Here is a 72,089-nt window from a genome sequence, read left to right on the forward strand (position 1 = left end):
CACTCTTAAACTACAAGTTTACCTCCAAAACTTTTACACTAGACTCTTCTGACCATAAGGAATCTCCCAAACTTGATGTGGCTCAAGGTCCTAGCTTGGGCCTCCTTGAGCCTAAGCTTAAAGTCTATGGTTCCCCTATTTTTCTGGGAAGAAAACGCCCTGACTTGAACTAACTTGTGACACATGGTTCTAACTCAAATCCTATGAACTATGGCTGGAAAAACTCCTCTGACACTCTCTCTAACGAAGTCCCAACAGGGCCTAATGAGGGCCTACCCATGACATGGTCAAAACTTCCTATTTCTAAGTTGCAACAAAACTGTCACCTTCTGGACAAATTTTGTGATTTCACTTGTGCACCTAACCAAACGACTTATAAACCTTCAAAAAACACCTAAAACCTTTTATATACTCCGAATTCTAGCTTCTGGTGGCTTGGGCCTCAAAGTGCACAACAAATGCTCATTCAAAACTTCCCCATAAACTAGTGCATCAAATCTGGAAAAATGCAAACACTAACTAATCCCTTTCCACCTTGACTCCCACTTAATAACCAAGCATCCAACTCTTTCCAAAGAAAACCTAGTGTCTTAATGTCCTAAAATAGTGCCTCAACAGAAGGGGAGATCATCCATGCCCAAGAATCAACAACATGCAAGTAAAATATAACATGCAACTCATGGAAAACACATAACAAGATTTCGGCTAGGCATAAAGTTTAAATGCTTGCAAATTCGGCTTGTACCTATTACTCGTCCTTAATAATCATGAAATATATCTTCTTTTAACTATTAATAAGAAATTTATCATGGAAACAATCTATTTTAAGCACACATATTTCGAATTTATAGATTTTTAGACATAGCAACATGATTTTAAAAAGAGTAGCATGAAAAGCATGGTTGATCATCATTTTAATATCTTAAAACTAGCATGCATGGCTAAACATAAATATATAATGAAATTTCAGTAGCATGCTGATAAGTGGCATTTTATACCACTTAGAACGTCTTAAAATGGCTTAAATTGGTGTCTTGAAATCAAGTATTTTGTGTATTTGATGCGTTTTTCTAGTGTTTATGCATTTCAGGGTTTTGGTTGCATTTCGGGGGATGAATCATCAAGAATAAGCCTTGGCATGTGTTCACCAGTAGAGGTCTGAGCGCCCTGAGCGGCCGCGCAGGGTCGGGAAAAAAGACAAATTATTTTAGGACTTCTACTTCTGTTTGGTTTCCACTTATATGTAATCTGAGTTTTATGGGACTATTATATAAGTAGATTTGAGACGTTTTCACAAGGTGGATAAAAAGAAGATTGTGTTTTTACGCAAGGAGCGAAGGAGATAAGGAAGAAGACCGATTTAGCACACCGCAACGAAGAGGAAGCATATCTTCTTGTGATTCTTGTTTCGTTGTAACGTTGGATGCTAGTTTTCTTGCTTTGAACTTATTTATTCTTGTGACGTACTCTGTTTTAATATAATTGGTTTAGTTATTATTTTCTTGTGTTTGTTTATCATGATTTCATATGAACCCATGATGACGATAAGTGCTATTATGGGCTAATCGTGATCATGGGGTTGCAACGGATTTATTATGGAATTCTTTAGTTAATTGTTTAATACTTTAGTGTGTGATGATTGTATGATATCTAGTATTGGTTGTGCGTATTCGTCTTATGTGCGTCGCGAACATATAAGATAGGGTGTTAATCTCTTGTGAAGCGATGGTGGATCTTGAGATTTAGAACTTGCCATGCTAGCATAGGATCATGTATGTTGTGCATGATTAGTGGGTAACTCTAACAGTTTTATTTGCCCTATGTAATCAAAAGGAATAACTTGGGCTTAATTCGTTGTGTTGTCAATTTCTGTAGACATATAGGAACTCAACATAATTGATGACTATTCAACTTCTATCTTAATTGTGGATGCTTGGTAGAATGGTATTAGTACAATGAAAGTTGGCTTTTATCAGTTTCGTGTTATTCGATTAATATCATCAATGTCACATGCTAAAGGTAATAAAAATGGCTATAGAAGGAAGTAATAATGAAGTTGTGATCTCATGAGTGTTTTATTATTGATAAATTGAAGTGTTAGTTAAGTGGTTAATTAAGTAGTTAATTGTAGTTAATATTTAATCAATAATTTTAAGTGTTAGTGTCTTAACATTGAGAAGTAATCATACATTGGTGAGTGAGTTTAATTAGACAATAATTTAGTCTGAGTCTCTGAGGGAACGAACTAGAAAGTATTCTATATTACTTGCGAACGCGTATACTTGCTGATAGGGATAAATAAGTCCTGATTTTATAATTAATGGGCTGCTAGGCCCAATAATAATAAGATGTATAATATTCAGACCAGAAAGGTTAAGTCTGACGGATCAGATTAGGCCTGGTGGAATAAAAAAGGCCCAAAAAGCCCTGATTATTAATTAATTTCGTAATTAATTAATAAGGGAGAAATCAGATGTTGAAAAGAGTCCCGATGAGGATATAAATCCTTAGAGATTAGCCTCAAGGGGACCTGAAAGGATAAGGAATCAACTTCCTACTTCCTAGGACTCCTAAGTCTATCCTAATTCAGAGGCTTATCCACCAAGCCTCCTATACCAAGTCCAATTCAAGGACTCCCGCATCTATATAAGGGGCCTCACCCCACAAATCAGAACTACGTTTTTTGACTTGATCCTTGGCAATCAGCAAGGTACGTAGGCATCTTGTTAAGGCAGATTGAGTCACGAAACACAAGAGCAGTCAAATCGAGCCTCGAAGCTCACGTTCCTTAGTATTAAATACAGTAATTACATATAGTAGTTTTAATCCATAACATTTGGCGCCGTCTGTGGGAATACGCAACAACAACCATGGCGAGAACACGGAGAACAACCAGCACTCTGGAGGAGGGAACACCATCAGGGACAACCCAGGTGATTTCATCAACCGTGGAGGTTCCTCCCCATTCAACTTATGCATCTACTCAGGGGGAAGCCCAGACAGGGGCAACTCATCCTCAGCCACAAGGGACAACTCCCCCGACTGTTCAAGGTACGAATCCTCAAGTTCAACAAATACATATACCTGTGAATTCTCGACCCGTCGGGTATGAATACTCAACTATTGTTACTACTAACCCCCCTTATGGGATGCCCCTTCACCCTGAGGTTGGAGGAAGTGGATATGCTGGGCGAAGCGAAGCACGAGGGCGGTCGCCCCCCTATATACGAGGTTTGGATCCTATCCCTGAGGATCGGGAATTTTCTGGTCCATACACTGAGAGAGACTCCGAATCTTCGGATGATGAAGTGGCCCCGAGAAGGAGGCGTCCTGGAAAAGAGCCAATGGCCGATGGAAGGCAACGCCCCCAAAGCACCCCAGGGGCGAATCCCCAAGAAGTGCAGGAAAAGATCAGGGCTCATGAGGCTGAAATCCAAAGGCTGAGACGGGACTTGGAGGCTCACCAAGCCACCAGAACCCACATATCTCCTAGGGGGAGAAATCCTCCTCCCATCATAGACCTGGATGGTCCGGTAAGAAGAAGGGCTGCTGTCCCAAGAACTGATCCAAGCAATCTCCTTCCCCTTGGAGATCCTGATGATCCAACTCCACCCTTCACAGAAGAAATAATGAATGCCCATATCTCAAGGAAATTCAAGATGCCCACTATCAAAGCCTATGACGGCACGGGAGACCCCGCTAATCATGTTAGGACATTCTCTAATGCACTGCTGCTGCAACCCGTGAACGATGCTATAAAATGTCGGGCCTTTCCTCAAACCCTGTCGGGTATGGCTCAAAGATGGTACAGTCGCCTACCCCCAAATTCTATTGGATCATTCAGAGAATTAAGTCAGGCTTTTATTAAGCAATTCATCAGTGGAAGAGTCCATGAGAAAAGTTCAGCATCTCTTATGAGTCTTGTGCAGGGAGCTAAGGAATCCTTAAGAGATTACCTGAATCGTTTTACAAAGGAGGCTTTAAAAGTCCCAGACCTTGATGATAAGGTAGCCATGATAGCACTGCAACAAGGAACTAGGGATGAGTTTTTCAAGATGTCTTTGGCCAAACGACCCCCTGAGAGCATGTTGCAGCTCCAAGAGAGGGCAGGGAAGTATATCAAGGTTGAAGAAAGTATGAGGAAGACCGTAGTAAGTAATGAGCCCACTGGAGGCAAGAAACGAAAAACTGATTTGGAGTATATCGCTAAGGATAAATATCCTAGAACTGAACAAAACCCTGATTCAACCCCCAAGAAGGGAGGACCTGGGCAAAAGTTCACTGAATACGCTAAGCTGAATGCTCCCAGAAGTCAGATTTTGATGGAGATTGAGAAAGACAGAGATATTCGCTGGCCTAAGCCCTTGAAGGCTGATCCCGCCAAGCTAGATAAGGGCAAGTATTGCAGGTTTCACAAAGATGTTGGCCATGACACCGATGAGTGTAGGCAGTTGAAAGATGAAATTGAGTTTTTGATTCGAAAAGGAAGATTGAACAAGTATACTGGAGATGGAGGAGACAGAAATAGTAATGGAAGGAAGAACTTTGAAGATCGTAGGAGGGACCAAGATGATCAGGGGCGGAATCCCCAACCTAGAGGACCAGTTATAAACACCATTTATGGAGGGCCGAGACCTCGAGGGCCTGTGATAAACACGATCTTTGGAGGTCCAACTGCTGCTGGATTGTCCAAAAATTCCAGAAAGGCATATACTAGAGAGGTTATGCATATTGTTGGAGAAGCCCCGAAGAGGGCCAGGACAGAAGTGACATTGGCTTTTGATGATTCCGACCTAGAGGGTGTGAAGTTTCCCCATGACGACCCGCTGGTCATAACGCCGATAATAGGAAATAGCCCGGTTAAGAGGGTCCTTGTGGATAATGGTGCTTCTGTGGATATCTTGCTCCACGACACCTTTCTAAGGATGGGGTATAACGACTCCCAGTTGACACCAACCGACATGCCGATATATGGATTTGCTGGAGTAGAATGTCCTGTGGAAGGGATAATTAAATTACCAACCACCATAGGTACGGAGCCAAGGCAAGCAACGCAGATGCTGGATTTTGTGGTGGTAAAGGCTAGTTCAACTTATAATGCTATCATGGGGAGAACAGGGATACATGCCTTCAAGGCAGTCCCCTCTTCCTACCATTCAGTCATGAAGTTTCCCACCCGAAACGGGATTGGAGAAGAGAGGGGAGATCAAAAAATGGCTAGAAGCTGTTATGTGGCCTCTTTGAGGGCAGATGGAGTCGGGGGGCAGGTTCTTCCTATTGAAGATATGGATGTTCGAGAAAATGATGAGAATAGAGGAAGGCCAGCAGAAGAATTGGATTCGGTTCCTTTAGATCCCAAGAATCCTGAGAGGATGAATTTCATTGGAGCTACATTAGAGGAGCCCCTTAAAGGGAAGTTAGTGAAATTTTTGCAAGAAAATAGTGATGTGTTTGCATGGTCAGCAGCTGATATGCCAGGCATAGACCCGGGGTTAATTACCCACAAGTTAAACGTGGATCCAAGCCGGAAGACAGTGAAACAAAAGAAAAGAAATTTTGCCCCGGAAAGACAAGAGGCTATAAAGCAGGAAGTGGAAAAGCTCTTAGAGGCTGGTTTCATTGAGGAGATTCAATTTCCGGAGTGGTTAGCAAACCCTGTAATGGTGAAGAAGGCTAATGGAAAGTGGAGGATGTGTATAGACTTCACCGATCTGAATGATGCATGTCCCAAAGACTGTTTTCCGCTGCCTAGAATTGATACTTTGATTGATGCCACCGCTGGACATGAGATGCTGAGTTTCATGGATGGATTTAGCGGATACAACCAAATCAAAATGCATAAGGATGACATTCCAAAGGTATCATTTATCACTGACTTTGGTGTTTATTGTTATCTTGTTATGGCGTTTGGTCTCAAGAATGCAGGAGCCACCTATCAAAGGTTGGTGAATAAAATTTTTAAGGATCTTATTGGGAAGACTATGGAAGTCTATGTTGATGACATGCTAGTCAAGAGTCTAGTAAAGACTGATCATATAACCCATTTGAGGAAAGCTTTTGAGGTCCTGAGGTACCACAAGATGATGTTGAATCCCACGAAGTGTGCTTTCGGAGTAGGATCTGGAAAATTCTTGGGATTGATGGTCTCAAAGAGGGGAATTGAGGCTAACCCCGATAAAATAAAGGCAATCCTGGACATGGAACCCCCAAAAACTGTCAAGGATGTTCAGAAACTCAGAGGAAGGGTTGCTGCGCTAGGACGATTCATCTCCAAGTCAGGAGACAAGTGCTTGTCATTCTTCAAGTCATTAAAGAACATCAAAGACTTTGTATGGAGTGAGGAAAATCAGAAGGCATTTGAAGAGTTAAAGAAGTATATGGGCCAGGCCCCGTTGTTGGCCAAGCCAGTTCTGGGTGAAGTTTTATTCTTGTACTTGGCTGTTTCGGAAAGCGCCTTGAGCGCGGTGTTGGTTAAGGAGGAACTGAAAGTCCAGAAACCCGTATACTATGTCAGCAAAATTTTGCGTGGTGCTGAGTTGAATTATTCAGCCATTGAGAAATTCGCTTTAGCCTTGGTGATGGCTTCAAGAAAGCTGCGTCCTTATTTTCAAGCTCACCAAATTGAAGTGCTAACAAATCAGCCACTGAGAAATATCATTCACAGTCCCAAGGCAAGTGGGAGACTAATTAAGTGGGCAATAGAGTTGGGAGAGTTCGATCTCAAGTATAAGCCACGTATGGCCATAAAAGCCCAGGCACTAGCTGACTTCGTGGTGGAATGTACCATACCCAACCAAGAAGTCGGGGGGCAGGAAGATACCACACCTCAAGACAAGGGAGTCGACAATGGGGACAAGGAGAAAGAATATTGGGTTCTCTATGAAGATACCACACCTCAAGACAAGGGAGTCGACAATGGGGACAAGGAGAAAGAATATTGGGTTCTCTATTTTGATGGAGCATCAAAAACAAATTCCAGTGGAGCAGGGTTGGTTTTGCAAAGCCCTGATGGATTCTTAATTGAGTATGCCATGAAGCTAGACTTCCCAACCACAAACAATGAGGCAGAGTATGAAGCCCTGATTGCTGGCCTTGGTCTAGCTGGGACACTTAGGGTCAAAAACTTAAAGGTCCGTGGAGACTCGAAGTTGATCATATCCCAGGTAAAGGGAGAATTTGAAGCAAGGGATGATACGATGGCAAAGTATGTTCGCCTAGTAAGGGCTGTGATGACCCAATTTAATGAATGCCATGTTGAACACATTCCAAGGGAAGAAAATGCTAAAGCAGATGCGCTATCAAAGTTTGCTTCATCTGAGATTGAAGAAAGTTCAGGAAGTGTGTACTTCCGTGTTTTGAAGACACGAAGCATAGATGTTAAACTTGTGGCTCCCGTAGGCTTGGGGACGTCATGGATTGATCCCATCAAGGCTCACATTCAGACCGGTTGGTTGCCAAGCGATACAATTGAGGCACGGAAGTTAACTGTTCGAGCACTAAGGTACTCTTTGATAGATGGGATTCTATATAAAAGATCTTTCGTGGTTCCTTACTTGAGGTGTCTCAGGCCCGATGAGGCACGCTTGGCTCTTGAGGAAGTGCATGAAGGCATTTGTGGGCAACACTTGGGGGGCAGGGCCTTGGCTCATAAGATAACTCGTTTAGGCTTCTATTGGCCAGAAATGATGGCTGATGCCAAAGAATATGTAAAGAAGTGTGATCGTTGTCAGAAGCATGCACCAGTCGCCAGACAACCCCCCGAGATGCTGACCTCTATCAACTCACCTATTCCCTTTGCTATGTGGGGGATGGATATTCTAGGGCCTTTTCCTATGGCCACAGCACAAAGGAAGTTTCTGATTGTAGCCATTGATTATTTCACCAAGTGGATCGAAGCCAAACCTTTGGCCAAAATCACAACTAAGCAGGTTGCACAATTCCTGTGGGAAAACATTATGTGCCGATATGGAATTCCCCGTATCCTCGTCACTGACAATGGAACGCAATTCAACAATGAGGAATTCAAGAAGTATTGTGAAGAAAATGAAATTGAGTTACGATTCACCTCTGTGGCTCACCCGCAAGCCAATGGGCAAGCGGAAGTAGCAAATCGGATAATCCTGGATGGACTAAAGAAGAGGATCGAAAAGTCAAGAAATAATTGGGTAGATGAGATACTTCCCATATTATGGGCTTATAGGACTACCTGTAGAGTCACGACAGATGCAACTCCTTTCATGTTGGCATATGGGGCGGAAGCAGTAGTTCCCGTGGAGATATCACATTCTTCTCCAAGGATTCAGGCTTTTGATGAAAAAGAAAATGAGGAAGGGCAGAAGTTAGCCCTGGATTTAATCGATGAAGTACGAGATAAAGCACACGCAAAGATAGTAGAATATCAGAAAAAGGCTTCATTCTACTACAACCTAAGGGTTAAAGAGAGGTTTTTCAAACAAGGTGACCTAGTCTTGAGAAAAATAGAGGCTTCTGGTGTCGGACAGAAAGGAAAGCTTGCCCCAAATTGGGAAGGGCCGTATAGAGTCAAGAGCGTTCAGGGTAGAGGAACCTACAAGCTGGAGACTATGGATGGTTTTGAAGTCCCGAGAACCTGGCACGCACAAAACCTGAAGGTTTACTACGTGTAAGATGGTCGAAGTACGATTCTCACTCGTCAGGATGGCGAGTAGGTTGAAAAGCACCTTGAAGCTTTGCTTGCTTAGGATTTATATGTTTTAGTTTTATTACGAAATTTATTAAGACTTGTGTAAGGGACGAATCCCAGACAATTTTATGAAATTCATAAGTTCTTCAAAGTATGATTGTGGCCTAACAAATAAAAATCAAATGCATGGATGCAAAGCATAAAAGGTGATAAATGAGATAGATCTGATAGATGTTACAAAAGTTTGATAAATAAAGTCTCGAAAATAAAAAAAGCCACGCAGGGCTGAAAAAGCTCTAAGGAGCTGAGGTGCCCTCGGCGTCCATATCATCGTCTTCTCCGCTCTCGCTAGATGTCTCCGTCGTCTCGGAGGAGGAAGAGCTGTCATCCTCAGCAGGTCTGGAAAAAGACTCGGGAGGAGGAAGAAGTGGATCCTGAGGAACATGATCCGAGACAACTACTCGGGTACGAAACCTCTGTAGCAAAGCCTCATCGTCAGGGCAGATGTAGTCCGCCGGGTTAATATCAGGACAAGCCTCGTTCACGGTCCCAAGGGCCGTGTCCCAGCCAGTCCTAAAAAACTCGGGAAAGACTGAATCATCCCTAATCCTCATGGATTGGGCAAACTCCTCCGAGTCCAGATAATTGTCTATAGCTTTATCCTTCTCCGCCCGAAGTACCACCAGCTCGGCGTTAGACTCTCCGAGTTCTTCCTCCTTGCGCTTGAGCTTCTTCTCCAGGGTAGCATACTTCTTCTGCTGCCTCCTGAGGGCATTATCGGCCTTATCAGAAGCCCGCTTCCATGATTCGGCTTGCCTCACAGCGCCTTGAAAGTAGGCGTTAGACTGAAACAAAACAATTAACAAAGTATAAGGCAAGAAAGTGCTACAAGAACGAGAAATAAGTTTAAAAAAGAGAAGGCATACCGAAGCCAGAGACTGGGCTCCCATGAGCTTAATCCTCTCAAGGTCAGGGGTGGCCACCACATCAGTAAAGTCCTTTGGGGTCACGCTATGGTAGGACCAATCCCAAGCATGCTTCGTGGAACCAACCACGGTATCCCCTCGGCGGAATCCCCAGAGAGGCTGAAAGGCGCCTGTAGCAGCAGCAGCAGGGGCAGCAGCAGTGATAGGAGCATTATGGCCCTCAGCTCCTTCAGTTGAAGCCTCCCCCATAGGCTCCTTGTGCTTTCTCAAGAAGATAGGCTCTGTCGCCTTTCCTCTGGTGTCTAGGCCTGCTAACCGAGCTTTCTTCATCCTAGCTGTTTCCTCGACCAAGGGGACATTGTCCTCGTTAATCTCCTTAGCAGCTGAAACAAAGCAAAAGACAAAATAAGTGATGTTAATAATGCGTGAAATAAAGAAAAATTGAGAAGGGAAGAGAAATACCCTGTTGAGAAACAGAGGATAGTCCCACATGAATCAGGGAAAACTCTTCTAAAAGAGTCCAGCTGGTGGTGGTGCCATCATCCTGAGTGAGCCCATTATAAATGATAGTTTCTTCAGGAGTTAAGTGAATGGATTTGAGGCTACCATCACTGACCTTCCCGAAGGAAGATCGAAAGAGCGTGCCCCAATCGCCATTCTCCCAACGTAACCCGACGAAACTATTCCTCCAATTTGGATTATTATCCGGAATAGAGGCGCTGTTAAAGATATGTTTGCTTTTGGGCCTTTGTTTGACATAAACCCAGCCACAAATATTGGAAGAACTATTGTAACATTGAAAGACTTTCCTAAAAACGGCTACAGAAAGAGGAAAGCCCTCCCTAAGACAACAAACCATAAAACATAGAATATTCCTCCAGGCGTTTGGAGGAAGCTGACACGGGTTAATTTGTAAGTCAGCCAAAAGATGAGGGATAAAAGGATGAAAAGGGAACCTAAGCCCAGCATTAAGGGCGTCGGTGTAGATGAAGAGAGTATCAGGCCTCCAGTGGCAAGTACGGTCACCACCAGAGACTGGAACTAGTCTAAAGGGAGGAGGGACGTTATAACGAGCATTTAGTTTATTGAAATCTATGTTATGCCAAGTATTACAGTGATTAAAGGAGTCGAGATGTGCAGTGGAAGGATATTCATCCCCCCTAGTATTAATCATATCAATTAAAGACATATATGAAGAGCGGATCTCGATATCCTTACCTCGTTTTGAAGCCGAGGCTATCTTGGCCGCCCTCTCGGAACTCTTGTCGGCCATCTAGTAAAGACTGGAAAAGACTTGGGAGGAAGAAGGAGTGGATTTGAGAGAGGAGAAGATTAGAAAGTTGTAGGTGAAGAGAAATGAAATGAGAGGTGTGAAGAATCACACTCTCATCCCACCTATATATAGGAGAAATAAATGGATAATGGACCTTAAAAAGCCCATTTGGGCCCAAAAGTTGGAAGGTTCTGGAAGTTCCTGGAAAATTCAAGAGAATTCTAGTAAAAAAATCAAAAGAAAAACTTGAGTTTTTTCAAGATTTTGGAAGAATCCAGAAAGATATTAGAAGAGTTTGGAATTTGGGCTTAGAAATGAGGCCCAATTCTAAAAAAAAAAAAACCTTGAAAAAATAAAGCCCAGCTAAGGGCCCAAGTGTTTAAAAAGCCCAGAAAAGGGCCCAGATATTTAAGGTTAACAGCCCATAACCCAAAATCCAGTCATAATGGGCCAAAAGAATGAAGGCCCAGCTAAGTGAAGGTGGCCCAAAAATAAAGTCCAGGGAGAAATGGATAAAAAGATCAGGAATATGACCCAATTCGACCAGGAATCATGGGGAAATCCTGGTCGAAATACAGGAGGTCGAAATTGCTTCGACCTGGGCAACAAATGAAGGTTAATTCGGTCAAAAAGCAGGATTCCTGACCGAAAGGAACAAAATTTCTGGTCGAAAATTTTCTGGTCGAAAATTGTAAAAAAAAAAAAAAAAAAAAAAAAAAAAAAAAAAGAGAGAGGAAGGGGTGAAAATCCTGGCCGAAATTCGACCAGGATTCCTGATCGAATGAGCCCTGCCCGAATTTGCATCGACCTGGGCAACAAATGAAGGTTAATTCGGTCAAAAAGCAGGACTCCTGACCGAAAGGAACAAAATTTCTGGTCGAAAATTTTCTGGTCGAAAATTGTAAAAAAAAAAAAAAAAAAAAAAAAAAATTAAAAGAAAAATCCTGGCCGAAATTCGACCAGGATTCCTGATCGAAAGCATCCTGCCCGAAAAGCTGTCGACCAGGGCAATATGGGGGTTAATTCGACCAGGATCCTGGTCGAATGGATTCCTGGTCGAAAACTGTATAAAAAAAAAAAAAAAAAAAAAAAAAAAAGAGGGAATAAATATTAATATTTATTTATTTATTTATTCTGAAAAAAAAAAAAAAAAAAAAAGGGGGAATAAGTAAGGAAAATTCCTTAAATAATTTCTGAAAAATATTAATATTTTCAGAAATAAGGAATAAATCCAGGAAAATTAGGATAAATCCCAGAAATTAAGGGAAAAATCCAGAAAAAATAAGGAAATTCCTTAAATAATTTCTGAAAAATATTAATATTTTCAGAAATAAGGAATAAATCCAGGAAAATTAGGATAAATCCCAGAAATTAAGGGAAAAATCCAGAAAAAATAAGGAAATTCCTTAAATAATTTCTGAAAAATATTAATATTTTCAGAAATAAGGAATAAATCCAGGAAAATTAGGATAAATCCCAGAAATTAAGGGAAAATCCAGAAAAAATAAGGAAATTCCTTAAATAATTTCTGAAAAATACTAATATTTTCAGAAATAAGGAATAAATCCAGGAAAATTAGGATAAATCCCAGAAATTAAGGGAAAATCCAGAAAAAATAAGGAAATTCCTTAAATAATTTCTGAAAAATACTAATATTTTCAGAAATAAGGAATAAATCCAGGAAAATTAGGATAAATCCCAGAAATTAAGGGAAAATCCAGAAAAAATAAGGAAATTCCTTAAATAATTTCTGAAAAATACTAATATTTTCAGAAATAAGGAATAAATCCAGGAAAATTAGGATAAATCCCAGAAATTAAGGGAAAAAATCCAGAAAATTAGGAAAAATCCCAGAAAATTAGGGAAAATTCCAGAAAATTAGGGAAAAATTCCTGGAAATTAAGATAATTTCTGAATAAAAGGAAGATTCGTTGTAAATGTGTAGGTCGCTCCACACTTTACGCAAAAACGAAACCCTGTAAGGGAACGAATAGATTTAACTTTTGCGAAACCTAATCAATGTTTCCCAAAAGTTGGGGGGCAAATGATAGGGATAAATAAGTCCTGATTTTATAATTAATGGGCTGCTAGGCCCGATAATAATAAGATGTATAATATTCAGACCAGAAAGGTTAAGTCTGACGGATCAGATTAGGCCTGGTGGAATAAAAAAGGCCCAAAAAGCCCTGATTATTAATTAATTTCGTAATTAATTAATAAGGGAGAAATCAGATGTTGAAAAGAGTCCCGATGAGGATATAAATCCTTAGAGATTAGCCTCAAGGGGACCTGAAAGGATAAGGAATCAACTTCCTACTTCCTAGGACTCCTAAGTCTATCCTAATTCAGAGGCTTATCCACCAAGCCTCCTATACCAAGTCCAATTCAAGGACTCCCGCATCTATATAAGGGGCCTCACCCCACAAATCAGAACTACGTTTTTTGACTTGATCCTTGGCAATCAGCAAGGTACGTAGGCATCTTGTTAAGGCAGATTGAGTCACGAAACACAAGAGCAGTCAAATCGAGCCTCGAAGCTCACGTTCCTTAGTATTAAATACAGTAATTACATATAGTAGTTTTAATCCATAACACTTGCGTGAATATTAGCGCGTGTTTTCGCCCTAACAAGTTTTTGGCGCCGCTGCCGGGGACTCGGCGTATTTGTTTAGTTTATGTACTTACCATCATTGGTCATTAGGACTCAGTGATTAGGACGTAGTAGTTACTTATTTTTTCCGGTTGTGTTTCAGGTACTTTAGCAAGCGTTTATGCAAACTCGTTCTCGTGCTCGCAAGAGGACTTTAGATACAGCTGAGGAGACAGACGAAGTTCTTGATATTCCGGAGAAGTTAGATTTTGAGGATTCGGATTCAGGAACTGAGCAGAAAGAACAGTTAAACATGGGAGATCGTATTGTTCAAGCTGATCCAGCTCTTATGGATTTTTCTCGGCCTAAAATTGATGACATTCAGTCAAGCATCCTTCATCCGGCTATTCAAGCTAACACCTTTGAAATCAAGCCGGGCACTATTCAGATGGTGCATAATTCTGTTTCTTTTGGAGGAGCGGCAACTGAAGACCCCAACATGCACATAAGGAATTTTGTCGAGATCTGCAGCACTTTTAAGTATAATGGCGTGACTGATGAGGCTTTCAAGTTGAGGCTTTTCCCATTCTCACTGAATGACAAGGCTAAAGACTGGTTACATTCTGAACCAGCTGGATCCATCACTACGTGGCAAGATCTTGCACAAAAGTTTCTGGTGAAGTTTTATCCGATGGAAAAGACTGCTGCTATGAGGAGTGCTCTTACTCAGTTTGCGCAGCAACCTACAGAGTCTATGTGCGAGGCTTGGGAACGCTACAAGGAAATATTGAGAAAATGTCCACATCATGGAATGCCGGATTGGCCGCGAATGAGCATCAAAACCCAACTCAGAGGATGACGTCAGGCAAGGTAGCAGGTATTCTGGAAGTTGATGCAGCCACCGCTATTGCAGCCCAGCTCCAAGCGCTATCAATGAAGGTTGATTCTCTGGCTACATATGGAGTTAATCAAATAGCTATGGTTTGTGAGCTTTGTGCAGGTTCTTATGCTACGGATCAGTGTTCTCTTGTCAACGAATCTGTTCAGTATGTGAATAATTATCAGCGACAACAGCAGCCTGTGCCAGCGACCTATCATCCTAACAATAGAAATCATCCAAATTTCAGCTGGGGGAATAATCAGAATGCTATTCAGCCACAATATCAGCAAGGAATGAGTAAACAGTTTAACCCACCTGGATTCCAGCAACCACAGCAGTATGCTACAAGGCAATCATATCCTCAATAGGGAAGTACAGCTGCACCTACTAGTGCTGATTTTGAGGAACTTAAGCTTTTGTGCAAGAGTCAGGCGGTTTCTATCAAGACCTTGGAAAATCAAATCGGTCAATTAGCCAATGCAGTGCTCAATCGTCAACCTGGCACTCTTCCCAGTGACACGGAAGTACCAGGCAGGAAGGAAGCTAAAGAGCAAGTCAAGGCTATTACCTTAAGGTCTGGAAAAGTGGCTGATGCTGAAAAGGCAAAAGAAGTAGAAGCTGAAATTAGAGATGAAGAATCTAAGCAAAAGGAGAAAGCGGCGGAACCAAGAAAGACTACTGTTGAACACACTATGCCTGAGGCTAATATAGGGGAGAAACAGCTCTATCCTCCACCACCTTTTCCTAAGAGATTGCAGCAACAAAAGCTGGATAGACAGTTCGGAAAGTTTCTGGAGGTGTTCAAGAAACTTCACATCAATATACCTTTCGCTGAGGCTCTGAAACAAATGCCTAGTTATGCGAAGTTTATGAAGACGATCCTTTCAAGGAAGGTGAAACTGGATGACCTTGAAACCGTTGCTCTCACGGAAGAATGCAGCGCTGTTCTGCAGCAAAAGTTACCACCAAAACTGAAAGATCCAGGAAGCTTCACCATTCCTTGCACCATTGGCAAAATGACTTTTGACAAGTGCCTTTGTGATTTGGGAGCAAGCATTAATCTGATGCCGTTGTCGATCTTTAAAAAGCTGGATCTGCCTGATCCAAAACCCACATGCATGTCGCTACAATTGGCTGACCGTTCCATTACTTACCCAAGGGGCATAGTTGAGGATGTGCTCGTCAAGGTGGATAAGCTCTTCTTTCCTGCAGATTTTGTTATTCTGGATTTTGAGGAAGATAAGAAGATTCCCATAATCTTGGGAAGGCCTTTCTTGGCTACTGGTCGTACCTTGATAGATGTGCAAAAAGGGGAACTTACTATGCGGGTCCAAGATCAGGATGTGACCTTCAACGTATTCAAGGCAATAAAATTCCCTACAGAAGATGAGGAGTGCTTAAAATTGGATGTGATTGATTTTGCGGTTACTTCGGAACTCGATCGCATGCTAATGTCTGATGCATTGGAAAAGGCCTTAGTGGGGGATTTTGACAGCGATGATGAAGATGGCAACGAGCAATTACAATATCTGAACGCTTCTCCCTGGAAGTGAAAGCTGGACATACCATTTGAATCTCTTGGTACTTCTGACCTTAAGAATGCTGAAGGGAAGCTCAAACCATCAATAGAGGAAGCACCTACCTTGGAGCTCAAGCCATTACCTGGACACTTGAGGTATGCTTTTTTAGGTGATTCATCTACGTTACCTGTTATTATTTCATCTGACCTTTCAGGTAGTGAGGAAGACAAGCTCTTAAGGATTTTGAGAGAATTCAAATCGTCTATAGGATGGAACATAGCAGACATCAAGGGGATAAGTCCTTCATATTGTATGCATAAAATTCTGCTAGAGGAAGGTAGTAAGCGAACTGTGGAACAACAGCGAAGACTGAATCCTATCATGAAGGAAGTGGTGAAGAAAGAAATTCTGAAATGGCTGGATGCAGGCATCATTTATCCTATTTCTGACAGCTCGTGGGTGAGCCCCGTACAATGTGTACCTAAGAAAGGAGGTATCACTGTGGTCGCAAATGAAAAGAATGAGCTCATCCCTACTCGAACAGTTACAGGATGGAGAGTATGCATGGATTATAGAAAATTGAACAAAGCCACAAGGAAGGATCACTTCCCTCTTCCATTTATTGATCAGATGCTTGACAGATTGGCGGGTCATGAGTATTTTTGTCTTCTGGATGGTTATTCCGGGTATAATCAGATTTGTATTGCACCAGAGGATCAGGAAAAGACTACCTTCACTTGTCCATTTGGCACGTTTGCTTTTCGCAGAGTTTCGTTTGGGTTATGTGGCGCCCCGGCCACTTTTCAGAGATGTATGGTGGCTATATTCTCTGACATGATTGGAAATAACGTCGAAGTGTTCATGGATGACTTCTCCCTCTTTGGACTCTCATATGATGAATGTTTGAATAATCTGCGCGCCGTACTCAAAAGATGCGTGGAAACTAATTTGGTGCTCAATTGGGAGAAATGTCATTTTATGGTGCGTAAAGGCATTATCCTTGGGCATAAGGTCTCTAGCAAGGGTCTGGAGGTGGACAAAGCCAAGGTGGGAGTTATTGAAAATCTTCCCCCACCTAATTCTGTGAAAGGAATCCGTAGTTTTCTTGGTCATGCGGGTTTTTATCGGCGATTCATCAAGGACTTTTCAAAGATATCTAAGCCGTTGTGCAATTTACTTGAGAAAGATGTGCCTTTCAAATTTGATGATGAATATTTGGCAGCATTCGAGACTCTCAAGAAGAGTTTGATCACTGCACCAGTTATTACAGCACCAGATTGGACAGAACCGTTTGAGATGATGTGTGATGCGAGTGATTATGCGGTAGGTGCAGTTCTGGGACAGCGTAAGAAAAACCTCTTCTATGTGGTCTACTATGCGAGTAAGACTTTAAATGGTGCCCAATTGAACTACACCACTACTGAGAAGGAGCTTTTGGCTATAGTCTTTGGTTTTGAGAAATTTCGATCGTATCTACTTGGTACGAAAGTAACAGTATTCACTGATCATGCGGCTATTCGCTATCTGGTTTCCAAGAAGGATTCGAAGCTGAGACTCATTCGTTGGGTACTTTTACTTCAGGAATTTGAGTTAGAGATCAAAGATAGAAAAGGTACTGAGAATCAAGTAGCTGACCATCTCTCTAGGTTGGAGAATCCCGATTCTACTTCACAAGATAGGACGTCAATCAATGAATCTTTTCCGGATGAGCAGTTGTTTGTAATTCAGGAGGAAGAACCATGGTTTGCAGATATTGTAAACTATCTCGTCAGTAATATAATGGCTCCTAATTTGACATCCGCTCAAAAGAAGAAGTTTCTGCATGAGGTGAAGTGGTATATGTGGGATGAACCATATTTGTTTAGACAGGGAGCTGACCAGATCATCAGGAGATGTATCCCGTTCTGTGAGACGGAGGGGATATTACGAGGCCATTCCACGGTTTATCGTGGACACTATGGTGGTGAGAAGACGACAGCTCGTATTCTGCAAGCAGGTTTTTTCTGGCCTACTTTGTTCAAGGATGCTCATCAGTTTGTTTTAAGGTGTGACCGTTGCCAAAGAGTGGGAAATTTGTCAAGAAAGGATGAGATGCCATTAAATGTGATGCTTGAAGTCGAGGTCTTTGATGTGTGGGGAATCGATTTCATGGGGCCTTTTATCTCATCTTGCAATAATCAGTACATCTTGCTGGCAGTTGATTATGTCTCAAAATGGGTCGAAGTTAAAGCTCTACCGACAAATGATGCAAAGGCAGTGCTAAATTTTCTTCATAAGCAAATTTTCACAAGGTTTGGAACACCTCGGGTAATCATAAGTGATGAAGGATCACATTTTTGCAACCGTAAGTTCACTTCTATGATGCAGCGTTATAATGTGAATCATCGAGTAGCTACTGCCTATCATCCGCAAACAAATGGTCAAGCGGAAGTGTCTAACAGAGAGATAAAGCGCATTCTAGAGAAGGTTGTTTGTCCGTCAAGGAAGGATTGGTCTTTAAAGCTCGATGAAGCTGTCTGGGCTTACAGAACAGCATACAAAACTCCACTTGGGATGTCACCGTTTCAGTTGGTGTACGGTAAGGGATGTCATCTACCTGCGGAGCTTGAGCATAAGGCCTACTGGGCATTGAAGAAGTTGAACCTGGATTTAGATGCAGCTGGTAAGAAAAGAATGCTTCAGCTTAATGAACTTGATGAATTTTGACTTCAAGCGTACGAGAATAACAAAATGTATAAGGAAAAGGTGAAGAGGTGGCACGATAGGAAGCTACATCCTAAGTTATTTGTGCCAGGGCAACAAGTTCTTTTATTCAACTCTCGGCTTCGACTTTTTCCTGGGAAGTTGAAATCAAGGTGGTCTGGACTTTTTATTGTCAAAACTGTGTTTCCACATGGAGCGGTGGAAATTTTTGAGAATGATCCGGACCATGCATTCAAGGTTAACGGTCAGCGGTTGAAGCACTACTATGGGGACATGGAAAATCGAGAAGTGGTTAGTGCCATTTTGTTGACTACTTGAGAAGGGTACGAAACGTCAAGCTAATGACGAAAAAGAAGCGCTGCGTGGGAGGCAACCCATGAATTGTTGTTACAGGAACCCTTAGAAGTTAATAACCTATCCAAAAACACAAAAAAATCAGAAAACAGGGGCTGAAAAAAAAAATTCCAGTGACCCCCTGAGCGCCCGCTCAGCTTTGCTGAGCGACCGCGCAGCAAGCTGAGCGCCCCCTCAGCTTTGCTGAGCGACCGCGCAGCAAGCTGAGCGACCGCTCAGGGGTCGAGTACCAGAATTTTTTTTTACAGTTCAGGAAAAAAAAAACAAAAAAACACAAAAACAGTTTTAGCCCATAAACCCACGATTTGTTACCACTACCCCATCATTTTACCCCTTAATTCCCAAACCCTAATCTAATCCACACCCTATATATACATACACCTATCCTACATATCTCCAACAAAACTTCCTACACTTAAACCCTCTCACAAACATCAAAAATCAGTTCTTACACACTTTTATTCACGAATCAATGGCATCCAAGAGAGCACGCACTATTGACAGCAGCAACACAGTTCCTACTGCTGATTCATCGAGGGGTACTGCTGCAAGGCCTCGGTTAACTGACAGATCCGTGGAGGAGGAGTACACTAGGCTGTTGGGGAAGACGATTCTGAAGGAGAGGGGGTTTTTACCATCGGGGAGGGATGGTGAGTTGCTGCCCATGATTGCAGAGAAGGGGTGGATAGCTTTTTGTGAGTCACCCGAAGCAGTACCGATGAGCGTTGTTCGCGAGTTCTACGCGAACGCGAAGGCCGAAAAAAATGGGTTTTCTGTGGTCCGAGGGCTGACGATTGATTATCATCCTGCGACGATTCGCCGTGTGATTGGACAGCGAGACAGGAAGCCCGAGGAGGAGAACTGGAATGAAAAGACTGCTGAGGATTTTGACTTGGATTTGATTTGTGCGACTCTCTGTCGACCGGGCACAGTTTGGACCTGCAGGACCGGCACTAATGAGTATCGTCACTTTCCGGCAATCGCCATGAACAGGTATGCCCGTGTATGGAATGCATTTATTTGTGCTAATATTTTGCCTTCTTCGCATGCACACGAGGTCACAGTTGAGAGACCACAGTTGTTGTGGGGAATTCTGAATGAGGAATACTATGTGGACCTTGGTGAGTTTATCTACCAAGGAATTCTGAAGTTTTTGAGGGGAGCGAAGCATATGAACATCCCTTATGCATCTACGGTTACGAAGCTATGCCGAGCAGTGGGAGTGAACTGGCCGGCTCATGAGCAGTTGCAGTTGCCAGCAGCTCCGATTGATTCTGGCACTCTGAATGGGATGCAGGAGTGGACCGGTGGTGAGCCTGAGGAGCATGGGCTGGGTTATCGTCTTCCAGGAGGGCGACCAACACGAGGTGCTACTATGGCTAGGCCAGGGCGTGATGAGGCTGGTTCTTCGAGAGCTCAGGAGGGTGCTGGGATGGTTGATGCCCAGTATAGGAGGCTTTCACGGCGGATGGATGCCATGTATGAGACGCAAAGCAGGTTTGCTCAGGAGCTCACCCTTGCGTTAGGGACTGCTTTTCAAGGCCTTGGAGCTGATATCCAGTGGCCAGTTTTTGGTGAGGACTCTGCATACCCGCCGCCTGATACTCCACCCACTGAGGGTGATGATGATGATGACTCCGAGTAGGTATACCCTGTGTTCCTTTCTACTACTTTCACTGAGGACAGTGAAGATTTTTAGTTTGGGGGTGGTAGTTAAGGAATATTGTGTGTGTTTCATTTAGTTGCATATTCATGATAGTTTAGTTCATATAGTTGCATAATTTATGTCATATAGTTTTTTTGTTATGAATGTCATGAAGCTCATGCATTTACCATGATCCCTTTTGCAATGATTTATCGACTGAATTGTGATATTGATGCGAGTGTAGTGATAGCATTAAAGTGATATTAAGTTGTGTAGGTTGATATGCATGCTAGAAACAATTGTAAGTCCACTAAGTCTTAGAGAATGCGTAAGGGCTAGATTGTTGTTATGATTTGGTTGTTTTCAAGGTCAATCTACTTATTATGCTTAGAATTCGATTATAGGTTCTTAGTGATAAAGGCATGAAAAAGAAAAATTTTGGAGAAAAAAATATGGAAGTTGTTGCTAGTTGTGGCTAGGAGTCAAATGGCTAGTAGCCGGCTCGCATATGGTGCGAGTAGTCTAGGGTTGAGCAAGATGGAGCGAAACGCACTTGCTCAGAAAGAAAAAAAAATTTATGCATAATTGATCAAGAGTGGGCTCTTTGGTATTCGAGTTATTAATTTCTTAGGGGACTTTGTGCCTAGTGACCTAAGGCTTTTAGAGTCTGGGATCCGCTAACCTAACGCTCATTACATGGATACCATTGTATAAGTCTTTTGTGGACCTCACTCATTGCACGGTCAAATAAGCATTTGAGTTGTAAATAAAAAGCAAGATTCCGTAATAAGCTCCAGAGTTCTTGTAGTGTTGTATATCACTTTGTGCCTAGAATTTTTATTCTTTGTATAATCGTAGGATTGCCTTGAGGATAGTCTAGTCATAATAATTGGTCTAGTTCCGAAGCATATCTGTTAAGCATTTGCACACACCACGTTTCTGGCTGTATGTCCGTTTGCATGAGTTTATTGATCTTTAGTTGTCTAACTGCATTCGTTGAGATGTGACAATTTGGTTGGTTAATTGTAGTAAGGAGGATCGATGCATTTTCATATAGATTGCATTCATGCATGTTTTTATTTGTTTTTGAGTCTGTGACGCTTGAGGACAAGCATCGATTTAAGTTTGGGGCTGTGATAAGTGGCATTTTATACCAGTTAGAACGTCTTAAAATGGCTTAAATTGGTGTCTTGAAATCAAGTATTTTGTGTATTTGATGCGTTTTTCTAGTGTTTATGCATTTCAGGGTTTTGGTTGCATTTCGGGGGAGGAATCATCAAGAATAAGCCTTGGCATGTGTTCACCATTGCGAGAGGAAAGAAACGGGCAGATTACGGTGAAGAAGCGGAGCAAAATCATTTTTTTTCCAGTAAAAGACAAATTATTTTAGGACTTCTACTTCTGTTTGGTTTCCACTTCTATGTAATCTGAGTTTTATGGGACTATTATATAAGTAGATTTGAGACGTTTTCACAAGGTGGATAAAAAGAAGATTGTGTTTTTACGCAAGGAGCGAAGGAGATAAGGAAGAAGACCGATTTAGCACACCGCAACGAAGAGGAAGCATATCTTCTTGTGATTCTTGTTTCGTTGTAACGTTGGATGTTAGTTTTCTTGCTTTGAACTTATTTATTCTTGTGACGTACTCTGTTTTAATATAATTAGTTTAGTTATTATTTTCTTGTGTTTATTTATCATGATTTCATATGAACCCATGATGACGAAAAGTGCTATTATGGGCTAATCGTGATCATGGGGTTGCAACGGATTTATCATGGTGTCTTAACATTGAGAAGTAATCATACATTGGTGAGTGAGTTTAATTAGACAATAATTTAGTCTGAGTCTCTGAGGGAACGAACTAGAAAGTATTATATATTACTTGCGAACGCGTATACTTGCGTGAATATTAGCGCGTGTTTTCGCCCTAACACATGCAAAGGATTTTAAAGCATGATATCTCCATAAAACACTTAGTTAGCACATATATAAAATATATCTCATTGAGAGCTCTTGAATTCACAAGAATCAAGAGTTTCTCTTTGGAGATCACATAAGAACTACACATGCATCCATGGAACTTCAACTTCCAAGTCACAAAACCCTTGGAATGTATATAAGATGAATGTAGGTAAAAGATTTACACTTGGGAAGATGAAGAATGAAATGAAAAATGGAAGGGGGGTAGGGGAATGATGCTTCGGCCGAGAGCAATGGTGGGAGGGGGAGGAGAGAAAAATTGTGGTGTGTTGGAGTGTGGAGTGAGTGGAATGACTTCTCCCACTTTTATTTTAGCTTTATGCTTTTTGGTTGACAAAATAATGAGTGGAAGTGAGAATGTACAAAAATGTCCTCTAACTAAAGTTAGGCCATTTTGCATGCAAGGCTAATGTGGTAATTTAGTAATCAACAAATGAGTTAGTGGGGTTGGAAAGGTCTTATTTGCCCTTTGAGAGAATAGAAGGGTGATTTGCATGCAAGGTCTTCTATGTAATTTCCTAATTATAACAAATAAAATTTGTAAAGATTTATTTTTATAAAATAAAATACAGGTTCAAAAATTATAAAATTTATACCATAAAATAACTGGGATTTTTAGAAATTTTATAAAATCACTTTCGAAATTTGGGAACAAAATAACTTTTAAAAGAAAATTTCTCCAAGGTTTAGAATATTCCTTATAAATCAAAAATAAGGGAAATAAATAAACTCTTGCTTTGAAAAATCATATACTACATAAAGTAAATTTAAAATGCAGAAATTTTTCATTCACACAAGGTACAACCATTAAGTATATTTACTTTCGGCTTTAATATCACACAAAATCCACATATAATATTACATAAAATGCCGGTCGTAACATCCTCTCCCCTTAAGGGATTCTGTCCCCAGAATCTAAGAGAACTGATGAGGATACCGGGAACGCATATCAGACTCTAACTCCCAAGTTGATTCTTCGACCTTGGGGTTCCTCCAAAGTACTTTCACTAACTTTACCGACTTATTCCTTAGACTCTTTACTTGCCAGTCGAGTAATTTCACAGGTTGCTCCACAAATGACAGGTCTGCCTGAATTTCTACAGGTTCATATTCTATGACATGGATGGCGTTAGGATTGTACTTTTTAAGCAATGACACATGGAACACATTATGCATATGCTGATATTGAGGTGGTAAGGCTAACTCGTAGGCCACCTTCCCCACTTGACTCAAAATTTCAAAAGGACCTATATATCTAGGTGCTAACTTCCCTTTCTTTCCAAATCTAGACAACCCTTTTCTTGGTGACACATTCAACAAAATGGCTTCGGCAACTTGGAATCTAACATCCTTACGCGTTGGATCCGCATACTTCCTTTGTCTATCTTGAGCAGCAAGCAACCTTTTCTGAATTAACTTGACTGTCTCATGCAACTGTTGTACCAATTCCGAGCCTAGAATGGTTCCTTCTCCTACCTCATCCCAACTTGTCAGTGATCTACATTTTCGTCCGTACAAAGCTTCGTATGGTGGCATGCCAATACTGGAGTGATAGCTGTTGTTGTAAGAGAATTCAATCAATGGCAAGTGGTCGTCCCAACTTCCTGCAAAATCGATTGCACAACTGCGCAACATGTCTTCGATTGTTTGAATTGTCCTTTCGCTCTGACCATCAGTCTGCGGGTGGTACGCCGTACACATGTTCAACTTCGTGCCAAGACTTTCTTGAAATTGCTTCCAGAATCTCGAGTTAAATCGGGGATCTCTGTCTAAAACTATTGATACAGGTACTCCATGCCTTAGTTAGATTTCACGCACATACAGATGAACCAATTTGTCCAATGATGACTTCTCATTAATTGGAAGGAAATACGCCGACTTCGTAAGGCGATCAACTATAACCCATATAGCGTCATGTCCAGATTTCATTCGCGGTAGTCCCATTATAAAGTCCATAGCAATATTTTCCCATTTCCATTTTGGAATCTTTAGGGGATGAATTAATTCGCTTGGTCGTTGATGTTCTTCCTTCACTTTCTAACAAGTATAACACTTCGCAACCCATTCCGCCACGTCTCACTTCATATTTGGCCACCAAAAGTTCTGCTTTAAGTCCCGATACATCTTGGTGCTTCCCGGGTGGATTGAAAATCTTGAATTGTGGGCTTCTTGCAGGATCTCACTCTTTAATTCACGTACATGAGGAATCCAAATTCTTGAGGAAAACCTTAGTATACCTTGCTCATCCCTTTGAGTGCCAATCTCTTCTCTAGTTAGCTGATTCTTCTCTTTCTCCATTACTTCTTCCTGACACTTCCTTATCTTTTCCACTAGTGTTGGCTGAAAAGTCATTGCACGACAAACTTCTTCAACCATTCCATAATTATAAAGTTCTAATCCGAATTTCTTAATCTCTTCAGAAAATCCCTTTGGTGTTGCCATCATATTCAATCTCTCCTTTCTGCTTAGTGCATCGGCCACAACATTTGCCTTTCCAGGATGGTAATTTATCGAGCAATCGTAGTCCTTGATCAATTCCAACCATCTCCTTTGCCTCATATTGAGCTCCTTTTGAGTGAATATGTACTTTAAACTCTTGTGATCCGTATAGATTTCACACTTCCCTCCGTAGAGGTAATGTCTCCAAATCTTAAGTGCGAACACTATGGCGGCTAGTTCTAAGTCATGCGTCGGGTAATTCAACTCATGCGGTTTCAACTGTCTTGACGCATACGCGATCACCTTACTGTGTTGCATTAACACACAGCCCAATCCTTTATGTGAAGCATCGCTGAATATCACAAAGTTTCCTTGGTCATCTGGTAGTACTAACACCGAAGCTGTTACCAATCTCTGTTTCAACTCTTGAAAGCTATCCTCACATTCTACACTCTATTCGAACTTCTGATTCTTCCTGGTTAACTTAGTCAATGGCGTGGCGATTTTCGAAAAATCCTTGACAAACCTTCTATAGTACCCTGCCAATCCTAGAAAACTTCACACTTCCGTAGGTCTCTTTGGCCTCTCCCAGCTCATAATTGCCTCAATTTTTTCCGGATCTACTTTAACTCCTTCATTTCCAAAGACATGTCCTAGAAATTGAACTTCCTTTAACCAAAACTCACATTTGGAAAACTTGGCATACAAATTCTCTTGCCGAAGTATCTCCAATGCTATCCAGAAGTGCTGCATATGTTCTTCTTCCGACTTAAAATAAATAAGGATGTCATCAATTAATACTACTACGAACTTATCCAAATACTTTTTAAATACCCAATTCATCAGATCCATAAATGCGGTCGGGGCATTAGTCAATCCAAACGGCATTACTAAGAATTCATAATGTCCATATCTGGTCCTGAATGCTGTCTTAGGAATATCTTCTTCCTTGATCTTTAATTGGTGGTATCCGGATCTCAAGTCAATCTTTGAAAAGCACTTTGCTCCTTTCAACTGAGGTCATCTATTCTTGGTAGCGGGTAGCGGTTCTTAATCGTCACCTTATTCAACTCCCGATAATCTATGCATAGCCGCATACTTCCATCTTTCTTCTTTACAAACAGGACAGGTGCTCCCCATGGCGACGTACTTGGCCGAATCACTCCTTTATCCAACAATTCTTGTAGCTGGCTCGCCAAATCTTTCATTTCCGCTGGTGCCATCCTATATGGGGCCTTTGAAACTGGTTCTGTGCCCGGAGCAAGGTTGATTTCGAACTCGATTTGTCGATCTGGTGGTAAGCCTGGTAGTTCGTCTGGAAACACATCTGGGAACTCGTTAACTACAGGGATATCTTCTATGCTAGGGTTGCCTTTTTCTGAATCCACTACATAAGCTAGGAACGACTCACAACCTTTTCTAAGTAGCTTCTTAGCCTGAACGATTGCAAGAAACTGTTGCTCTTGCCTCTGTCCCTTAAATACTACCTTCTCTCCACTCTTCGTCTTTAAATACACTTTCTTGGTCTTACAATCAATCTGAGCGTTATTCTTCCCTAACGAATCCCTTCCTAAAATTATATCAAACTCTCCCAACTTGAAGAGTTTCAAGTCGGCTGAAACTTATGCCCCGAAATATCAATCTCACACTTCGGACATAATTGATTCACATGAATCTTCTCCTGGTTCGCAATTACCACATTTACTACCTCGCTCATAATCATTTTATCACATTGTTGTTTATCAACAAAAGTTTCTGATATGAAAGATCTTGTTGCTCCCGAATCAATCAATACTTTAGCTTTGACATTATTGAGTAAAAGTGTACCTGCTATCACTTCAGAGTTCTGAACAACATCCTTCATTTTCAGATCGAATGTCCTTGTTGTTGCTTGCGGAGTTGTTGTAGGTGGTGGAGGTAATGCCAATACCTCGGCTGGCACGCTTGCATTGGTACTTGCCACATTCATTAAAGCTTTGACTGGTCCGGTTGCCTTGCACTCCCTAGCTATGTGTCCAGTCTTCCCACACAATATGTAACTCATGGCTTCGGCATCTTGCACTCATTTGCCAAATGTCCCTTCTGGTTACACCTATAGCATGTCATGCTCAGCTTATTACATACTCCGGGGTGCCTTCTTCCACAATGCTTGCATTCCGGTCTCTGGAACCTATTTTCTCCAACTTGCCCTTGGCTTGCCTGGTTGCTCCCCTTCGATTCTTGTCTTTTGCCTAAATTCCCTTTCTTTTGAAAATTTCCACCCTTATGGAATCCAATCCTCTTTACATTCCGATCTTGTGAATTTCCGGCTTCAGACTTCTCTCCATAAAATGGAATCTTTCTCTTCTTGTTATCCCTTTCCTTTCTTGACTGCATCCCATTGTTCTCAATCAAAGCAGCTTTTTGTACTACTCCTGCATAAGTATCAAGCTCAAATATAGCCACTCTATCTCTAATCCAAGGCTCCAATCCTTGTTGTAATCTCTTCACTTTTTCCTCCTCAGTGCTGGTATACTTTGTCATAAACCTTGACAACTCAGTGAACTTCTTCGCATACTCTAGTACAGACATATTCCCTTGCTTTAACTCAAGAAATTTAAGCTCCATCTGATTCTGCATGTACTTAGGGTAATACTTTTCCAGAAATAACTTCTTAAATCTCTCCCAAGAAACCTGCTGAGTTGCTTCCATAGCTTTTACTGATTCCCACCAATAGATGACTTCGCCCTTTAGGAAGTAAGTAGCATATGGCATCTTTTGATCGTCTCCTAACTGTACCAACTCAAAAACCCTTTCCATTTCCTTAATCCATGTGTTAGCTATTATTGGATCAGTGGTATCATGAAATGCAGGTGGATTCACATTCTGAAAAGCCTTGAAAGTGACAACTTGTTGAGGTAGTACTGGTGGTTCAGATGGTTGGTGTGGTTCACGGTTATCTTGGTTTTCAATTCGTTGTTGAAGAGTTAGTTGTTGTTGAGCTATAGCATCGGTTTGCCGTTGCAAAGTTCCAGTAATCGAAGAATATTTGGGTCTGTGGTAGATGTGGTTGTTGGGTTCTTCTTTTTGGGAGGCATGATCCTGAAATAAGAGTTATATCAAAACAGGTACGAATGATAAAATAATTCGAGGGTATTGCATGGCATTCTTATTTACATATGAGGTCAAGTTTCAAATTAAACAGATATGGTAATGCATACAAAAGCGTAAAATAACAATTGAGAGCAATTGGAACGATAGTGCATAATATTTGAAATTTAAAGGTCACAATACATATGATTAGAACAAAGTCTGATTCTAGGAATAACATGCTTATTTAAAGGAAACAACTGGGAATTTCTACGAAGTCTGATAATACAACAACATGGAAGGTAGATAATGGAAAGAACTAAGGCTCCACTCCATCAGAACGGGGCTTGGTAGTCTTCCCCTCTCGAAGCATCTTCACAATGCTCTGGAGCTTGTCTGTCACCATTTGGATGATATACTGGCTGGTGCAGTCTCGGTGTGATGGCATCTCCTCAAGCTTAGTGTTGACGTACTGAACCAAGGTCTCAAGTCTCGCAGTCATCTGCTCCTTAGGCTTCCCTTCATAGTTTTGGCTGTCCGGGTACACGTTCTTCAGTCAGTCTATCAGTCGGTCGTACTTGCCCTGAAGCATGTCAAACTCGCGCCTCAACTCAGCATACACGGAGAAAGCAATAGTGTCGTCCGACCCAGAGGGTGCCGAGGAATGCGCCCTTTGCTGACAAACCAATAAGAGAAGTATTAATAATAAATTTACTTAACCTACTCTCTCGTATATTATCTATAACCTATACATATATCCTATAACCTATTTGGGCTGTCCAGGGACTCTAAACCATAGCTCTGATAGCAAAACCTGGCACACCCCCAACTTAATAAACAAAATAAATATAACTATTACAATATTTAGATGAAAGTAAACATAACCGAATCCAAGATCTTACAGTTTAGGGTTTGGAACAACCCAACACTACCATCTATTACAACTGATTTTAATATCGAGTCCTCACACAAACCTATCTCTTATTCTACCTGAGCTCGGACATACGCATCAGCGTCACATGTCTTACGTGCTGTCTGCTTGAATCTAACCATAGCTGCTAGCTGTAATATCAGGGTAAAGCAAGGAATGAGCCAAATGCTCAACAAGTGCTAAACAATACGATACAAAACAAAAATTGAGATATATATTAAAGAATGACAATGTGAAGATATAATTGATAATAATCAGAGATGAAATTTTTGGGTGATGGCATCATTTGCTTGTATCAAAACATTTTTAAAATCATATCTTAATCAAAATCATTTTATGACGCTACGGATTACAGCCGGTGATCAGCCGCGAAGTAATCCCGAACCTCGCTGGGTTCTAAAACATTAATGGGATCCCTAGGCAACTTTTAAGCCTACAATATAAGTGTGGAAAGGACTCGCGTCAGTCCAGATCCACTATTCAAAGAAAACATTTATCCCCCTTTGGGACTGAAAATCCATATTTTAATCATTTCAAAAACCGATGCCGATTTATAACAAAAATCTCTTAAGTAGTAAACATTTTTATCAAGGGATTATAGATCAACTTGAAACACTAGAAATATGTCACAAAATCTCAAGGCCATGATCCACTAGACTTTACTCTATTAGGGTAACTGAAAGGTTTCCATATACAAGAACTTGGACAAGGAAATTTAGCAAGGCTATTGGGTATTATGAAAGAGTAATGCCAAACTAGGCTTAAAACAATGGTTCTCGACAAGGTACAAGTGCTAGAACATCAAGAAGATAAGCTACATGAATACAAAGGGTGATAAGGTATGAAGAAATGATCTTTAGCTAAAGGTATATCAGGATTGTCAAACTTTAGGGTAAGAAAGAGGGGTATCACTCAATTATGGACAACTTTGATGAATATCTGGCTTTTAGGTATCAAGGTAAAGTTTCTATAGGGGTTCAAGCAATCAGGTGAGATATCAATACTTTGGGAATCATTAGCATGTTAATCAAGAGGATCAATCAAGTATTATAACAACTCTTTATTTTATCATGGCATTCCTGTTACTTTAATATACTAACGTGATAAGACCTTTAATCTACTTGTAATACGTACTTGAGGGTTCATGGCATTTCTATATAATTCAAAGATAGACTTAAGAATCGCTTGGTTCAAGTATAACAAAATGACTCAGGATAATCGCATCAATATATATGAACTAATTATTACACATTTGCAGTGAGTACAAAAGACAGGTTGAATCACTTGCCTTGAGAAAGGCTGGTCTGGTCTGGCTGGTAGGAGCAACTGGAAGCTTCACTCGACCTTTATGGCAAGTTTATCCTCGTCTCGAGATCCAACATAAATAATAATAATCCTCATTATAATATATTCTCACCAACTTAACCTATTTACAACACAAATGGCACTTAGGCCTATATGCACGCAATTTATAATTACCTTATAAATATAATTGTACACATAGCCACATATACTCACATATCATATTTTAATACCAAATAATATCACACACACCATAATGCAACACTAGGCTTGGATGATCTCGACTCACAACTTAAGTCACTTGGTCGCTAAACTAGACAAAGTCTCTAAATTTTGACTTCCTTACTCACTGTGCCTTTACTTAACTATCCAAAACCTATTGACCCTCACTTGGGCCTTTTACTCTACTGGCTTTATACTATCTTCCAACCATAGTGGTCAACCTAGGTCTCACTCCTAAGTATTCTAAAACTATGTGATAAGTGAAAGTGCTCACTAAGTAAAATTTCAGAATGACATCTATGGTTTCTTGAGTGCATTAGACACTCTTAAACTACAAGTTTACCTCCAGAACTTTTACACTAGACTCTTCTGACCATAAGGCATCTCCAAAACCTGATGTGGCTCAAGGGCCTAGCTTGGGCCTCCTTAGGCCTAAGCTTAAAGTCTATGGTTCCCCTGTTTTTCTGGGCAGAAAACGCCCTGACTTGAACTAACTTGTGACACATGGTTCTAACTCAAATACTATTAACTATGGCTGGAAAAACTCCTATGACACTCCCTCTAACTACGGCCCAACAAGGCCTAATTAGGGCCTACCCATGACATGATCAAAACTTCCTATTTCTAAGTTGCAACAAAATTGTCCCCTGCTGGAAAGATTTTGTGATTTCACTTGTGCACCTAACCAAACGACTTATAAACCTTCAAAAAACACCTAAAACCTTTTATATACTCCTAATGCTAGCTTCTGGTGGCTTGGGCCTCAAAGTGGACAACAAATGCTCATTCGAAACTTCTCCATAAACTAGTGCATCAAATCTGGAAAAATGCTAACACTAACTAATCCCTTTCCCCACTTAATAACAAATCATCCAACTCTTTACATAGAAAACCTAGTGTCTTAATGTCCTAAAATAGTGCCTCAACAGAAGGGGAGATCATCCATTCCCAAGAATCAACAACATGCAACTAAAATATAACATGCAACTCATGGAAAACACATACCAAGATTTCGGGTAGGCATAAAGTTTAAATGCTTGCAAATTCGGCTTGTACCTATTACTCATCCTTAATAATCATGAAATATATCTTCTTTTAACTATTAATAAGAAATTTATCATGGAAACAATCTATTTTAAGCACACATATTTCGAATTTATAGATTTTTAGACATAGCAACATGATTTCAAAAAGAGTAGCATGAAAAGCATGGTTGATCATCATTTTAATGTCTTAAAACTAGCATGCATGGCTAAACATAAATATATAATGAAATTTCAGTAGCATGCAAAGGATTTTAAAGCATGATATCTCCATAAAACACTTAGTTAGCACATATATAAAATATATCTCATTGAAAGCTCTTGAATTCACAAGAATCAAGAGTTTCTCTTTGAATATCACATAAGAACTACACATGCATCCATGGAACTTCAACTTCCAAGTCACAAAACTCTTGGAAAGTATATAAGATGAATGTAGGTAGAAGATTTACACTTGGGAAGATGATGAATGAAATGAAAAATGGAAGGGGGGTAGGGGAATGATGCTTCGGCCGAGGGCAATGGTGGGAGGGGGAGGAGAGAAAAATTGTGGTGTGTTGGAGTGTGGAGTGAGTGGAATGACTTCTCCCACTTTTATTTTAGTTTTATGCTTTTTGGTTGACAAAATAATGAGTGGAAGTGAGAATGTACAAAAATGTCCTCTAACTAAAGTTAAGCCATTTTGCATGCAAGGCTAATGTGGTAATTTAGTAATCAATAAATGAGTTAGTGGGGTTGGAAAGGTCTTATTTGCCCTTTGAGAGAATAGAAGGGTGATTTGCATGCAAGGTCTTCTATGTAATTTGCTAATTATAACAAATAAAATTTGTAAAGATTTATTTTTATAAAATAAAATACAAGTTCAAAAATTATAAAATTTATACCATAAAATAACTTGGATTTTTAGAAATTTTATAAAATCACTTTCGAAATTTGTGAACAAAATAACTTTTAAAAGAAAATTTCTCCAAGGTTTAGAATATTCCTTATAAATCAATAATAAGGGAAATAAATAAACTCTTGCTTTGAAAAATCATATCCTACATAAAGCAAATTTAAAATGCAGAAATTTTTCATTCACACAAGGTACAACCATTAAGTATATTTACTTTCGGCTTTAATATCACACAAAATCCACATATAATATTACATAAAATGCAGGTCGTAACAATGAGTTTTAAAACTTCTACTTCAAATTATTTATATAGAGATTATCCTTATGGGAATATTATTTAAATAGTAATATTCAGATATTTTCTAATATATTGGGACTGATTTATTTTATTAAATCAGCATTACTCCAAACATTCTTAAAAGTGTTTTCGAGTCTTCAAAATGATTTTAAAAGTTAGAGTGGATCCCAAAACTCATTTTTATATTTAAGATCTTCTTTTCAAAGGGGATTTAAATACTCGCTCAAAACCTGAGGGATCCGGCTCTGTGGTGTATTTATATTCGCAACAAGGTTGCTGTTTTGATAAATGAATTGATTACTTACCCAACGTTCGGGAAGTAAGTCAATCTATTGAGTCGGCATAAGCAACATGGGCTCAGTGGACGTCCATGAAAGTGTAAGTGGCTCAGTGGGAGTCGATCAAATGCGTAAGTGGCTGAGTGGCAGTCTAACATAAGGTCCTATTGCGGCCAGGGTGATGACCAGTGGGGAATTCATCCATCTACTAGTAGAAAAGATTACTTATTGGTATCTTTGCCTGATCAGCAAGATATCAGGTTTATGCCAAGGTTTTCTCCTTTCCAAATTCATTGGATATTACAACTCTGTTTATAATTTTCATAACAGAGGTTTTCAAGGAGTGTATGAAATGTATATATATATAGGTGTATATATATATCGAGACTTAATGAAGTATCTCGTAACTTCATTATTTATAATGATATTTCAAGGATTGAATCTATTCAAATCTTATCTTGTAGTCTCATCTATGTGATGAACTTTTGAAACGGATTATACCTTGAACGGTGGTAGTTCAAGTAGTATTCGGAAAAGATATAAGTATATTGGAGTATCTTGTAACTTCATCTTTTAAACTTATATCAAGTAAATGATTATCTTGTGCATGTCAAAGATTTTTAGAAAAACGTGGAGACAAGGTTAGATATATGAGATCACCTTGCAACGATATTTTTATACAGTTATAAACTGGAACTCTGTGTATATTATACATGTCAGAGGATTTCAAAGATTGTGAAAAGTATATATGTATATATATACTGAATATTTTGTGACTTGGTCGCGTTAATATATCAGCTTGGTTCATTTCTTCTTGACCAAGACTTTCATGAGTACTATGAGAGTGCTCATATATTGTTAATTATTATACATATTATTTCAGTGGGCTTGTTGCTCACCCTTGCTTTCTTCTTTCATCACACAACAACAGATAGAAAAGATGAACATGACCAAGCTTCCAATTCGCAAGCGGTTAGGAAACGTTCCGCAGTTTTCTGGAGGCGTTGATGCCGCTGTAGTTGAGGTAGAAATTACCAATAGGCTATCAACTTCTGATGTACCAGACTTATGTATCTATATGAATTATAATAATGGCAAAGAAATGTAAATTTATTCAGAAACCCTTTTAAGGTGTAACGGTTTATAATTGTGGAATAAAATGACTTGTGTTATTTTTGGTATTCATCTCTGAGACTATAACTTGTGGTGTATGTGTGTGTATATAGTAGGGTCATAGTACTCAGTAGTTGGTTGACTGTTAAGATTAAGTATTGATAAGGGAAATGGAACTCGTGACAACCCGAATCCCCGACCCCGGATTTGGGGGTGTTACAGAAATGGTATCAGAGCTAAGCGTTATAAACCTCAGAGATGATGTGACGTTAAGATAATAAGTTCACTAAGAAAATAAGAACTCTTGCCAAGTTCATAGTTGGGCTACCTAACGTAGTACTGACAGTTAAAACCCTTACGGGAACCCTTATAGGGCAGCGGGGCACCGAACCCTGAGGTTCAGGAGCATCAACACGAGGATATTTTATTACATATTGGAGATCGAATTGTGAATCCAATAGAGTACCCTAACGAGGGACCGGATGAGATTCATATTGAGAATGTTGCGGTTGAGGATGTTATCCTAGAAGGGATTGTTGCTGAGGAGGATCTCGTGGAGGATCCTGACGAGAATGAAGAGAGGACCGCTGAGGAATTGATGACCGTAGTCAGGGCGACTACCAGAGCTAGAATGGCCGCGAGGGTGGCACTAGAGGATGAAGAGTTACCCAGGGCACAAAGGATAATATGGGCAGAAGGAGTGGGGCCTTCCACGGCACCAATTATACCAGTGTCAGACCCTCTTCCAGAGGTTCATGTAGACATCCATGAGGTTCCACCAATTCATGTTCCCTCCCCTGTACAGAGCCCAGCACCTACTGAGGAAATGCCACCTTTATCTCCTGCACCATTGTCACCTGATACCGTGCTTGGTTATCCATTTGGATCTCCTGGGTCTGCACCACCTGCACCCCATGAAATGCTAGATGCTACCACTCAGGCTTCTCTTATCGCCGATTATTATATGACTTTGGGTGGCCTGTCCAAGGCCCGTAATGTTAGGAGTGATCTGTTGGATCGACTTACTGCACCAAGGATTGAGGGCGGGGTACTTCCGGCAGGATTAGCTTATAGCATGGAAAGGATGGCCTACAACTCTTGTTCACAAGTCTCGTCCAAATAAGCATGGTAAGACCCTCATTTTTACAGTTTTTTAAATCGGACTTTTAGAAACTTCAAAACCTAACTTTGTGTTCTTTATTTCTTTGGAATAATCAAGCTTGTAGGAGGTTAGATTAAGGCTCCCTAAGGCTTCCTAGCAACTTAACACCTACCAAGGAAGGTATCAACTTCAAACCCTATAGCAACTTAACACCTACCAAGGAAGGTATCAACTTCAAACCCTAGCTTTGATTTTATGATTCCATTAAGTTTTATTGAAGCATTGTTAGTATTAAAGCTTGATCTTTGATTATAAGTAGTTTTGGTGGATTTGTATTGGTTTTGAATATTGGATCTTTGATTGGTTGGATAAATTGGTAAAACTTGGAGTTGGGGACTGAGTTTGTAGTATGATGGTTGAATATTGTTGTATTGGTGGTTGTGAGTGAATTGATGATAATTTAGAGTGTTAATTAAATTGGAAATCGCGTAAACATAAATGTCATAATGCCCGATTTTCCTTAACTATTCTGTTCTTAACTTTAGGACCCGTGAAATCACTGAAAGATTCTAACCTTTGCCATGTTTAGATAGTTCATGTTACGAGCTTCATTTTGATATGTTGTTCGCTTGAATCCAATGTACGGTTTAGGAGAAACGACCGGTTTGAGTAAAGGCGTTTCGCGAACGAACCATTACCCCTCGCCTTACTTTGAAACCTTGGTTAAGGCCCTTAAATGACTAATTGGAGTATGAAACAATTATGTAAAGTGGACTAGAAAGTTGGTAGGGTATTCGCGAAAGCATCGCCTTAAAATTCGTAACGGTTAATTTATTAAAAATGGTGGAGCCGAGGGTACTCGAACGACTTATGTGATTTGTTAAGCGTAGAAATGACCATAAGCAAACGTTAGGGTACAATTGGTTAAAGTCTAGTTTCTTAAGCGACTGTGGTTTAATTCTGGATTATGTTGTTGTTCATAGGTTACCGGACCCACTCTAAGCTTAAGTCTACCCCGGAGCACTCAGGCAAGTTTTCTACCCGTTATACTGTTGTTGTGATATAAATATATGTATATGCATTATCTTGTGATAAGTGCATGATTGTTATTAGCAAATTTTGCGATATATTGGAGCATGCTGATATGGTATATATGCATGTCTGTTTCGTAATCTTGATATCTAATTGTTGATTCAAATGCTTATAAGTTGTATAATACATATGCTAGAGATAAGCAGTAGTTGCGTATACCCTTAGTATAGGGGACCCAAAGGTGAACATTTTTCTAAACCGGGAGTCGATGTTCCCGAGTATAATATATATATATATATATATTCATATATATATGGATATAGTTTTCAAAACTATTAATCGAATAAGGTTTATTCGATAACTTTATTTTATTCAATGAATATTATTAGTTGAATATTAATTCGAGGACTTATGACTCCGTTTATTTTATTTATTGAATATTATTTCGAATATTCATTTGAGGACTTATGACTCCTCTTATTTATTAAATAATATTCTTTATTTTATTAAGGAATAGTTTTTCGATAATCAAACTTATTTTCGATTATTCAAATAAAGATCTTACTTTCGTATAAGTATATCTTTGGTTATTCGTTATTCATTTCAAGTATGAGTTTTTTAAAACTTCTACTTCAATTATTTTTATAAAGATTATACTTTATGGAAATATTATTTAATAATAATATTCAGATATTTTCTAATATATTGGGACTGATTTATTTCATTAAATCAGTATTACTCCAAACATTCTTACAAATGTTTTCGAGTGTTCAAAATGATTTTTAAAAGTTAGAGCGGATCCCAAAACTCATTTTTATATTTAAGATCTTCCTTTCGAAGGGGATTTAAATACTCGCTCAAAACCTGAGGGATCCGGATCAGTGGTGTATTTTACATTCGCAACGAGGTTGCTATTTTGAGAAAACATCTTGATTACTTGCCCAGCGTTTGGGAAGTAAGTTCATCTAATTGAGTCGGCATAAGCAACATGGGCTCAGTGGGCGTCCATGAAAGTGTAAGTGGCTCAGTGGGAGTCCATCAATGCGTAAGTGGCTGAGTGGCAGTCCAACATAGGTCCTAATGTGACCAGGGTGATGACCAGTGGGGAATTCGACCATCTACTAGTAGAAAAGGTTACTTATTGGTATCTTTGCCTGATCAGCAAGATATCAGGTTTATGCCAAGGTTTTCTCCTTTCCAAAATTCATTGGATATTGTAACTCTGTTTCTAATTTTCATAACAGAGGTTTTCAAGGAGTGTATGAAATGTATATATATATAGGTGTATATATATATCGGGACTTAATAAAGTATCTCGTAACTTCATTTCTTTCAAATGATATTTCAAAGATTGAATCTATTCAAGTCTTATCTTGTAGTCTCATAAGTGTGATGAACTTTTGAAACTAATTATAACTTGAACGGTGGTAGTTCAAGTAGTATTCGGAAAAGATATAAGTATATTGGAGTATCTTGTAACTTTATCTTTTGAACTTATATCTAGTAAATGATTATCTTATGCATGTCAAAGATTTTTAGGAAAATGTTGAGACAAGGTTAGATATATGAGATCACCTTGCAACGATATTTTTATATAGTTATAAACTGGAACTCTGTATATATTATACATGTCAGAGGATTTCAAAGATTATGAAAAGTATATATGTATGTATATACTGAATATTTTGTGACTTGGTCGCGTTAAGATATCAACTTGGTTCATTTCTTCTTAACCAAGACTTTCTTGAGTACTATGAGAATGCTCATATATTGTAAATTATTATACATACTATTTATGTGGGCTTGTTACTCACCCTTGCTTTTTTCTTTCATCACACAACATCAGATAGACAAGATGAATAGGACCAAGCTCTCAATTCGCGAGCGGATAGGAAACGTTCCGCAGTTTCCTATAGGCGTTGATGTTGCTGTAGCTGAGGTATGAACTACTAATAGGCTAGGCTTTTAACTTTTGATGTACCAGACTTATGTATCTTTATGAACTACTAATTGTGGAATAAAATGACTCGTGTTATTTTTGGATATTCATCTCTGAGACTATAACTTGTGGTGTGTGTGTTTATTGTGGGGTCACAGTACGGAGTAGTTGATTGTTTATTAAGATTGGGTGTAATTAAGGGAAATGGAACTCGTGATAACCCGGATCCCCGACCCCGGATTTGGGGGTGTTACAGAAATGGTATTAAAGCTAAGCGTTATAAACCTCAGAGATGATATGACGTTAAAATAATAAGTTCACTAAGATAATAAGAACTCTTTCCAAGTTCATGGTCGGACTACCTAACGTAGTACTGACAGTTAAAACCCTTATGGGAACCCTTATAAATATCGTGATAGAAGCGTAGTTCATTATCGTATATGGTAGCGGGACTCTGAACCCTGAGGTTGAGGAGCAACAACGCGATGATGTTTTATTACTTATTGGAGATCAGATTATGGATCCGATAGAGCGTCCTAACGCGGGACCGGATGATGTTCATATTGAGGATGTAGCGGTTGAGGATGTTGTCCTAGAAGGGATTGTTGCTGAGAAGAATCCCGTGGAGGATCCTGACAAGAATGAATAAAGGACCACTGAGGAATTGATGACTATGGTTAGGGCGACTACAAGAGGTAGGATTGGCCGGTTACTACCGGAGGTTTGTTCAAGTTCGTAAAGATAGTAGCCCCTTTAACGCGCTTACTCGTAAGACTGAGAAGTTCGAATGGACAGAGAAATACGAGAACAACTTTCAAGAACTGAAGCAAAGATTGGTGACGGCCCCTATGATGGCGTTGCCGGATGGAAAAGGAGATTTTGTGATGTGTAGTGGCGCCTCGCATAAGGAATTAGGGTGCTTCTTATACAGCACAACAAGGTAATCACGTACGCGTCAAGACAATTAAGGGAATATAAAATTCTATATCCCCACCCATGAGCTTGGGCTCGTGGCAATAGTTTTTCCCTAAAGATTGGAGGCACTACTTGTATGGAGAGAAGTGCAAGATTTACACAAACCATAGGAGCTCTAGTACATTTTTACGTAGAAAGAGCTCAACATACGCCAGAGGAGGCGGTTAGAGCTAATTAAGAATTATGATTGGGAGATTCTTTATCATTCAGGGAAAGCCAATGTGGTGGCTGATGCCCTTAGTAAAAAGGAGAGACTCAAGATGATAATGTCTTTGGGAGAGTTTATAAGAGATTTTGAGAAAATGGAAATAGAAGTGAAAGTAACCGGAGCCGGTACCGAAAAGCTGTTTGAGATTACTATACAGCCCGAATTATTGCAAAAGAACATATTGTGCCAGAAAAAGTGAAGAATGAAGGGATTAATACCGAGAAAGATGATAAGGGAATAATAAGGTATTCCTACAGAATTTGGGTTCCAAATGTTCAAGAGCTTAAAGATGAGATCTTAGATGAAAGCTAGTTTGAGGAATAAGATTTAGAGCAAACCATGAACGTGATAGTCAGGGAGGTCGCCATGAAGATAGAAGGAACCCATAACATAATGGAAGTGGAAAATGAAGATTTAAAACATGTAGGATGACCCCGATTATGGGGAGGAGGAGGGAACGTTCAGACTAAGGAAAGGTGACCCGAGACGGTACTCCTATACGATAATTTATGGACCTTTCTAGAAAGAACTTAGACTATTATCCCCAACCACCACCCTGAGGAAACAATGCGGTGAGAAATTCTTTCAGGACCTTTAAGTCGCTAAGCTCTCAGAGTTCCAAGGAACAAGCTGACCCAGTCGAGGCAAGAGCCTGGCTAAAGGAAATATAGGAATCATTTTAGATTCTAAATGATTGACGAATCACAAAAGACTGTTTTTGTCACTTACCCTCCTAAGAGAGAGGCCACCCGCTGGTGAAAGGCCAAGGAAGGCACGGAGCAAGAGATTATAATAAACTGATTTAAGTTCAGTCAATTGTTTTTAGGAAAGTACTTCCCAAGGTTATGGAGATAGTGTAAAAGCTTTAGAGCCAGAACAAAGGTAGACGACTATGATGAATTATGATAAGTTGTAAAAGTTGTCAAGATTCGTTCTGAGGACACGAATCCAGAATGACGGGATGTTTGAAATCAATGCTTATGTTGTGTTGGTTCATGAAATAATGATAAGAGAAAGGAAAATAGAAAGAAATTGAAGTCGAAAGGAATAGAAAGGCAATAGAGTTTGAGGAATGATAAGGGAGTTGGGTATGAGGAAACCCTAAAGACTCGTAGCAATAGAAATAGAAAAGTATGTAATCGTCAGGATGAGGGTGATTCACCATGAGTTAAAATTGATGGTTGAAGGCATAAGAGATACATATATTTTATCCCCTGTATATTGGGAGGATTCGAGGAAACCTTGAGATAGTTCGAAGGATAAATAATGAGACGCGGATAGACTGAGGAGACAAGGAAGTAAGAAATTAGGAAAATTGGATGAAGGAAGTGACCTTCAAGAATTTGAAGTGTAAGACCGGTGGCTTGATACCCAGAAAGGGAGACGCCATGTATGAAAGATATCCCAACATTGAGATGACTGTTGAGATAAACAACAAAAGTAAATAAGGAATTATTAAGAAGAAGTTCACGTTAAACACGACCAATATCTTCTAGAACATCCTTGTTGTCATTACCAAATTAGGCAAGCAAAGCGAAAAAAAACCATTGTTATCTTTTGGAGGCCATATGGATTGACCTCAGTTTGAATAAGGACGCTATTGTGAAATTAAGTATAGACTATCGAAGTGAGAATGATTGAATAAGGTAATCTATCAAGTATATATGACTTGATTTATCCATGGAAGAGTGTAAGTATCTTTTAAAGGTGGAATTAAGGATAAAACCCCGATAACATGAAATGAATCCTAGGGGAATGCATAAAGGTTGGAATTTCACCCTTAATAGGGACAACATGAGTTTTGACAGTATGAATTGGAAAGGATTAAGGTAACAACAACCTTTAAGGATCAGTGGAGAAATTTTTCAGAAGTATATAGACAATGATTCTGGTATTAGTAAATGGTATCTTGATATGTTCTGTGCCTAGGGTGTACCTGATGAAGGATTTAAGGATAACCTAAGAGGTTTTACAAGGAGAAAGGTAATATTCAAAGTTCTCAAGAATAGAAATTTTGATGAAGGAAATATGACGTAATTATAATAATGCCAGGTGGGGCACGTGTTGAACCATAAGAAAGTATAGATTGATCCAATGAGGGTCGAGATTGGTGAAAACAAGAAGGACCCAAGATAATAGATGTCCTAAGTATGATCGAGAGTCAGTCGTGGAAATGTTCACATCTAAAGACAAAGGCAATGACTTATGGAAAAATGGTGATTTTTTTTCTCACCAGGACTTAAGAGAAGCATTTTCACATAAGCAGTGATTGAAATGAGGTAGAAAATTTAGTTGGAGGTGATTAAAATGACATTGATTGTAAGGAAATTTTACTATCAGGAAAGGCCAAAGAGGTGGCCAACACTTTAAGTGTAAGAGGACTATTATCGGCGCTCGTGACAGAGGAATACAGTGATAATGGTTAATTCCGTGAAGGTTGTATTATGGTGTGAAAGATTGACATTCTTTCTGATGACTGGCGGTACTCAACCGTAATAGTAGTTTGGTAAAGATTTAATTCATGTAATCGCCGTGAGCGGGCTTTCTATCTTAGAAGGTCCTATCTTGAGATAAGCCAGGAGCATGTTACGAAAGGACTAAATGAACCTTTGAGCTTCATGTCTCCCAGTAAAGAAATATGGTTAATAATGGTATTAGCCTGCTATCGTTGCTTTGATTGAAACTCTTCTGCAATTTTATCTACTTCATGTCATGTATGTACGTCAGGATCAGGAATGTTCTTCACGAATCATGAATGGTGATTATGTTACCTCCTTAGAAGGATTCGATAAGATATGAATGGACTCCGTATGGTTAGCTATTAAAACTTCATGGAAAACGAATGACTACAGTAGGTCAACGGTGGGCCATAGTAATGTAGGAATGATTATGCGAGTAATGAGCCGATTACTTACAACCGTGAGAGTTGTATTGGAATGGATGTTGAGAGTGAGTACCACTAATCGGGTTGTGGTGGTGTATAAGTTATCATTGATAGGCTAATTAAGTCGATTATCTACCTATTCAATACTTATTCCTTCTTATCAATAGAGACTCGTATTACTATATGAGGAAGGTTGCGATGCAAGCATAGAATTCTAATAACAATGACGTCTAGAATGAAATCCCAGATTCGATTTTCGATGTCGATGGAGTTTCAAAGGTGATTGTTTATAAGCTCGAGCAAGAGCATGGGTCCATAGAATGATGGACGGAATAGTAAATATTCAGACACGTGAAAAACGATGTTATAATACTTGATGTTGATATATATACGTATATGTTTTGTTCTCCTCTGACAAACCTCTATAGTTCAGAGGTAGATTCCAAGCCAGATATTTTGTGGCAGTATATTTTATATATATACAATCTCTTCAATTCGTTCTTTTCTCTCCTTTTCATTTCATATAAGCTGAGAAGAACAACCCTTCCAGAAGGGGAGGTATTGCCGAATGACTATCTATCTGTGTGATAGAAGCCTAGTAGGATACCATCTATTGTTTAATTGCTTGTCAAGTACTAAAGGTTGGCCACCTTCTGTACTAACTATGCAATGTAACAAGTGTTCATGATCATAGTGATCTCTCAATAAATTCTTTTACTTCTATATGAAGGACCAAGCTTTCGAAGATGGAGGCAGCTAGAGATGAAGTGGTACTAAGTATGGTGGTATTCCGATTCTAACGCGTTCGTGATACTAAGGTTGACACGATTATTAAAAGGTTATAGAACGCTAACGAGCAAAAGTGTAATCAGTATAAAATTTGGTACGGAAGATAGTAACGATTACAAACTGGAAAAGAGTGGGTATTGAGAAGCAAAAGTTGTAGATCTAGATGAGATAATGAGAGTCTGTACAATAGACTTGAAAGAAATTTGGAATGATCACTTAATGCGGATTGAGTTTTCTTACGATAATCAATCGTATGTCAGTATCGAGGTATCGTCTTATGAGATCCTTGAGGGAAGACAATGTTGATCTCCCTTATGTTAGGATGAAGTTGTAGAGCGCAAGATGCTCGGACCCGCAGTAGTCCAAAGAACCAAGGATATAATAGATCTAATCAGAGGATGGATGGAAGTAGCCCAAGATGGACATAAGAAGTATGTTGATTTGACACGAAAGGACAAAGAATAGGAAGTAGGGGACCTAGTGCTGTTATAGGTATTACCTTGGAAAGGATGGATGTGGTTCGGAAAGAAAGAAAAGCTAAGCCCACGAATTGTTGGACCCTTGGATATATTAAGTAGTATTGGGAAGTTAACATATGAGCTAGCCTTACCCCGAACCTTAGCAAGTTCATAACGTGTTCCATGTATCAATGTTAAGGAAGTGTAATCCGGATGCCAGAAAAATAGGGGCATATGAGCGCATAGACATGCAACTAGACGTAACCTATATGGAACAACCAGGAAGGGTTATAGATCAAAAATGGACAAGTGCTTAGAAGAAGGGTTATCATGCTAGTCAGGGTTTGTGGCAGAACCACAATGTGGGAAAATTGACTTGAGAGTTAGAAAGTGCAATGCTAAGAAAGTATCCCTATTCATTTTCTATCTAATTCCGGGACGGAATCCTTTTAAGGAGGGGAGACTGTAATAACCCCAAAAAATTTGGACTTTTTGTAAACCTTATGAATAGTGATTTTGCTGATTATGCTGAATAAGAAAACTTTTCATGCCACACAATGTAGCAGTTCTTTTATTGATATTCTGAGGTCTTATTAGTACTCTATATGGTATATAAGTGTATGTAAAGATCGTCAGAATCCAAATCCGAACACTTTGATTTTTCTCGAAAATCCAGCAGATACCGAAAGAATTGAGTATAAGGTAACGTGATAAAAAGGATTTAAAATTCAAGGATTTAAAATTCAAGGATTTTTAGAGAGGATCATAAAAGAAATATAAAATATTGAGAAAGATTTAGTGGAACCTAAGTAATAAGATCCCAGGTATAATCCCTCAAATGATAAATGAGAACGAAAGTTAAGCGAACCGTATAACAGATAAGCGGTCATTAGCCAAGTAATTAGGGATTAATCAAAGAGGTTAGTGGATGATGATGTCATCACACCAACAAGAAGAAGAAAAGTGTAAGAGGATGACATGAGAAAGATGACATAGGCATGGTGACATAAGCATGACAAATGGAGGGATTGGTTGGTTGATTGTGAGCCACACAATTTTTACCATGGTAACAATCTAATTAACAACAAAAGGAAGTAACCAAGTTAAACACCACAAAAATCATTTAATCAAACTAGAAACATTTTTACTTCACTTTTTCTTCCCTTGCTCTCGGCCAAAACCAGAGCAGCAACTTAAAACTACCATATCTCCATCAATACTCACTCAAATGATGTGTTCTATAGCTCGTTGGAAAGGTATTGAGATGGCCTACAAATCTTGTTCACAAGTCTCATCCAAATAAGCAGGTAAGACCCTTATTTTTACAGTTCTTTAAATCAGACTTTTAGAAACTTCAAAACCTAACTTTGTGTTCTTGATTTCTTTGGAAAGATAAAGCTTGTAGGAGGTTAGATTAAGGCTCCCTAAGGCTTCCTAGAAACTTAACACCTACCAAGGAAGTTATCAACTTCAAACCCTAGCTTTTATTTTATGATTCCATTAAGTTTTATTGAAGCATTGTTAGTATTAAAGCTTGATCTTTGATTATAAGTAGTTTTGGTGGATTTGTATTGGTTTTAAATATTGGGTCTTTGATTGGTTGGATAAATTGGTAAAACTTGGAGTTGGGGACTGAGTTTGTAGTATGATGGTTGAATATTGTTGTATTTGTGGTTGTGAGTGAATTGATGAAAATTTAGAGTGTTAATTAAATTGGAAATCGTGTAAACATAAACGTCATAATGCCCGATTTTCCTTAACTGTCCTATTATTAACTTTAGGACCCGTGAACTCACTGAAAGATTCTAACCTTTGCCATTCTTAGATAGTTCATGTTATGAGCTTCGTTTTGATATGTGGTTCGCTTGAATCCGATGTACGGTTTAGGAGAACGACCGTTTTAAGTAACGGCGTTTCGCGAACGAACCATTACCCCTCGCCTTACTTTGAAACCTTGGTTAAGGCCCATAAATGACTAATTGGAGTATGAAACAATTATGTAAAGTGGACTAGGCAGTTGTTAGGGTATTCGCGAAAGCGTCGCCTTAAAATTTGTAACGGAAAATTTATTAAAAATAATGGAGCCGAGGGTACTCGAACAACTTATGTGATTTGTTAAGCGTAGAAATGACCATAAGCAAACGTTAGGGTTCAATTGGTTAAAGTCTAGTTTCTTAAGCGACTGTGGTTTAATTCTGGATTATGTTGTTGTTCATAGGTTACCGGACCCACTCTAAGCTTAAGTCTACCCCGGAGCACTCAGGCAAGTTTTCTACCCGTTATACTGTTGTTGTGATGTAAATATATGTATATGCATTATCTTGTGATAAGTGCATGATTGTTATTAGCAAATTTTGCGATATATTGGAGCATGCTGATATGGTATATATGCATGTCTGTTTCGTAATCTTGATATCTAATTGTTGATTCAAATGCTTATAAGTTGCATAATACATATGCTAGAGATAAGCAGTAGTTGCGTATACCCTTAGTATAGGGGACCCAAAGGTGAACATTTTTCTAAACCGGGAGTCGATGATCCCGAGTATAATATATATATATATATATATATATATATATATATATATTCATATATATATGGATATAGTTTTCAAAACTATTAATCAAATAAGGTTTATTCGATAACTTTATTTTATTCAATGAATATTATTAGTTGAATATTCATTCGAGGACTTATGACTCCGTTTGTTTTATTTATTGAACATTATTTTGAATATTCATTTGAGGACTTATAACTCCGCTTATTTATTAAATAATATTCTTTATTTTATTAAGGAAGAGTGTTTCGATAATCAAACTTATTTTCGATTATTCAAATAAAGATCTTACTTTCCTATAAGTATATCTTTGGTTATTCGTTATTCATTTAAAGTATGAGTTTTTTAAAACTTCTACTTCAATTATTTTTATAAAGATTATCCTTTATGGAAATATTATTTAATAATAATATTCAGATATTTTTTAATATATCGGGACTGATTTATTTCATTAAATCAGTATTACTCCAAACATTCTTAAAAATGTTTCCGAGTCTTCAAAATGATTTTTTAAAAGTTAGAGCGGATCCCAAATCTCATTTTTATATTTAAGATCTTCCTTTCGAAGGGGATTTAAATACTCGCTCAAAACCTGAGGGATCCGGCTCAGTGGTGTATTTTACATTCGCAACGAGGTTGCTGTTTTGAGAAAACATCTTGATTACTTGCCCATCGTTCGGGAAGTAAGTTCATCTAATTGAGTCGGCATAAGCAACATGGGCTCAGTGGGCATCCATGAAATTGTAAGTGGCTCAGTGGGATTCCATCAATGCGTAAGTGGCTGAGTGGTAGTCCAGCATAGGTCCTAATGTGGCCAGGGTGATGACCAGTGGGGAATTCTTCCATCTACTAGTAGAAAAGGTTACTTATTGGTATCTTTGCCTGATCAGCAAGATATCAGGTTTATGCCAAGGTTTTTTCCTTTCCAAAATTCATTGGATATTGCAACTCTGTTTATAATTTTCATAACAGAGGTTTTCAAGGAGTGTATGAAATGTATATATATATAGGTGTATATATATATCGGGACTTAATGAAGTATCTCGTAACTTCATTTCTTTCAAATGATATTTCAAAGATTGAATCTATTCAAGTCTTATCTTGTAGTCTCATCAGTGTGATGAACTTTTGAAACTAATTATAACTTGAACGGTGGTAGTTCAAGTAGTATTCGGAAAAGATATAAGTATATTGGAGTATCTTGTAACTTCATCTTTTGAACTTAAATCTAGTAAATGATTATCTTATGCATATCAAAGATTTTCAGAAAAACGTTGAGACAAGGTTAGATATATGAGATCACCTTGCAACGATATTTTTATATAGTTATAAACTGGAACTCTGTATATATTATACATGTCAGAGGATTTTAAAGATTGTAAAAAGTATATATGTATGTATATATTGAATATTTTGCGACTTGGTCGCGTTAAGATATCAACTTGGTTCATTTCTTCTTAACCAAGACTTTCTTGAGTACTATGAGAATGCTCATATATTGTAAATTATTATACATACTATTTCGGTGGGCTTGTTGCTCACCCTTGCTTTCTTCTTTCTTCACACAATATCAGATAGACAAGATGAATAGGACCAAGCTCTCAATTCACGAGTGGATAGGAAACGTTCCGCAGTTTCCTATAGGTGTTGATGTCGCTGTAGCTGAGGTAGGAACTACCAATAGGCTAGGCTTTCAACTTTTGATGTACCAGACTTATGTATCTTTATGAATTGTAATAATGGCAAAGAAATGTAAATTTATTCAGAAACCCTTTTAAGGTGTAATGGCATATAATTATGGAATAAAATGACTCATGTTATTTTTGGATATTCATCTCTGAGACTATAACTTGTGGTGTGCGTGTTTATTGTGGGGTCACAGTACGGAGTAGTTGATTGTTTATTAAGATTGGGTGTTATTAAGGGAAATGGAACTCGTGACAACCCGGATCCCCGACCCCGGATTTGGGGGTGGTACATGGGAGAAGGATGAAAGATTTCATACTAAGGAAACAGAAAGTCGAGTAAGGAAATGAGACCCGAGACGGTACTCCTATACGGTAATTCATGGACCTGTCTAAAAAGAACTTAGACTATTATCCCCAACCACCACCCTGAGGAGACAGTGTGGTGGGAAATTCTTTCAGGACCTTTAAGTCGGTAAGCTCTAAGAATTCCAAGGAACAAGCGAACTCAGTAGAGGCGAGAGCCTGGCTAAAGGAAATATGGGAATCATTTGAGATTCTAAATAATTGATGAAGCACAAAAGACTGTTTTGTCACTTACCTTCCTAAGAGAGAGGCCACCCGCTGGTGGAAGGCTAAGGAAGATAGAGAGATAGTGTAAAAACTTTAGAGCCAGAACAAAGGCGGACGAGTATGATGAATTATGAATCTAAGTTGTAAAAGTTGTAAAGATTCATTCCGAGGACAAGAATCCCAGAACGACGTGATGTTTGAAGTAAATAATTAGTGGGTTCATGAAATGATTGTAAGAGAAAGGAAAATAAAAAGAAACTGAAGTGGAAAGGAATATAAAGGCAATAGAGTTTGAGGAATGATAAGGGAGTTGGGTATGAGGAAACCCTAAAGAATCATAGTAATAGAAATAGAAAAGTATGTGATCGTCAGGATGAGGATGATTCACTATGAGTTAAAGTTAATGGTTGAAGGCATAAGAGATGTACATATTGTACCCCCTTTAAGTTGGGAGAATTCGAGGAAACCTTGAGATAGTTCGAAGGATAAATAAAGAGACGCGGATAGACTGAGGAGACAAGAAAGTAGGAAATTAGGAAAATTGGATGAAGGAAGTGACCTTCAAGAATGTGAAGTGTAAGAACGGTGGCATGATACCCAGAAAGGGAGAGGCCAGGTATAAAAGACATCCCAACATTGAGATGACTGTTGAGATAAACAACAAAAGTAAATGAGGAATTATTAAGAAGAAGTTCACGTTGAACACGACCAATATCTTCCAGGACATCCCTATTGTCATTACCAAATTAGGAAAGGAAAACGGGTAACCATTGTTATCTTTTGAAGGCCATATGTGTTGACCTCAGTTTGAATAAGGATGCTATTGTGAAATTGGTATAGACTATTTGCGTGGGAATGATTGAATAAGACACCTTTATCAGGGATATATGACTTGATTTATCCGTGGAAGGATGCATGTACCTTTTTAAAGGTGGAATTAAGGATAGAACATCTGTAACTTAGAATGAATCCTAGGGGAATGCATAAAGGTTGGCATTTAACCCTTAATAGGGATAGTATGAGTTTTGACAGTATAAATTGGAAAGGATTAAGGTAACAACAACCTTTAAGGATTAGTGGAGAAATTTTTCAGAACTATATAGACAATAATTCTGGTATTAGTAAATGGTATCTTGATATGCCCTGTGCCTAGGGTGTACCTGATGAAGGATTTAAGGATAACCTTAGAGGTTTTACAAGGAGAAAGGTAGTATTCAAAGTTCTCAAGAATAGAAATTTTGATGAAGGAAATATGGCGTAATTATAATAATGCCAGGTGGGCACGGGTTAAACCAAAAGAAGCATAGATTGAACCAATGAAGGTCAGAATTATTAAAGCAAGAAGGGCCCAAGATAAAAGACGTCCTAAGTATGATCGAGAGTCAGCCATGATAATGTTTACATTTAAAGACTAAGGCAGTGACTTATGGAAAAAAATGGTAATTTTTTTTACTTATTTTATTACAAGGACTTAAGAAAAGCATTTTCACATAAGCAGTGATTTGAAATGAGGTAGAAAATTTAGTTGGAGATCGTTCAAAAGACATTGATTATAAGGAACTATTACTATCAGGAAAGGCCAATGAGGTGGCCGACACTCTAAGTGTAAGAGAGCAATTATAGGCGCTCGTGTCAGAGGAATACAGTGATGATGGTTAAAGTCGTGAAGGTTGTATTATGCTATGAAAGATTGACATTCCTTCTGATGATTGTGCGATACTCAACCGTACTAGTAGTTTGGTAAAAATTTAATTCATGTAGCGCTGTGAACGAGCTTCCTATCTTAGAAAGTCCTATCTTGAGATAAGCCAGGATTATGTTACGAAAGGACTAAATGAACCTTTGAGCTTCATGTCTCCTAATAAAGACATATGGTTAATAATGGTATTAGCCTGCTATCATTGCTTTCATTGAAACTCTTCTGCAATTTTATCTGCTTCATGTCATGTATGTATGTCAGGATCAGGAGTGTTCTTCATGAATCATGAATGGTGATTATGTTAACTCCTTAAAAAGGTTTTGATACGGAAGATATGGACTCCGTATGATTAGATATTAAGATTCTGAGGAAAACAAATGACTACAGTAGGGCAGCGATGGACCATAGTAATGCACCAATGATTATGTGAGTAATGAGTCAATTACAACCGTAAGAGTTGTATTAGAATCGATGTTGAGATTGAGTACCACTAATCGGGTCGTGGTGATGTATAAGTTATCATTGATAGACTAATTAAGTCGATTATCTACCTATTGAATATTTATTCCTTCGTATGAATAGAGAGCCGTATTACTATACGAGGAAGGTTACAGTGCAAGCATAGAATTCTAGTAACGATGATGTCTAGAATAAAATCCCAGATTCGATTTTCGCTGTCGAGGGAGTTTCAACGGTGATTGTATTTAAGCTCGAGCGAGAGCATGGGTCCATAGGATGATGGACGGAATAGTAAATATCCAGGCACATGAATTGCGATGTTATAATACTTGATGTTGATATATATACACATATGTTTTGTTCTCCTATGACAAACCTCTATAGTTCAGAGGTAGATTCCAAGCCAGATATTTGTGGTAGTACTTTTTCATATACAATTCTCTTCAATTCATTCTTTTCTCTCCTTTTCATTTTGTATAAGCTGAGAAGAACAACCCTTCTAGAAGGGGAGGTATTGTCGAATGACTATCTATCTGTGTGATAGAAGCCTAGCATGATACCATCTATTGTTTAATTGCTTGTCAAGTACTAAAGGCTGGCCACCTTCTGTACTAACTATGTGATGTAACAAGTGTTCATGATCATAGTGATCTCTCAATAAAATCTTTTACTTCTATACGATGGGTCAAGCTTTCGAAGATAGAAGTAGTTAGAAAAGGAGTAGTATGAGTATGGTGGTATTCAGAATGGAAACACATTCGTGATACTAAGGTTGACACGTTTATTAAAAGGTTATAGAACGCTAACGAGCAAAAGTATAACCAGTATAATATTAGGAACGAAAGATAGTAACGATTAAAAACTGGAAAAGAATGGGTATTGAGAAGCAAAGAGCTATAATTTTAGAAGCTATGATGAGAGTCTGTGCCATAGACTTGAAAGAATTTGGAATGGTCACTTAACACGGATTGAGTTTTCTCACGATAATAGATCGTATGACAGTATCGAGATGTCGCCTTATGAGATCCTTGAGGGAAGACAATGTCGATCTCCCTTATGTTAGGATGAAGTTGTAGAGCGCAAGATGCTCAGACCCGCAGTAGTCCAAAGGACCAAGGATATAATAGATCTAATCAGAGGACGGCTGGTAGTAGCCCAAGATGGACATAAGAAGTATGTTGATTTGACACGAAATGACAAAGAATAGGAAGTAGGGGACCTAGTGCTATTATAGGTATTCCCTTAGAAAGGATGGATGTGGTTCGGAAAGAAAGGAAAGCTAAGCCCACGAATTGTTGGACCCTTTGAGATTCTAAGACGAATTGGGAAGTTAGCTTACGAGCTAGTCTTACCCCCGAATCTACAACAAATTCATAATGTGTTCCATGTGTCAATGCTAAGGAAGTATCATCGGTATGCCTTACACATAATGGAGTACTAGCAGGTGGATAAGCAACCAGATCTGACTTACGTGGAGAAACCAGTAAAGATTATGGATAAGTAGCAGGTGCTTCGGAACAAAGTGATAAAGCTACTCAGAGTGCTATGGCAGAATCATAATGTGGAAGAATCAACTTGGGAACTAGAAAGCGCAATGCTAGAAAAGTACCCCCATTTGTTTTCTATCTGATTCCGGGACAGAATCCTTTGAAGGAGGGGAGACTGTAATAACCCCAAAAAATTTTGAACTTTTTGTAACCCTTATGAATAGTGATTTTGCTGATTATGCTAAATAAGAAAACTTTTCATGTCACACTTTGTAGGGGTTCTTTTATTGTTATTCTGAGATCTTATTAGTACTCTATATGATATATAAGTGTATGTAAAGATTGTCAGAATCCAAATTCGAACACTTTGATTTTTCCCGAAAATCCACCAGATACCGAAAGAATTGAGTATAAGGTAACAGGATAAAAAGGATTTAAATTCAAGGATTATAAGAGAGGATCATAAAAGGAATATAATGTATTGAGAAAGGTTAAAGGAACCTAAGTAATAAGATCCCGGGTATGATCCCTCAAACGATAAGTGAAAACAAAAGTTAAGCGAACCGTATAACAGATCAACGATCATTAGCCAAGTAATTAGGAGTTAATCAAAGAGGTTAGTGATGATGATGTCATCACACCAACAAGAAGAAGACAAGTGTGGGAAGATGACATAAGAGGATGACATAAGCATGACACAATGGGAAGGAATTGTTGGTTTATTATAAGCCACACAAATTTTACCATGGTAAAAGGTTAATTAACAACAAAAACAAAGCAACCAAGCCAAAACAAATCAAAAACACAAAACACAAGTTGACTTTCACTTTCAAGAACATCAAGCTCTCGGCCTTCCTTCCATTTCAAGGAGAAAAAGATCCAAAACCAAGATCTAAGCTTTGTTAAATCATGAGGTAATTATCCAAGGTTCCTTATACATAGATATAGATATCCTATGAATCTAAGCTTCCAATTCCTTCACAATCTCTTCCAATAATTCATGGAAGAAGAGAGTGAATAGTGTTTTTCAAGAACTTGAAATTTTGATCTTGTGTTTTTGTTTAGATAAAGCTTTAATAAGGATTTTCCAAGGTTGTTACAAGCTCATTACTTACTCCTACTCACAAGGAAGGTATAATCTCTTAACCTAGCATTATTATTGAATGTTAAGAGCTTATTATGAGTAGTATAGTTCATGAGACGCATGATTATTGTGTATTTAGAGATTGGTTGGTTTTGTGATGTTTTTGGAGTTGTAAATCTTGATTATTAGTTAATGAACTTAAGTAAGCTTTTAGTTTATGATTGAGAAGTAGTATAAATTGGAAATCTTGAGATGTTGGGGCTGTTGTAGTAGTGTATGGATGGAGTTTGGTTGTAGTAATGATTGTGGGTTGATTGTGGATTGATTTGGAGTAGTATAAAATTTGGTAATCGCGTAAACATAGCCGTCGTAATGCCCGATTTACTTTAGACTGTTTTTGTTCTTAACATCAGGACCCGTGAACTCACTGTTAGGTTTTGACCATTGCCATGATTAGATAGTTCATGTTACGAGCTTCGTTTTGATATGTGGTTCGCTTGAATCCAACGTACGGTTTAGGAGAAACGACTGTTTTAAGTAACAGCATTTTGCGACCGAACCATTACCCCTCGCCTTACTTTGAAACCTTGGTTAAGGCCCTTAAATGACTAATTGGAGTATGAAACAATTATATAAAGTGGATTAGGCAGTTGGTAGGGAACTCGCGAAAGAATTTCCTTAAAATTCTTAATGGTTAAATTATTAAAAATGGTGGAGCCGAGGGTACTCGAGTGACTTAAGTGAATCATTAAGCGCAAAAGTGAACGTTAGGGTTCAATTGGTTAAAGTCTAGTTTCTTAAGCGATCGGGGTTTAATTCTGACTTATGTTGTTGTTCATAGGTTATCGGACCCACTCTAAGCTTAAGTCTATCCGGGAGCACTCAGGCAAGTTTTCTACCCGTTATACTGTTGTTGTGATGTAAATATATGTATATGTATTATCTTGTGATAAGTGCATGATTGTTATTAGCAAATCTTGCGATATATTGGAGCATGTGATATGGTATATATGCATGTCTGTTTCGTAATCTTGATATCTAATTGTTGATTCAATTACTTATAAGTTGCATAATACCTATGCTAGAGATAAGCAGTAGTTGCGTATACCCTTAGTATAGGGGATCCAAAGGTGAACATTTTCTAAACCGGGAGTCGATGTTCCCGAGTATATTATATATATATATATATATATATATATATATATATATATAGTTTTCAAAACCATTAATCAAATAAGGTTTATTCCATAACTTTATTTTTATTAATGAATATTACTTGGAATATTCATTCGAGGACTTATAACTCTGTTTATTCTATTTAATGAATATTACTTTGAATATTCATTCGAGGATTTATGACTCTATTTATTCTATTTAATGAATATTACTTTGAATATTCATTCGAGGACTTATGACTCTGTTTATTCTATTTAATGAATATTTATTTAGTGAATATTATTTTGAATATTCATTCGAGGACTTATGACTCCGATTATTTACTAAATAATATTCTTTATTTTATTAAAGAATAATGTTTCGATAATCAAACTTATTTTCGATTATTCAAATAATGGTAGTACTTTCGTATAAGTATATCTTTGGTTATTTAATATTCATTTCAAGTATGAGTTTTAAAACTTCTACTTCAAATTATTTATATAGAGATTATCCTTATGGGAATATTATTTAAATAATAATATTCAGATATTTTCTAATATATTGGGACTGATTTATTTTATTAAATCAGCATTACTCCAAACATTCTTAAAAGTGTTTTCGAGTCTTCAAAATGATTTTAAAAGTTAGAGCGGATCCCAAAACTCATTTTTATATTTAAGATCTTCCTTTCAAAGGGGATTTAAGCACTCGCTCAAAACCTGAGGGATCCGGCTCTGTGGTGTATTTATATTCGCAACAAGGTTGCTGTATTGATAAATGAATTGATTACTTACCCAACGTTCGGGAAGTAAGTCCATCTATTGAGTCGGCATAAGCAACATGGGCTCAGTGGGCGTCCATGAACGTGTAAGTGGCTCAGTGGGAGTCCATCAAATGCGTAAGTGGCTGAGTGGCAGTCCAGCATAAGGTCCTATTGCGGCCAGGGTGATGACCAGTGGGGAATTCGTCCATCTACTAGTAGAAAAGGTTACTTATTGGTATCTTTGCCTGATTAGCAAGATATCAGGTTTATGCCAAGGTTTTCTCCTTTCCAAATTCATTGGATATTACAACTATGTTTATAATTTTCATAACAGAGGTTTTCAAGGAGTGTATGAAATATATATATATATAGGTGTATATATATATCGGGACTTAATGAAGTATCTCGTAACTTCATTATTTATAATGATATTTCAAGGATTGAGTCTATTCAAATATTATCTTGTAGTCTCATCTATGTGATGAACTTTTGAAACGGATTATACCTTTAACGGTGGTAGTTCAAGTAGTATTCGGAAAAGATATAAGTATATTGGAGTATCTTGTAACTTCGTCTTTTAAACTTATATCTAGTAAATGATTATCTTGTGCATGTCAAAGATTTTCAGAAAAACGTTGAGACAAGGTTAGATATATGAGATCACCTTGCAATGATATTTTTATACAGTTATAAACTGGAACTCTGTGTATATTATACATGTCAGAGGATTTCAAAGATTGTGAAAAGTATATATGTATATATATACTGAATATTTTGTGACTTGGTCGCGTTAAGATATCAGCTTGGTTCATTTCTTCTTGACCAAGACTTTCATGAGTACTATGAGAATGCTCATATATTGTTAATTATTATACATATTATTTCGGTGGGCTTGCTGCTCACCCTTGCTTTCTTCTTTCATCACACAACAACAGATAGAAAAGATGAACATGACCAAGCTTCCAATTCGCAAGCGGTTAGGAAACGTTCTGCAGTTTTCTGGAAGCATTGATGCCGCTGTAGCTGAGGTAGAAATTACCAATAGGCTAGGCTTTCAACTTCTGATGTACCAGATTTATGTATCTATATGAATTATAATAATGGAAAAGAAATGTAAATTTATTTAGAAACCCTTTTAAGGTGTAACGGTTTATAATTGTGGAATAAAATGACTTGTGTTATTTTTGGTATTCATCTCCGAGATTATAACTTGTGGTGTGTGTGTGTGTATATTGTGGGGTCACAGTACTCAGTAGTTGGTTGACTGTTAAGGTTAAGTATTGATAAGGGAAATGGAACTCGTGACAACCCGAATCCCCGACCCCGGATTTTGGGGTGTTACAAGTCACTTAGTTATGCTAAACTAGTCAAAACTCCTAATATTGACTTCATAACTTGAAGTGCCTTTTCTAAAACATCAAGTTCCTATTGACCCTGCCCTAGGACCTACACTCTACTGACCTTATACTATCTTACAACTATGGTGGTCAACCTAGGCCTCACTCATAAGTGTTCTAAAACTAAATGTTAAGTGAATGTGCTCATTATAGTGATTTCAGGATGACATCAATGGTTCCTTGAGTACAATTGACACCCTTACACCTCCAGTTTACCTCCCAAACTTCTACACTAGACTCTTCTGATCATAAGGTAACTCCCAAACTTGGTGTGACTCAAAGGCCTAGCTTGGGCCTCCCTAGGCCTAAGCGTAAAGTCCATGGTTCCCCTATTTTCTAGACAGAAAAGTGTCCTGTTTTGCACTAACTTGTGACACATGATTCTAACTCAATTCCTATGAACTATGGCTGGAAAAGCACCTCTGACACTCCCTCTAACTAGTGCCAACAAGGCCTAGTGAGGGCCTACCCATGATATGGTCAAAACTCCTCATTTCTAGGTTGCAGCAAAATTGTCCCCTGTTGGACAGATTTAGTGATTTCACTTGTGCACCTAACCAAGCTATTATCACATAAACACACAAAAATCAACAAGGCAACAAGAACATCATCCATTCGGCTCCTAACAAGTCATGGCCGAATGGATTAGGGTGAAAACAACATTTGCATAAGTGTGACACACTCATGCCTAGCCATTCTCAACCCCATGATAATATATCTCATGGTGAAAGCCTTAGATTCACAAGAATCAAGGGTGTTCACTTTTGAGTTTAACAAAACACTACCATGCAAGATTAAAACATAGATTTTTCATCATAAACTCTTTGGATTATAAATGAAAAATATATGGGAAGTTAGATTACTTAATGGAGGGTGGATGTTTGAATGGAAAATGAAGAAGAATAGGGGTGGGGGATTCGGCCGAGAGTGAGCCGAGAGAGGGAGAAGAGAGGAGAGGAGGGAGAGTGAGTGTGATATGGTGGTGAGAATGATCACCACTTGCCTTTGGTTTTTGGTTTTAATTTGACTAAAATATGAGTGAAATTGAGAATTGACAAAAGTTACCATCTAGCATGCTTGTGAAAATTTGCATGCAAGGATAAAGAAGTAACTTGGTTAGTGAAGTAGTAGTTAGTGGGGTTGGAATTTCCAAGTTTGCCCTTAACTTGAGTTGGGAGCAAAATGCATGCATGTGCAACTAAGTAAATTGCAAATAAAAATTTACTAATCTATATAAAACAATTTTTATAAATATAAATGCACTTCCGTAAATCACATAATATATTATAAAATAGCTTACGATTTTAGAAATTTAATGATATAAGATTTGAAAATTTGTTGTTAAAAGATTTTTAAAAATCAATTTTTTATATAGAATGAAATACTTTTGATTATCATTTAAAATACTAAATAATAAGATTTTCCTTTCAAAATTTTATATATATAAACTAATACATTAAACATTTAATTGATAGGCACTCAACATATAGATCACCCACATTTTTAATTCCACACAATTTAATTCTCAATTATAAACACACAATTATATATAGATAAGGTATAGAAATACCGGGCGTAACAATAGAAGGTGAAACTATTGTTGAATCTGTAGAGATTGATTTTAATGTTTGGTGTACAGACCCTTCAACGGTTTGTGATAGAAATGGCAAGTTATCCCAGAAGTCATCAATTAGATGATGATCACTTGTTTGAGAATTGGGCTCCTTCATGAGTTTAAGAGATAGAGAATCAGGAATTGATGTGGAAATCATGTCCACATCCATAGAGATGGTTGGAGAGTTGTGTGTTTGAGGTTTATAAATTGTTAAAGAGTGCGACTGTGACTCCACATTTACAGAAGCCACATCAAAATGAATTTGAGAAGGTGCAGATACCAAGTGTGTTACTTGAGATTGCATTGTGTGTGCATCCTGTGACTACCCCTGGTTTTTGATTTCTTCTTTCTAATATAAGTTTGATCTAGGTCTTTAGGGTCCCTACCCCTTTAGTTTTGTGCCCCTGGTTGGGAGCTTATTTCAATAGTCACATCCTTTTGGGAGGATGCAACTATTGATGTGCTAATTTCCTTTTATATTAGTACAGTCTGTTGAGAGACTACAGTGTGGCTAGCTTGGTTACACTGACCTCACCCTCCTAATTCTTGGGGCTTCTTTGATTTTCACCACTTCCCTCACCTTCCTCAGCACCCTGTACACTCCCCTTAGGTGCCTTCATGGTTTTTACAAATAGTGTCTTTTGAGAAACATTGGAGGTGGTTTTCTTTGGCTTGGATTTTGAAATTTTTGGTTTAGTGGCTTTGGTAGGAATCTGTTTGGTCAGTGTCACAGATTCCATAGTCACTGTTGAAGGTAAAAAAATTAGAGGTTGGGAAGAGATATTTACCTCACTTACTTAAGGTGCTTCAATAATAGGAAGATAGTTGACGAGCACCTCACCGTTACGATTATTCATGATAAGATCTGTAAGAACTCTCTTTTTTTAATCCAATAATATAATTTGTTGTTTGGGTTCCAATTTCCAGTTTCTTAGAAACATGGTTAGCCAACATCATGAAAAATCTAGCATAGTACATATTTCTAAGTCTCTTTTGAATGTCCCCTAATTTATACCCTATCTCTAGCATGACATAGTTGTTACAATTAAAGTACTTATCAGAGAAGAACATATAAAACATGTTAAGTAATGCAGAAGTAATAGCATCAAAATTGCTACTTTTACCAGAAAATACTATAATAAAAGTATCACACAATAACTTCACTCTTTCCTAAGTCCCTTTCTCTTAATACTACTTATACTAGCAATGTCTAGAGCATAACCCATGGACTTAAGCATGTTAATCACGTCAGTATCAGTGTGTGGAGCAGTAGTGTTATTTTCAGGCAATTCGAAACAAGATTGGACAACATCTGAATTAATAAAATAATTATTAATTTGGAGAGTAAAGGTAAGAGTCATGTCTTTTGAATCAAAGATAGCAGTATTCCAAATCTCTTCTACTACTTCACAATAGATGACTGGTGCTTTGAGCATGGAATACTTGAGATTGCAGTTGCTAATGAACTCCATCATTTTGTGATAGTCTTCATGAACAACACTCTTATCTACCGGTGCAACTAAATTGTTCTCCTCATATACATACCCTGTCTGAGATATAATCTTCACAACTGGTGCCATTTTTGCTAAGTTTGCAGTTACATAGAGAAAGAGGGTTTTGGAGATGAAAGAGAGTAAAATTTTCCTTGTAAATTTAGAGAAAGATAAAAGTGAGATCTGAAAATTAAATTGGCTTTTATACTTTCCCAGAATAAGAAACACAAATGATTAAAAATAAAAATTATCCAGTGATATTTGCCAAAAATAACTGTTTAAAAATAAAGTAAACTGTAAGAATTCTAAAATTATCCATCAACGTATACACACAGTCTGTAAGTATATATCAACAGATAAAGTTTTAGAATCAATGGTTATGACTGATCAACGGATGTCAAATACAATATTATCCATTGAAGGACAATGTATCCCGAAATATATTTGACTTTCAATGGATAATCCTTATATGTTGAAGGAGTAATTTTGACTTAGCCAAAATTTCATTTCTTCAAGAAAATCAAATTTATTTATGGTTGCATTACAAATTACATAGGCATCAAAAATAGTAAATTAGGAGTAGTCTAGCATACATAACTCAGTTACCAACCTAGTAAAAGTTGATTCATCAAGTGGCTTGGTAAAGATGTCTACAAGTTACTGCTCACTTGGAATAAAATGAAGTTTTACAGTATCATTCATAACATGTTCCCTAATAAAATGGTACTTGATGTTAATGTGCTTTTTCCTTGAATGTTGCACGTGATTTTCAGTAATGGCAGTGGCACTTGTGTTATCACAGAAGATTAGAATCTTTTCCACATGTAGACCATATTCCAATAATTGATTTCTCATCCATAGAATCTATGCACAACAGTTGCCAGCAATAATATATTCAGCCTCAGTTGTAGAACTAGAAATCGAGTGTTGTTTCTTACTGAACTAGGACACCAACTTATTTCCTAGAAAATGACATGTTCATGTTATAATTTTTCTATCAATCTTGCAACCTGCATAATCTGCATCTGAATAGCCAATTAAATCAAAACCAGAATCTCGAGGGTACCAAATGCCAAGTTTTGGTGTACACTTGAGATATCTGAAAATCCTCTTAATAACTATTAAATGAGATTCCCTAGGATCAGCTTGGAATGTAGCACAAAGACATGTAGCAAACATTATATCTGGCCAGAAAGCTGTCAAATATAAAAATAAGCCAACCATACCTCCATAACTGGAATATCCACAGACTTTTCAGTTGTGTTTGATTCAAGTTTGGTGACGGTGATTATGGGAGTTTTTGCAGATGTGCAATCCAGTAAGTCAAACTTCTTTAAAAGATCATGAATGGATTTAGTTTGATTGATGAATATTCCATCACTAACTTGTTTAAATTATAAACCAAGAGAATAAGTTAGTTCTCCCTCGTGCTCATTTCATATTTGCTTTGCATCTATTTGGCAAACGTTTGGCAAAGTTTATCATCTATAGAGCCAAATATTATATCATCTACATAAATTTAAACAAGTATACTAGAGCCATTTACATTTCTAAAGAAAAGAATTTTGTAAACAGTACCTCTAGTGAAGTGATTTTTTAAAAGGAACTTTGACAAAGTTTGATACCAGGCTTAGGTGCTTGCTTCAATCCATAAAGTGCTTTCAATAGATAGTAAACATAGTCTGGAAAGTTAAGGTCTTCAAAACCTGGAGGTTGATCGACATAGACTTCCTCCTCAAATTTTACATTCAGAATTGCACTTTTTACATCCATTTGATAGACTTTGAAATTGGCATGGGCTGCATTGGCTAGAAAGATTCTGATATTTAATTGAGTGTTGACTAGATGAAACTCCACCTGAGTTGGTGGATCTTTGATTTGAAGATGGGATTCTGTCAAACAATGATCTAGAATATCCTTCAACGCCTATTTGTATTCTTTCTTTCAACGGATGTTGTATTCTGTCTTTCAAAGGATGATGCACTATGTCTTTCAACGAACGATGCAATTTATTTTTCAATGGATGCAACACTCTGTGCATCAACTGTTGTTGCTTCATTTGATGAAAATTTTGAATATTCTTTTGACATTCCTTTGAGATCACTTTCATCATCACTATCATCATAATACATCTCAACATTATCAAATTTGAGGCTCTCATGGATACCTTCATCTTTCAGTCCATCAATCTTTTTATCATCAAATACAACATGTACATATTCCATAATAATGTTGGTTCTAAGATTGTAGACTCTATATGTTTTTCCAATAGCATATCCGACAAAGATACCTTCATCAGCTTTTGCATCAAACTTTCCTGTTGGTCAGCTTGATTCCTTAGAATATAGCACTAGCATCCAAAAACATGAAAAAAGCTCAGTGTTGGCTTCCTTTTCTTGAACAATTGATAAGGAGTCATGCCTTTGGCTTGATTGATCAAAGAAATATTTTGAGTGTAACATGCAGTATTGACAGCCTCAGCCCAAAATTAAGTTGGTAACTTTGATTCTTCTAGCATAGTTCTTGCAGCTTCTGTGATGACTAGGAATTTCGCGATATGATTAAGTGAATAAAGTATAATTTTTTGGTGTAATTATAAATTATGTGATTAAATAAAGGGATAAATGATTTTGTTAGTTAATTTTCTTTATTGTATATTAGTAACTGGGAACGTAAAATGACCCGTTCCAGTTTGATGAGTCAGCTTAGGGGATAAGATGTATTGTTGGGCCGTCAGGTAGAACGAAACATGTCTTAAAAAGGATTAAAGTGTTTAAATGTGAACTATGTGCTATTGTGTGAAATAGGAATATTTAAGTGAGTATTATATTCCAGTGTTGTGTCAGTTGATATAAAGAGAATGATTGTGAAGCGTGTCTGAAAACGCTCAGCGTCGGGCCGTCAGACATGACGCGACCCGTTACACGAAAAAGGGAAGTAATGATAAAAAGGAAAATTTTGTGATCAAGTATAAGTTGTGATGTGTGAATATATGTGTTTGCTTGTCTGTATTCATGATTACATGCTCTGGATGATTTTAAATGATTTTAAGGTATTTATTTGATTTAAAATAAGGTTTATTGAACCTTTAAATGTTTATATAAAATAATTCGAGTATGTTCAATACGTGAAATTTGTTTTGTTATCTTCAAAATAGTTCTATAGACTTTACAAAAAGGATAGATGGAATTATTTGGTGATCAGTGTATTTTAAAATAATTTTATCGAGTTATAATTCTATTTTGAGCGCAATCTTATAAAATTTATTGAAAACAAACCGTATGCTCAAAAATTATTTTAAAAAATTGGCTGAAAAGCTAATTTCGAGATCTATTTTTTAAGAATGATATTCGTGGTATTTTCATCTTTTCATAATTAATTATCTATTAATCAATTTCATTTTTGATTTAATTATAAAAGGAAATTGGAAGTTTAATTTTCAAATTACCAAAATGTCCTCCTTGGTGGCTATAAAAGAGAGCACACCCTCCCAACTTCTTTCTATTCCTCCCCACTTCTCTTTTTTCTCTCTTTTCTCTCTTCTCTCTCTTCTCTCACTCCCGAACTCTCTCCCTCTCGGCTCTCTCTCTCTCTCTCTCACATACAGTCCCTCCTTCTTTCTCTTACATGCAAAGCTTAAATCTAGTTCGAAATGAAAGTTTTCACCATCAATCTTCCTTATTTCTAATTCTCTATCTGTTTATCTTTAGCATGTAAGTGTTCAAGTTAATTTCAAAATTAACTTCTTTTGATTTTACCTAAGAAAATCTCAATTTCTTAGTGCATAATCATAAAAGTAGTATAGTGGATGTTGTGTTGTATTTTCTTTGGTTTTGTTTGATGATAGTTCGAATTTGATGTTAAAAAGGGGTTTTTGATTTTGAATGATGAGTTGCTTATTTTTTTAGTGTTAAACTTGATATTGAATATAAATCTTTGTTTCTAAGAAAGTTTCATGGCATGAATGTAAGGTTTGAGTATAATCAAATGAGTTTAGTCTGATTTGTAAAGAAAATGAGTTGAATGGTTAGGTTAAAGGTCAAAGTTGTGGCGCCCTCCAAACCCGGGTCAGAAGTTTGGGGTCCACAACACATACACAATATATAAACCTGTATAAGAGATATTATTTATAATGACCCTGCTTCACAAAACCACGGACCGTAACAGGTTAAAGTATGAAAACAAGCCACAACATTAACTTTTATTACAACGTACCAAATTCCCCTTTTATTTAACTTACAACAGATAATAAACGTATTCTTATAATTTGACTATCTCTCTACCGCATGAAGCTTCTGCTAGCTCGATCCAACTCAACTGGAACCTTAGCCCGCACTTTGGAGTGAGGAACTTCACTACCATCCATATCCTTTTCAACTGTAACATATATAAAAAGATTCGCAAGAGTGAGTTAACTAGCCCAGCAAGTCATGATAACGATAACTGAGGTTAAACAATGATCAAATGAGATGATTCAAAGGAATCAAGTTTCTTTTTAACTAATCATTAGAATTGGATATTCATTTTAAGTTTTAAAAACCAAGGTTAGGCTGCTGATCAGTCACGCACTAACCCCGAGCAAGCACACAACACTGCTCTAATTACTGGATTCAAGGAACACATTGGCCTAACTTGACCATTGGTATGGTCTGACCACGAATCTGGTCCACATGTATAAAACTATCCAATCCTAAAGCAGTTTAATAGGATAAACAATATAATTCGATAAAACAAGATCATAATCAATGATGGTTAAACACTTGAATAAAAACGTAAGGAAACTCATGGATATCTCAAGGGTATATCAGGGTATGTATAAGAAACGGTTTTCAGTCCGTAAAGGATCCTGTATTAGACAAATAATGATTTTTTTCAAGGTATAGTTCTTTGATGTTATAAAGAATGATTGGAGTATAAAAGTTTCAGTGTTTTCTGAAAATTTTGTCCCAGTGCTTGGTGTTTGGTAGTTATACATTTGGGGGGTAGTATCATTTTTGGGTGGTTTGGTATCTGAAAATCAACAAAGGATGGATTACAAAGAATAAGGCTTACGGCTCAAGATCAAGAAAGATCAGGGTTCAAGGGTAAATAGTTTAAAACACTTGCAATAATAAAACAAGAGTTATTTTGAATAATAGCGACATGTTATGAAACACTTCAAAAATATTTGCAATATATCTTGAAGAAAAGTTCAGAAGTACTTGCCTTACAAGGCGTTACAACTATTAATGATCAATTCTGAGTCGACTCTGCTGCTCAGGCTCTAACGTCCAATCACTGGATCCCCTTGGATTCGACTTCGACACTTAGGTCTTTCTGTAGAAACTCTACTGAGCTCGTCGACTGACCACTAGGTTATCTTTAGTCCATCGTCCACTTTCAGGTTCCCGATTATAACCTACAGGGTCGAAATGCTCTACGTTAGACGTCTAGGTATGCTTGACATATCCTCGATACTAATTCTTACCCAACGATATTCAAACCCGACTCGTAATTATTCATATTAGAATAACACAGACAACAATTAGGGTTCACATTCTCGAAATCGATTCAGCGTTTATTTTCAGAAAAGACGTATACTCGTCATTTTACGAAATTAGCGTTACTATGTTTTGGACAAAACATATAACACAACATACAATCAGGTTTTGTATAAAACATACGTATATATATATTTACATATACTCGCTCGACGTCCCTATAATCCTCGGATACGCTCCCGTATTTTCGTAGTTCAATTATCCGAAAATCGGACAACGTCCCCTTTGTTTATCGGACTACCCGTCGAAACATCAATCAACGTCAATTCAACAACAATCCAATTTAAACCACGACAACTAGTTACAACTTGCAAATTCCAATCACCGATACAATTTAGTTATTAATTATTATTACTCGCATATTTATATTTTTATTTGTCGGACTCAGAAATGATTCACCATTGTCCACTGTCGGCTCGCCGAGGCTCATTGTCGACGGCGGAAAAATTTTCGGGGCACCCAATTATTCGGGTTCCAACACAAAAATTCCACCAATTAATTCAGTTAAAATCAATCGCACGAAATTATTTATATCATGAATCGTAGTCATAATTCCCTGCAATTAAAATAATTACACGGATTAATTTAAATTACTGAACCTGAATACAACCAACAGAATAAGGTAACATAACAGGGCTACACGCGCACAACGCGCCACAACACAAACACCACAAAGCAACCAAGAACACAGGGTCGGCCGAAAAGCCCAAAGCCACACACCCAAACTTTACCCACATAGACACACACATACACAAATTGTACACACACATCAATACACATACATATAATCACATATGTATACATATACATATAACATCTTAGATGAATCGATTAGCAATCGAAACAAAAAGGCTGGAAGTAGTTACTGGAACACAGGCAGCATAGGGAGTAATAAGAAGGAATGACAACAGGAAAAGAAAGGAAAAACCGAGAGAGATTGATGATAGAGAGAGCGGAGAGAGAGTAGAGTGAGAGAGACAACGAGAGAAGAGAGATTGAGAGACTACAGATTGATGTTTACAATATCAAATGACTCATACCTCTGTTTCGCTTAACAACACGGCACGTGTCCCGTTTAATGGACACGTGTCGTGTCCTGACTGATTACAAGTCGATTCGCATCATTTTAATCGATTTTAATGGTAAAATCTGCGAATAAATGTTACCCAAACCGTACCAAAATAATCCTAAAATTTTCTAAAAATCCCGAAACTAATAAAATAAATTTTTTATAATTTCTAAAACATTTTTGAAATGCAACTCATATCTGCATTTAATAATTAATGATCCGAGCTGCACTTAAAATAATTTCAGAAAATCACGAAAACAGTCTTAAAATGTTAGAAATATCCCAAAGTTTATAAAAACGTAATTTTCAAAATTTTAGAGTAATTTTCGAAGTGCACTCTGTACCCGCTTTTTAACAATTTAATGAAACAACGCGCGGGTGAAATTAATCCCGAAAATTTCCAAAATAATTTTAAAATTCTCAGAATATTATAAACTTAGAAAAATATGACCTTCATAATTTTTTTAAAGAATTCTGGAATTAAATACAGATTTTGCAATTAAATGGAGTCAGAAAATCATACAGCGTTAAATAATTGATAAAATATTGATTTCTAAATTTTGTAAAATCCCAAAAATAGTTATTGAAATTATAAAAGCATAAAACTAATTTTAGAGACAATCCAAATATTTACGGATTTAAAACTGTAATAAATTCACCTTTAAAATAAAACAGAACAATATAGCTCAACTTTTAGCCACACATTCCAATCCTTTACACCAAAAATTCACAGATAAATAGTATATATCAGCACACCGCTGCCAACACCAAGTCACATATTTTAGTTAATTAATACTTCCACAATTATATATTTAAATAATTCAAAAGTACACGAGTCGTTGTATCCTTCCCCCCTTAAAAAGATTCTGTCCTCAGAATCTGGTCTAGTTACATAAGTGAGGATATTTGTCAAGCATATCTGACTCTAGTTTTCCAAGTAGACTCTTTTACTCGAGGATTTCGAACGTACTTACAATAGATATACACTTATTTCCAATGACTTGCCGTTATTAAGAATTTAGATCGATTATTAAGTACAAATCAACTTGGACGAGAGTCCATTGGCTACTGATCAATCACTTGATTCAAATCAGATATTTATTGCCCTAACCTTGCCAGGAAAAACACATTATATGTGCACACTGATGCGACTGTAACATCAACTCATGAACAACTTTATCTATTTTTATCAACACTTCGAGAATGGTTTACTAAGTTTAGGACTTAACCTATCCCTTCTACTTAGACTTATCCAATCTCTTTTAAGACGACACTTTTACTATCACTACTGGTCCTATTTCTATACTTATACTTTCTCTCAATACAATTACGCCTTCTTTCTTTGTCTATTCCGAGCTGCTTCAATCAATATTACTATGCTCTTGGTGTGCCGATTTAACTTAGAATTTGACAACTTTCTTTCTCCCACTTTATTTTAATAGAAATGGGGACCTACACTTGCGTTCTCATGAAGCTCGGTAAAGTGGCATTCCAGAGCTGACATCGTTGATAAATGATCACTCCAGTGTTTCCTTAAAATTCAACCTCTCAATATACCTTATAGTTCCTGAATCGCTTTATCATTCTGACCCTTTGCTTAAGGATGATAGACGGTGCTCGTTTTTAACTTGGTTTCCAAACATTTAAACATCTCTTATTCTTTTTCATTAGTTAAGGCTGAAAAATAATCTCATATATTCACGTATTATCACCTTTAAATATTTGAACTTCAGATTCCACTCTTTCCAATTCGTCTATTAACTCCTTGGTGGTCTTAATTGTATCCAATCCATTCTGTCGGCATAAGGCATCTGTGACTATACTGCTTTGCTTAGGTAGTTGTTAATGGATTAATTTAGAATCTTTTGTTATCCTTAAATTTTTTTTTTTGAAAATTCAACGTATAGTTGCTTTCCTTCTGATCTTTGGAGAAAAATTCTTGGACATCCCACGAAGACTTTCTTATTCCTTGAGTAGCTGAGGATGTTATCAATAAATACAGTTCGCTTATCCAAGTACTCCTTATACACCACATTCCTTAATTCTTTATAGCCACCTGATACACTTGTTATTTCACATATTATCACCAGAGCTTGCAATGCTCTTAACTTACTTTAATCATAATCTCTGATATTTTCTTAAGTCAGATTTTAAGTTAATCATCAAGATATAGCACACTTCTTAAATTAGGTCTCATAGGTAATCATTCCTCATAGGGGTCATTTATTCTTATTCGTTGTTTTATTGAACTCCCGCTAATCAGTATATAATCTCATAATTGTATTCCTTTTCTCCAATAACATCACTGATACATTTTTACGATTTGCTTCTTGTAAAATCACTTCCTGGGTCTGCCTTATCCACTAGGTCTTCCAATACTTCTTCTTAACTCTTTGATATGTCCAACACTTCCTGATCTATCTTGAAATTTCCTTCTTATACCTGGTTATCACTATTTTTCTTTAAATTTCCATATATCTTGGCATTTCTTCAGTAAATTAAATACTTTATATTGTGAATTCCCCATGGGATCTCATTTCTTAATCATTCTACTTACAGCATCCAAGTGTTGGAAGAAAACCTGGGGATATCAGGATCATACTTCTGGGCGTATAAATTTCCTCTTGCTAACTGCTAACATCGTGATCCATTATCTACTCTTGATATCTTCTTATCTTTCCTTTAACAACTTCGACTGAAAGGTCATACTATCCATCCTTACTCCTTTTTGATTATAAACTCTAACTTCCAATTCCAATTTCTAAAATTCCATAGAAAATTCTTCTGGTGCAGTTTCTATGTTCGTTTTCTCCTTTTTGCTTATCGCTTGCCTCCACATTTGCTTTTCCTCGTGAATACATACTTCAAACTCTTATGGTCTGTATAAATCTTACACCTTTCTCCATACATATCATGTTTCCCAATCTTTCGAAATGAATATTATTACTCTTAGTCCCAATTGTGAGTAGGATACTTCTGCTCATAAGGTTTCGGTTGTCTGGGTTCATATACAATAACTTTATGGTGCTGCATCAACATACTTCCTACTTCCTTATGAGAAGCATCACTATACACTACCAAATCTCCTTAATACTTTCAAAATGATAAAGAAGGTGTTGTAACCATTCTTTCATTTATCTTCGTAAAACTTTCTTCACCCTTCTTCATTTCATATAAACTTCTTGCTTTTCCTGGTTAGCTTCGCCCAAGATGTTGCAACTTTCAAGAAATCTTGCACAAATTTCAGATAGTACCGGCCCATGATAAAACTTTTTACTTTTGTTGGTGTTTCTGGTCTCTTTTCATTCATAGTAACATTAATTTCCGCTGAATCTCTTTTGATCTTCTCCATATTGACTATTAATGCTAAGAACTATATTTCATACAACTTTTTTCTTCTCCAACTTCCCAGTTATCCTTATATGCTTTGCATGATCCTCCGTTGACTTTAAGTGTTACACTACAGCTTATCCAGATATTCCTTAAAGTTTATGTCCATCAAGTTCAAATATTACTGGTATATTGTTGATCCAAATGGCAATACAAAAATTTTATAACACAATACTTAGTTCTGAAAATTATCTTTGATATATCCATAGGTTTAATCTTCAATTGGTGAAATACCAAATTTTAAATCGATCTTAAAAAAGTACTTTGCTTCCTTCGTCTGATCAAACAAATCATTGGGTCAAGGTAACAGATACTTACTCTTGATAGTAAACTTGTTAAACTTTCGCTAGTCGACGCATAACCTCATACTTCCATCTTTCTTATTAGTAATGAATACCGGTGCACCTTATGGGATACACTAGGTCTAATTGCTCCTTCTTTTAACGTCTCTTACATTTGCTTTGCAAATTTTCTCCTTGTAACTGGTGGCATTTTATGTAAGGCCTTGGTCACTGGCTCCGTCTCAGGTGCTACATCAATCGCGAACTTTATATCTCTATCTGGAGGAAATGTTGATAACTTATCTGGAAACATATCTTCAAACTCTTTAATTGCTATAAAATCTTCAATTTTTGTTTGCCTCTAACTTTTATTTATCTCATAATTACCGTAATACTCACATCTTGATCATCGTAATCATCGTTAACCAATTCTTTACCTTCCTTTTTCCTTTATGCCTCATCATATCCTCATCTGACGTTTTTAGAGCTATCTTTTCATCACGACAGTTTGACTGGGCATCATGCGCCCATAGTCAATCCATTCCTTAGAATAATGTCAAGTCCTCTTGTCTCAAATGATATCAATTCTTCACAACTTATTGCCAGAAATCTCAATTCCATCATTGGTATTCACTTATGTAACAATTACACATTCTTGACTTGTTAGTCCTTTAATCATAATCTTATCAATTCAACAGAGTAACTCATCTCATCAACAAAACCTTGAGAGATAAACACTTAGGTTTCTCTCACATTTTTTTGATACTTTAACGCATGAGGTATTTACCATAATCATCCATGTTATCACGCCCGTAATTTGAACAACATATTTCACAAGAAAATCGCATATTCTCATTCTCGAAGACGTATTCCTTATTAGAGTAGATTCCTTTGGTCCTTAGTGCATCCCTGACTGGGTTAGTGATTTGCAATTCTCGCCATATGCCCTTGTTTGCTTCCCATGTGTGAGAAGTAGATGGAACTTTGCCCGTTTGGTCCATAATTCGTTGATTTCTATTTGAAAAACTCTTACAAAGAATGACAGTACAACGAAGCAACTGGAAGGATTCACAATTCAACAAAATTCAGAGTTGAAAAGAAAGAAGAAACAAGGATTTGAATATGAATGAGACAACCACATTGGTACTTAAGATGGCCAGTCTTTCATACCATTTGACATACAGCACATGTTTAGGTGGCGTCCCACCCGACTCTTCGTCATTCCGACAAAGTGTCTCACCATAACACTGTTTGTCCCAATCAGAAAGCAAAACTTGAGGAAACAATTAAATTTGAAAGGAATGCAATATCCTCCTTTTCGATATCATAGCAAAGAGTTTATTTAAGAAAAGAAATTCATACATTTTTAGGAATTGAATAGGAATATATGCTGTAATATTGAAGGCAAGAACGATACCATTGGTCACCATCCACATTTCATTTGTATTCATCTTTTGAGCTCGTTCGATCATTTCCCAATTGCGTCATATAACAACTTTAGAAAGTCTGCTGAAATATCTTCACAAACCAAGCATTATAATGAATTCTTACTTGCTATGTTTTGCATCTTTAACATCGCACTTACACGTATAATACCTTAACAATTCGATCATAATGGCGTTCCTACTAGGTAACTTCGAGATTCCTCTTTTAATTTAGAATAACCACGTACCATTCGACATAACGATCCTTTTGTTAATAATATTCTGCTTTTAAAGAGGTCTGGAAATCTTTCCAATCTTCTGCAATCACGCTCCGGCTTCTGTTCGAACTCTGATAGTCCTAGTAATTGAATGTATAGTTACTCTGTACGCTGATTCTGTTGTAAATTTTATCAAACAATACTTGCACTATACTGTTAGGAATAATCAACTTCTTCATAATCATAGGTTACTTCGTTCTCAAAATTAGCAATACTAAGTCTGAAGTAAGTATCCTTCCAGGCAATCGAGGTTTTTAACAAACAAGAAACTCAAGTAGTAACTTGATAACCAAGGTTTAAAAATTATTTTATTCAAAAAGGCCTTTAGAAATTTGTAAAAGAAAATCTTTTTCAAAAACTTGTTTAAAAAGTTTGGAAAATCACAAACCTAGTTGTCTTTACTATATGAGTTGGTTGTTGTCCTTCCGACCTATAACAAGGTACCAAATTAATGAAACGATCATATAAAGGTCCATTCACTTCAATCTACCTTTTCTCCTTTATCGTGTCCACTTACCTTCCTTAATCGACGAAACTTCAATTGTTGTCGCACATTATCTTATTCGTAGCTTCACATCAAGGCTCCCATACTGGTAATACTCCCAATATTATCGTTGCAGTAGTTA

At 37.7% G+C, this 72,089-nt stretch overlaps 1 protein-coding gene and 1 non-coding gene across 2 annotated transcripts; both read right to left on the reverse strand.

The window, feature by feature from the left end:
- Positions 1-8,793: 8,793 nt before the first annotated feature.
- On the reverse strand, positions 8,794-59,568 carry LOC141665611 (uncharacterized). The gene is made up of 3 exons (XM_074471599.1): positions 59,190-59,568; positions 9,589-9,971; positions 8,794-9,507 (listed from the first exon to the last, which is right to left on the reverse strand). The coding sequence occupies exons 1-3, from the start codon at positions 59,566-59,568 to the stop codon at positions 8,959-8,961; spliced, it is 1,311 nt and encodes a 436-aa protein (XP_074327700.1). The 3' UTR covers positions 8,794-8,958.
- Positions 14,158-14,264, reverse strand: LOC141669582 (small nucleolar RNA R71). The gene has a single exon (XR_012553853.1). It is a non-coding gene; the product is annotated as a small nucleolar RNA R71 (small nucleolar RNA).
- Positions 59,569-72,089: the final 12,521 nt, after the last annotated feature.

This window comes from Apium graveolens, chromosome 6 (genome assembly GCF_009905375.1).
Source record: "Apium graveolens cultivar Ventura chromosome 6, ASM990537v1, whole genome shotgun sequence".
NCBI classification, from domain to species: domain Eukaryota; kingdom Viridiplantae; phylum Streptophyta; class Magnoliopsida; order Apiales; family Apiaceae; genus Apium; species Apium graveolens.

What these genes read in the sequence shown, in the direction of transcription:
- LOC141665611 (XM_074471599.1), bottom strand. Translation starts at nt 59,568, where the DNA reads ATGGCACCAGTTGTGAAGATTATATCTCAGACAGGGTATGTATATGAG. An exon ending in TTATGCTCTAGACATTGCTA is followed by an intron (nt 9,972 to 59,189) that starts GTATAAGTAGTA and finishes GCTTTGTTTCAG; the next exon opens with CTGCTAAGGAGATTAACGAG. An exon ending in GAGCCCAGTCTCTGGCTTCG is followed by an intron (nt 9,508 to 9,588) that starts GTATGCCTTCTC and finishes GTTTTGTTTCAG; the next exon opens with TCTAACGCCTACTTTCAAGG.